This window comes from Myodes glareolus, chromosome 26 (assembly GCF_982192425.1).
Source record: "Myodes glareolus chromosome 26, mMyoGla1.1, whole genome shotgun sequence".
NCBI classification, from domain to species: Eukaryota; Metazoa; Chordata; class Mammalia; order Rodentia; family Cricetidae; genus Myodes; species Myodes glareolus.
The window spans coordinates 2,452,980-2,525,068 of NC_142051.1; the positions used below are offsets into that span (position 1 = coordinate 2,452,980).

Here is a 72,089-nt window from a genome sequence, read left to right on the forward strand (position 1 = left end):
CAGCGTCAATAAAGGTTCCAACCCAAGGTTGTGGAGGATGAGAACGGGCCATGCTCAGAAAGCCAGACAGAGAGTGGTCAACCTAAGTCACTGCTCTCCACAGTGCTAAGGTTTCAACAGAAATAGATGGATTCATTTATTAAGGTCTCAGGCAATTAAACACATATACTACTGACGATCCATGCTGAATAGAGAGGTTTGCTACCAGTTTCCTCAGGCTTTACCAGACTTTGTTAGAAAAGCAACTAAAGAGTGAACTCTTCTGTTGGGGTGGGTGATGGGCCTCATCTGAAGAGGCTGAGCTTCAATGAGTCTGGGCTCTGCTGTGCTCCAGAGGAAAGTGGGCTGGGCTAGTTTTCCTCTCTGAAGCAGAACTTCATTGCCTGAGGTGTAAAGTACTATTGTTCAAATTCCAAGTGTCCCCCAATGGCTCATGAAATCCCTGTCATTGTGTGAACCCCTCTCCTTAAACTTAAAGTTCTAATCTGTGAGCGGGACTGGAATTGAACTTCCTGCTGTCAAAATTCTCAGCAGCATCTGGCGGAGACCTAGGATGGTAGAAGTCATTGATTGTTGAAGATTTTTCAGGTCTTCTAAAAGCCAGGTAGGAGGCTCCCAGCTAGGACCAGTGCTCTGAGTCATAGCTGAGAAGCGCTGTGGCTAGTCTGCCCTGGGAAGTCCTTCCCTCTGGAAACTTGACCTAGCTGCTGCCATTAACAGCGCAGACTCTAAGTGATGCACGCTCAGGTGTGTCATCCCCAGGGCTTGTGTCACCCCCAGTGTGCACCCCCAGGTGCAAATGAGATTATGAATTCTCCAAAGGTAGGAAGTGTGTTCATTCATGTGAGGGCCAGAATAGTTGAAATGTGCCACTTGGCCACTGCTGCCCTCAGATTCCTTTTCTCCTCATCTCAGCCATCCAGTCCCCTTCCTTCTCATTCACTCAAACCAAAACCTTCACTAGGATGGATTTCTCTGTGGCCCCTGACTTCCCAAACGTGTCCAGGCATGACTTTATCCCAACACTGGAAACCCCTAGATTCAAACAATGAACTCTATCAAGTGTTACCATGGAAACCCTCAACTCTTCCCAAACTAGAGCCCATAAAACTACACTTTGCTAGGAAGGAGATGCTCAGATCTCACAGAGAGAGTTCATGTTTTGTTAAGAGGAAATATACCCAATCTCTTCACCACTATCAGTCTAGAATGCCATGGCACTTCTTAATACCATATCCCTTGTCTTAGTCATTGTTCTCTCTGAGGAGACACCATAACCAGGCAACTCCTATAAAAGAAAGCACTTAACTGGGGGCTGGCTTACAGTTTTAGAGGGTCAGTCCATGATCATCATGGCAGGAAGTGGACAGGCACGGTGTTGGAGCAGTAGCTAAAAGATTTACATCTTGATCTGTAGGCAGCAGGAAGGGAAGAAGGAATGGGGGAGAGAGAGATAAAGAAAGTGGGGTGGTGTGGCGTGCCCCCTGACCAGCAGGGGAAGAAAGACCACCGACACGAGGATTCTCCTCTGATCACGCTTTTAATGAAGCCTGCTTGGTTGAGGGAGAGCTGGAAGTGAGGGGCCCCGAGCTGTGGCGGCTTATATGTAGGCTGAAAAGATGTTCCCCCCTAACAGGACACTAGTCAGGCTAGGATTGGTGCAAAGCTGTTGCTAGGCAAACTAAGGCAAGACTCGCGCCAAAAATAGAATTGCTTATCTTGTTTACCATGCTTCTCAGCGCCATCTTGTAATGGCGGATCTCAAACACGTGTGGATCCCCACACTTCCCCCTTTTGTTTTAAATCGTATAAAAATGTACCGGTCATAGCTGGGGATAGTGGATGCTGCCCTGAAAAATATTGTCACTCCTTTTTCAGGGATAGGGTAACATTGAGGGCGACCTATATGCTTAGCATCATATCCCCCTGATAGGATCTGATCAGTGCACTCTCAGGTGCAAGCTATCCATGGTAGCCTCTGACCGGTGCCAACCGGTCATCCAGTCCCTCTGGGTGCAATGGCAACAAGGCCTCCATGTGCAAGGGCACTGGATTAGAGGTCCTAAAAAATGCTGATCCATGCTTGGGGGGACTGGCCGGCTTCCAAAGCTGCCAAAGCTCGAGCAATTGCAACCTTCTCCCGTTTCCTAACACGCAGCATCCTACAGAGCAGGAACAAGACAAGTATCAGACCTGCAAAAATTATCATGCCGAACATGCCAACTCCAACCCACTCTTTAAAATAGGTGAATGTAGCTACTAACCAATCAGAAAACTGTCCCAATGTAACAACTTCTACTACTGTCTGGTTAAGCATGTGTATCTTAAGCGTAAAATTAGCTTGAAGCTGTTTAAGTTTTTGGGACCAATTTTCACTTAATAAGGCTGATATAGCTTTGGAATCATTAAGGGTAGCAGGATAGGGGGTAATACACATATGAGTAGTTTTATTTACACAGCTCATAGATATAACATCAAAAACTTTTGCCTAGACACAGCATGTTAAGAATATCTCTGTTTCCACCCATTTTTAAGGAAGGAAAAGGCAAAATAGAGTAAGAGATAAGAGGTTGAAGGTCATCTCTGCTGTCTCCACATGAATCTTTTACAGCAGGACACTCAGCATTTACTGGGTCATCTTTTTTTTTTTTATTTTTTTTGTCGGTCTTGTTGGCACCCAGATGTATGTCAGCATTTTTAGAAAAACATAAACAAAACTCTCCTTCCAAATTAATATTTAAGAGTATTAAAAATCTCAGTGTAAAAATTCAGCACAATCAGTACTGGAAGTAGGCTGGTATTGAACTTAGAGACCTGCATGTCTCTGTTTCAAAGAGCAAATCTTGTTTGCCTGTGCCATTAAAGCAGGCCTTAAAATTAGATGGAATTGCTTTTAAACAGAGCATGTCTGTCTGTTGTTGTTTTTTCAGCAATATTTTGTCCACATGTAAAGCAATTTTTTGCATTGTTTCCTTGTCTACGAGTGGCAGCCACTACTGTAGCAGCTAAACCTGCATTGGTCAATGGTCCACCAATTTTTCTATAAGCTTTTAACCAAGCTTTTAAGCCTTTCCCTTTCCATGGAGTAATGGCTCTTCTGTATTTTTTGGTAGCTTGTTTATGCACTAGCTGTTGAACTAGAGGCATGCCCTGCTCCACATCTTCAAAAATCTTTTCTGTAGCTTTAAGCATTTTCGCCACAAAGTCTGAGAATGGCTCATTAGGTCCTTGCATAATTTTTGTCAAATTTTTAGAGACCTCTCCTCTATTTATTATTTATTATAATATATTTATTATTATTTATTATAATATATTTATATATATTTATATATATTTATTATTATACGTTATTATTATACATTAACTCGAGCTTGCCCATGAGCCGCATCAGTAACTATTGATCTGTAATCCAAATATTGTCCTGTGGAAAGGCAAGCTCTAGCGACTTTCCACCAATCTGAAGGAGTCATAGCCTGATTGGCTAACCTGCTTAAGAGTGTGAGTGTATAGCTGGCATTTGTTCCATATGTCTTTGATGCTTTTACCAAATCTTTGAGCTGCTTATAAGGAATGGGCTCATGATATCTGGTATTTGTTTGAGGATCTTGAAATACTGGAAAAGCAGCCGCAAGGCAGGACCAGGTTCTCCCACCAATAAAATGGCATTTATTCTGAGGAGGGCAATAAGGGGGTGGAGCCGGCTCAGAATACGGAGCCGAAGGCGCCATTAGCCCCGTTCCTAATTTGGCTCGTCTGCCCCTTACTGGCAGATCATTTCTCTCCTCCTCATAACTTGCAGCTGCCTCCTCCAAATCCTCCTCTTCTTGCTCAGTTAATTCATCCTCCTCCTCTGAGTCCGTTATCTCGAGGGAGGCAAATTTTTCCAGTACCGGATATAAGGACGCTGGAGGCTTTTTCTTAATATCTTCCAGCACCGGATATAAAGGAGCTGGAGGCTTTTTTTTTTAATATCTTTTTTTGTTTTTTTATGAGGGTTTTTTTTTCTTTCCTTTTTTTTTCTTTTGGCTAGCCTTTTTCTTTACTCTTTTATTTTTGTGCATGTTTTGATCCTCTCCTTTTGATTCTGCTTCTGATAAACTGTCCTGGTGCTCTGATAGTACCCTGTGTCCTTGCTTAATTACTTCTATATTTTTTTCTTTCTTAAAGCACGAATGTACCAATCTCCACAAGGGGAGCGTTCCTCTGTCTAATTGATCATTTTTCTCAAGGTCTCTGCCTAGTTTTTTCCAACAGTTGAGGGTGAGATCGCCAGAGACGGCAAACCACGGTGCAGTCTTATCTATGTCCTTGACGATGGCCTGAATGGTACTCGTAGAGATCTTTAAACCCCTTTGTTTCAACAGACTCTGTATTGGACTGGTGAAATCACAGACTCCTGACTCAGTACTATGACTGTGGCCCATACTTATTTACGAGGTTTTTGGCATCAGTCGAAAGCCGCTTTATCTACAGCGGACTTACTTTTGATTTCTTTATTTATGAGGCCTTGGCGTTAGTCGAAAGCCGCTTTATCTACAGCGGACTTACTCTCGATTTTTACACCCAACAAAGACACTCCTTTCCAGGTTCATCACACCGCAGCCAAAAACAACAAAAATAGACTACAAGGGTTAGCAGAATAACATACAGAGCAAACCACAGCGGGTCAATTCCGCCGACCAACATACTTGAGAGGACTTACCGACGTCGTCCGCTTCGCGTGTAGAGTTCTGAATCCTCTTCGGCCCCTCACAGGTGTCGGCTAGATGCTCAGTCCTGCGTCCGGGTTTCTGGCACCAGCTGTGGTCCCGGGTTTCGGCACCAGCTATGGCGCGCCCCCTGACCAGCAGGGGAAGAAAGACCACCGACACGAGGATTCTCCTCTGATCACGCTTTTAATGAAGCCTGCTTGGTTGAGGGAGAGCTGGAAGTGAGGGGCCCCGAGCTGGGAGGAGTGGCGGCTTATATGCAGGCTGAAAAGATGTTCCCCCCTAACAGGACACTAGTCAGGCTAGGATTGGTGTAAAGCTGTTGCTAGGCAAACTAAGGCAAGACTCACGCCAAAAATAGAATTGCTTATCTTGTTTACCACGCTTCTCAGCGCCATCTTGTAATGGCGGATCTCAAACACATGTGGATCCCCACAGGGTGGGGGAGAGAAGCTGGCATGAGCTTTTGAAACCACAAAGCCTACCCCTAGTGACATACCTCCTCTAACAAGGCCACGCCACCTAATCCTTCTGAAACAGTCCAACACCTGGGAATTAGGCATACATGCATATGAGCCACTGGAGGTCATTCTCATTCAAACCACCACAGCCTTTATTTAAAAATTCATCCCAACTATTGGGTGGATTTAAATACTGTTGAGGAAGTAGCAGACAAAACTGAAGTCCTGCCTGTCGAATGCTTCCATTCTTAGAGAAACGGGCAATGGAGAGTAATCACATGTGTATATGATGTGATTGACAGTAACAGTGACTACTGAAGTTCATTTTACTGAGTGGTCCAGGAAGGTAATGTTTGAGCAGAGATCTGAATAAAGGGACAGCCTGGGACAAAAATGCACACAGATGTCAGAACGAGAGGCAAGACAGTGTTGGTGAGGCAGAGGAACCTCTGAGGATGAAATGAGACTATTAATCAAGGCCTCAAACATGGAGAGTGTTTGATTTGTATTTACAGACTTGGAATTTGTCCTCAGGGCACCAGGAAACCATTGAATGATTCCAAGATGGGAAATAATAGGACCAAATTCACATTTCTCGACATTTCTGTAATTCATGCTAAGGTGTACGTAGTAGGTACATGGGCTCGTGGTAGAAGTAGAGGAGCATAATCCATGTGGAGATGGATGTTGACATGAACTGAGATGGCAGTGAGACAAAACAGACAGAAAACAAAAGGGACAAGGAAGAAAGAGACCCTCACGCTCTGGCTCTGAATCCTCATTTCTCACTGTCTGAAGAAAAAAAAAATTCAACCCATCTCACAAAAACCAGTGTTGTATGGTGGTCTACAGAGAGACAATGGTCTCTTTGATGAGAGACATTTTCAACAGAAGAATTGACAGCTACTAAAACCTGTTTCAGGCCCAAAACAAAGGTCTTACACTCCAGCGGCCTTGCTTTTAAGCTATCAGAGCTATCAGCACTATTCCTACTCCTTGAAACCCAAAAGTGCCCCTCATAAGCCACCTTATAACTGCATTACAGAGAGGAACGTATGAGGATAGGAGCTATAAGGGGAGCAGAGATGACTCGTTGGCTAAGAGCACTTGTTCTTGCAGAGGACACACATCACTTCCCTGATCCACATGGCAGGCCACACCCATGTGGCTCCAATTTCAGAGGGTCTGCCAACTCTCCTGGCCAGGCATGCAGGTAGTTCATGTGCATACATGTAGCAAACAGGCATTTGCACGTAAAATATTTCTCAAAAGGTAAGATATGCGAGCAAACCAAATCATGTCTTAATTTTAAAATACTACTTAATTTAAAAAAAATAAGTAATCTTTAAGCCTAGGTGTGGATTAAATCATTTAAACAATCTAGGCCTGGAGAGATGAGGAAATTGCAGCTGAATTGTGGCAGTTTTATCTCCTGATGTCCAGAATGGTTAAGCATCCTTGAAGCTTCAACTGTGTGTTTCTGCTGTATCAGAAACCCAGGCTGGTACTTTCCCAGGGAATTTCTTCATTGCCACACACACACACACACACACACACACACACACACACACACATTCTTGCATGCATGCATGCATGCACACATGCACAAGCATGGTCTACATTCTCAATAGACCCTGACCATTCTAATATGTTGCGTTGTGGTTTTGATCCCTGCCTTGACGGCATTTGAAAACATCCTTTTCTTAATGGACTTGAACTTGTCTTCACACTGACCATCCTGCGATCCTCTCCTGCAGAGTCAGTCAGGATCCTGGCTACAGCTGAGGGAAGATCCCTGAGTGGTACCCAGGCTGCTCCAAGCTGCATCTCCGGTGGCTGCTGTTAGGAACAGTGGAGGCAGTGAGATTGGATGAACTTCGGGTGTGGTTTTCAATCAGACTTGCTTATGCTTTGTGTATGAAAACCAAAGATAGCTTCTAGCATGCATTTCTAGGAAATTACTTGATGCTTAACTATCTTAAAAATAATGGGCAAGCTGGGCGGTGGTGGCTCACACCTTTAATCCCAGCCCTTGGGAAGCAGAGACAGGTGGATCTCTGTAAATTCAAGATCAGCCTTGTCTACAGAGCTAGTTCCAGGATATCTAGGACTTATACAGAGAAACCCTGTCTCAAAATAACAAAACAAACAGATAAACAAACAAAAATGTGGGCAAAATACTTTCCATGTTATGTTTCTCCAGAATCTTTTTCCTAAACTCTCCCATCAACGGTGAGGTATAAAGTCAGGCATGTCTATATCCTCACACTTGGAAGGCAGAGAGCTGATAAATTCAAGGCCAGCCTGGGCTGCATAGTGACCCTCTGACTCAAAACAAACAGTAGAACAAAGCCAAATAAACAAAGAAAAAAACCAAGAGAAATATATAATGGAAGAAAATGAACAAAACACAAAATAAGTAAGATCAATATCCCATGACTGTCAAAATAGGCAGGTTTGTGACAAACATCATGTTAGAGACTGGGCCACAAAATGTGATGCGGTTTCTGTCTGTCCTTGCCTGGATACTCACACTTGTAACCAATGCTGCAAGAAAGCCGCGGTCCCCAGGAGACAAAGCAGAGTCCCTAGCGCCCAGCCTCAACAGCCAAGGTCAGCTGGCTAACCCTATGAGTGCGCCTTCCTAGCAGTGTGTCCCCACAGCTGTGCCTGGATTCCTCCCAGCAGCTCACTTACCCATGTCTTTGTCTACACTGATCTTTGGACTTTTATAAAGACTCCCCAGGGCAAGATATGCAACAGTTTCTGGCTCGGCTTCCATTTTGCATGCCAAGTAGCAGCTTTTCTCTCCTCAGACAAGGCCTCATCTTCGGTAACTTGCCTGCACCTGCACTGCGTACCTCTGTAATTATCCCTCTGCTGTCCTCTAGGGGCCACAAGCCACATTGGCCCGTTTACATCCTTAATATGGTCAGCAAAAATGTAGGCAATGCTTACTTCTAGGAAGGAACTATTCTGAATACTGCACATCCATGTCCCCTGTTAGTCGGGACAGTTCACCAAGGCAGGTGCTGGCATTTGCTCCAATTCCCAAGATGGGGAAACAAAGGCCAAGAACCATATACTTTACCCAAGCCATGCCCACCATGTGGCCTAAGCTAGCATGGAAGGAAGGCAAGGCAGTGCTGTTTCAGAGTTTGTGCTGAGTGATTGCCCTCTGGTAGAGTAGGAAAGGGAGGTAAAGTTGGCGTCAGTGAAATGCGTGTCGACTTCCACAACTTGTATAAATGAGCTAACCTCTCAAGTCAGGTTTTTACCTCATATCTGGCTCAAGCACAAGCTGCCGCACTGGTCTCCTCCTGTGGTGGTCTTCCCCTCTCCAGGCTGCTCTCTACACGGTAGCCGGAGACACCTTTAAAGAAATTATAAATGAATTAATGAGCTGTTATCATTTTGCCTTTCCTCTATCTAAGGAAAATTCTAATCAGTGCTATCAAAGAGAAAGATTAGTCAGCTAAGCAAATGGAATTCAAATAGCCTGAACCCTAAAACCACAATCTCAAACAGAGTCCTCCGCTGTGCGGTTATACCGCTTGATAAGCGGTATTTATCTGAGTAGAGTTGGCCTTTCTTCTGTTCACCACCATATGCAGGGAAGAAAGAGCCGTCTTTATTTTATGAGAGAAGAAATCCTACTGTATGAAAAGCGTTGCGGTCTAAGTCAGACAATAAAGATGATGGAGGGTTAGCGCTGTCACTTGTAGGAGAACTGTCTCTCCTGGAATCAAAAGAATTTGCACAGCCCACATGAGCGATGCGCTCTTTAACGTCTGCCACACAGAGAGACTCACGACGCCAGCCAGGCAAAGGCTGCTCAGGTTAAAAAGGAGGACAGTAGAAGACACCATGGATGTGGTTCTCACGTTCCTGAGAAATATCTATGGCTTGGTTTCAAAAACAGCATGGGAAAGCATCTGGGACTCCAAAGTCAGAGCAATAAAAACACCAAAGACAAAGACGAGTGGAGAAGTTTCCACCCCACGCCCTGCCAGCCTCCAGAGTCACGTCCTTCGTCCCCCAGTGCCCTTTCTCCTCTGTGAAATTTCTCAAAAAAATACAATCTTTTCATGGCACGTGACATAAAAATAGTTGACAGTCCACAAAATCTCCCTTTCTGATGGAGAGGAGAATGACTGGGATTCCCAGCCGTTTGCTGGAATACAGCTTTTTCCTCGGGGTTTCTACTTCACCCTAGGTATGATTTCAGCTTGCCTGCGCTGAGGATGGGAGTGAAGAGAGCAGAAGTGGAGACATCTTTTTCTGTGCTCTGGGAAGGGGTGTCCTTCCCCTGTTGTCTTATCTGCGAATTGAAAAAAAAAAAAAGGAAGGAAAGAAAGAGGCCAAAGAAGGAGAATCAAGGTGATTTTTTTTCCTTAGTAGAATACCATTTCCCAAGCTCCCAGGTTTCCAGTCTGTGTTGCTAGGTGGCAAGTTGTTCTCAGTATCAGCGTGTGTCTAGATCACTGAAAGACATCCTCACTGATGCAGATGCCTGTATGACTAAGTTGATCTCATCCTTTCAAGAAGCATTTGGGATGGTTCTGAACCAAGGCGCACAGATGCAAGGAGTGCTGACGTCATGGTGGACCGAGTGCACTGGAATCTGCGAAAGAGCAACAACCCTGCTTCATGCATCAATCTTTTCATGTTGGTTACTTGAAACCCATGCTCCTTCTCTTCTGGCCGCCATGAAAGAGCATTCTTTGCTCTATGTGCTTGATGTTTCTCCTCCTCACAGGCCCATGATGACTGAGCCAAAAAAGCCTCTGCGGCCATGATTGTAAACAGCCACTGCCTTTAAGTGTTTATTTCAAATCTTTTGCCACAGTGATGGACAGCTGCCAGCCCAACTTTACTCTGAAAAGCTGTTATCTAATTAAGGCCAACTGTTTGAACTCCAAAGCCTCAATACCTTTAAAAAATAATTGCCTTTGAAACTCACTGGGTGTCTTGGAACACTGCGTTCTGAAACAAAACAAAGTGTGGTAACTTGAAGACCTGGGACCCATGGAGCAGACAGTGAATCTTCAGAGATAATCTGCTCCTGTCTCTCTGCCCACCCTCAGAGCTGACTTTCAAGGCTGCCTTCCCACTGGCTTGCTGAGGGCTGACAACTGTAGCAGAATACTGAAACAATGTCTCCCTGACACTTCTTCCAAACATTTCTCCCAGCGCTACACTCACGAGGTAAGAGTGTCACGAGGTAAGAGTAAGGTAAAAGTGCCATATCCTTTGGCTGTTTGCTGGCTGCACCTTTAATCCTAGGACATACGCATTTTTCTCCTTCCAACTTAGTGTCTTGCAGGAGTCACAGTGGAGAAGGGTGACCAGAAGTGGCAGTAATTATACTGTCACACAGATTCCACTTGTTCTTCCACGGCCAGAAGACAGACATGGATGAGCTGTGGCATCAGTGTCAAAGACATGATTTTCAGGCTGAAAATGAAGAGGGAGAAGCGGCGTGGCAGGTACTGCACAGGGGACATATGAGAACTTGGCATGCCAATAAGTCACTGTATGTGAGTTACGGCTGCAGATGAATCTAGAAACAGTTCAGTCCTCAGGGCCAATATCATCGCCACAGTTTGATTTTCCCCACAGTTTTTAAAAAGTGCTTGGAAATGGGGAAGAGAGGAAAGGAGGAAAAAGGAGTTTGGGGGTCAGAGAGACAGAAAAAGAGACAGGGAGTGGTGGTGTCCAGGAACCAGGGTCCCAGTACATTTATTCAAAGGCATGTCCCAGTGGCACGCTTCCTCCACCTAGAATTCTACTTCCTAAGATTCCACCACTTAAGTCATAGCAAAAGCTCAGATTTCATTATCACCTTTGGGGGGGGTAAATCATTTCATTGGTGTCTGTCACTCAGCGGACTATAACGTACCATGTTCTAAATGCTAGACACTCCCCTCTGTTTAATTAGATTTTCTTCCATTTGGTCAATTCTGACATAGTGTTAAGGTTTGGATATAGGATGTGTGAACACGTGTGTCCCAACTATTTTGGAATGTTGTGGAACATTGAGTGGCGGTGTCTAAAGTGAGGAAGAGGATCTCTGTAGGGTGGACATGACTTTTGCAGATGTGTGCTAAGTTGGAATGGATGATCCTGAAGTTGGATAGTCAAGGCAACTCTCTGTGAAGAGAAGCCCTGGATAGCTACTTTTGAGGAACTAAGTGCTTTTTTTAGAATTTGCCTTCTTGCTGAATCTCACTCACTGCATTGATCTTAATTTGTCCGTTGGCCAAAGGAAGCTGTGATAGTTATTTGAAGTGTTATTGCCAGGTTACAATACAAGTGTTATTGTATAATCCTGTGTGAAGATTAGAAATTGCTAGGTGTGGTAGAAATATGGTCCACATAGCCAATCCCCTTTGCCTGAGAGGTGACACGGTCCTCCAGAAGCCAAGCTTCAGGTCAAGTGATTTCCTGAGGGAGTATTCCTCAGCAAAACCTACATCAACGAGAAGGGAACAAAATAGGAAAGGGTGGATTGCTGCTCAGACAGACGGTCTGTCTCAGGGAGCGTGTAGGGACTACGGTGCTAACGTGGTGCAGTAACACTGTCAGCATTTGAGATGGACTGGACTTTTGTGTTCCCTGTGAGTCACCCACTGCTGTCGTGGAGAGGTGGGCAATGAGGAGAGCTGGAGGAAGGTTGCAGTCATGTTAGTGGTGAGATAACATCCCATGCACACCTTGGTGCGGTGGCTTCTGCCAACTGCGGCCCACCCTCAGGTGCTGGTAACCTCTGTTCTACTCATGAGGGCATCTTCATCACCGCACCCCTGAGGACTCCATTGTGTGTTGATTACTTCCTACTAGAGCAGCGCACTGGAAGGGGCCTCAGAGCTGCAGAGTATTAGGCAAATACAAAACAGAGGGCAAGTGCCACATGCTTCAACCCAGTGCTTGGCACACGGAAGGGCTCTGCAGATGCAAGCTTCTCTTCCTTTTAAAAACATTGTAAATCAGTGTGTGCACACGCACACAGCATGGTCCACGTGTGAAGGTCAGAGGCAACCTGGGTGAACTGGTTCTCTCCTTCCACCTCGCGGGTTCCAAGGTCTAGCACAGGTAAGAGGATTGTTGGCAAAATATCTTCCTTCCAATGGCACCCCTGAAATCAGTGAGCCAGGAAAGAATACCCTCCAAGCACTGGTCCCGCAGGACTTGGTGCAGGTGTGTGGGCTCCAACCCTTCTTTGCATTTCTGGAACCTCATCTCAGGATCACACAGTGTACTACTGACTTTTGTTACAGTGTAGAAGAACCTGCTTCTGACAATTCGTTATCATCAGCAATAATAACCATAAATGTTGGCTCTACATAGGTTTAGCATTTCAATCAATTTGGGTTAATATAGTTAGAGAAAATAGCCAAATTCTATATTTTAAGAAATCTTTCATCCATTTTATCTCCTAAACTTCTAAAGTATGTGTAACAGGTTTTGCTGTCTCATTTAGTACTTATATGACTGCAGTTTTCCTACATTTTTTCAAATCTGAAAGCTAAAATCTTCTGTTCTATCCCTACTATCCTTAGAAATCCTACTCCATCTTCAGTTATAAGTGAGAAAACTGCCTAATGGTTATTTGTCCTAACAATATAAGCGGTGTGTAAATGAAGTTGCCTATGAATTAACCAAAAGAACAATCCCACCTATAAAGAGTAATTCCTTCTGAAAATCTATGTCAGAAATTTAGTAATTCCTACATGGACTTTCAAACTTGAGTCTTTTCAGTCTGGTATTGCTCTTCTGTGATTATAACATTACCAAACCCAGATCCGAGTTAACTAGATGTTCATCAAAAAGAAACTAGTCAGCCGAGGAGATGGTTGGTAAAACACACACGCCTCAAAAGTGCGACAACACACCGGGCATGGTGGCCACACGCCTTATTCCCAGCAGAGGCAGGCAGATATCTGTGAGGCCAGCCTGGTCTACAAAGTGAGCTCCAGGACAGTCAAGGCTGTTATCCAGAGAAACCCTGTCTGGTAACGGTGGTGTGGACGGTAACCACTGTGATGGTGAGCCGGGAGGTTGAGACAGGGGATCCTGGTTCTCTGACCAGCTAACCAAGCCTATTTGATGATGTCTCCAGGCCAACCAGAAAATGGTTCCTCAATGTTGCCTCAAACAAAAAGATATCCAAGGAATCACATCTGAGGCTGTCTTCTGCCCTCCACATTCATGCACATACGCATGCATGCACACACACACATGTATGTGCACACACAAAACTTGCAATATGTATCATCAATGCCTCAGAAGACAGAGAGGAAGATTGTTCTCTGGCATCAATCCCTGGTGCTGGAAAAATGTTAAGTAAATCAATACACTAAAAAGTGACTGGGCCATACTGGGATGAAGTGATACAAACTGATGAGAACAACGCTGAGATACAAGAGAAAAGAACCAAATTCTGTAGACACACACACACACATACACACACACACACACACACACACCATAGGATGAGTGTATTTGACATTTTTATTATTTGTGAGGCAACTATTAAACTTTACCTTCCATGAAGGTCTACAGTTATGCCATTTATTAACTCATCTAACTTTTTGCCACAGTAGATCAAAACAGTTAATTTTTAATCTTTTATGTTGTCTTAGGAAACTGAATATTTTCTGGGAGCTGCTGCTTTGCCTGTCTTATCAGCAGGATCCTACTTACCTGGAAGTAGCTAAGTAGCTCTTCTGTAACCACGTAAGTGCCCTACTCGTGTGCCCAACTCCCTCCAGGCTTAGGCTGTGGACTACTTTGGAGGCATTACCCCCATTTATTTTGTATCAGTTCTTTCGCAACTTTTATGTGGTTTAAAAACAAAACATTAGAATGAGACTAAAACTTTTCATTGCTTATTAATTTGTGGAGGGCTGACAGTTTTCTAAAGGATTTTTCTGTTTAATCGTCTTCTAGGTTTTCCCCACTCTTATCTTGGTTTTAGTGGATTAGACTCTCCTAGTTTGCTTTCTGCTGCTGTGATAAGGACCAACCAAAACTAACGTGGGGAGGGAAAGGTTTATGTCAGCTGATATGTTAGCACTGAGCCTGGAACGCAAACTGGCTTGCTTTCAGGCTGACTGTCTGCTAGCTGCCTCTCTTATACAGACATCCCTGACCCACCTGCCTAGGGATGGCACTGCCCACAAAGGACCTGGCCCGTCAACACCAATTAGCAATCAATAAAATGCCTTACAGACATGCCCACAGACCAATCGGATGGAGAGCTTCCTTCTTCCCAGAAGTACCAGGTTGACAAGCAGGATTAGCCAGCATAAGGTTATTTCTACATTTTACATTTTTTTTCTTAGCGTCTATTCTTAGTATGTGAATCATCAAATGATTTCCTTTATCTTGGGCCATGCCTCTTAATTAACTATTTGTTTTGCAGTGTGTGTGTGTGTGTGTGTGTGTGTGTGTGTGTGTGTGTGTGTTTCTACATCAGGCTTGTTGGGATTTTTTTCTTTTTAATGCTGATTTAGATTCAGGAAGGTTATAGAAAGTGGTCAGCCCTGACAATAGATTCCAAATTAGTTTCCATCTTACTCATTTTAATAGAGTTTCCAATAATCCAGTCTGACCTTCCCAGATAGCCGAGGAGGATGGCCTTGTCTTCCTTCATCTACCGACAAAGCATTGGGCTTAGAAGTGCACACCACCATGCCCAGTTTATATTGTGTTCACATGATGCTGAGGATGAAGCACAGGGGCCCATGCATGCCAGACAAACCCCAGACCCTTTCATTCTACATTGCCATCATTCCTACAGCCTTTCCAGGCTCCGCGGAATTAAGGAAGGCTAAATACAAACACTTGAGTGTCCTGTCCTCACTTCATATAAGCAGCATGCCATCTAGAATCCTGAGTCGGAAATCCCCACAGCAAGTGATAAGCACTCCCCGCCTCCTTTATGAACAATCGTTGGGTGGGGCTGGGGCAAGGATGCTTGCTTCAGTTTTATAGGACTGATTTTAGATGCTACAATAGACACTTCAGAGGTCAGCTTTCCCCCACCCCATATTCTTGATTTATTTCCAATTCGAATCACAGTTACCTGCTCCTGGGGGTTCACACATTCTCCAAAATGTCTCTGTGAGGCAGTCACTCTAAGCAAACCCCAAATAGATCTTTCAAAGGGACAAGAAAGAATTTCTGCACATGAGTGATTCGATGATGCCCCAGTACAAGGACCGAGGGGAAGCCAGCGCTGACTTCCATAGTAAGGAATGAGGTGGCAGGTGAAGCTTGTGCTGACTGCCTCTCCTCAAACCCTCCGTCTGTTCTGCAATGCCCTCCCTTATGTTTCCCCTCAGATTTCAGTGAGCAGCTGAGTCACCTCCTCCAGACCTCTTCACCTGTGTGCACATGTTTGTGTACGTGTGTGTGCATGTATGTCCTCGAGTATGTGTGCATGGGTGCATACCAGAGGTGTTGGTTGGCTGTCTTCCCCAGTTGTTCATCCCCTTGTTTTTGAGGCTGGGTCTCACTTGTTCAGGTGGGCTTGCTCCTGAGTGAGCCGCAAGGATGCTCCTAGCCCCATACACCCCCAACGTGGGAGATAGAGACAAACTCTGTAGGGTTTGACCTTTATTGCAGTGTGGGGATCTGAATTCAGGTCCTCAGGCTTGCACAGACCAAACTGCCTTCCAGTCCCCAAAAACCTATGCTTTACTTGTCATTTAAGATGATGGAAAGATAGTAATTCCCCATCCAGCAGATGCTGTGAGAAGGAAGGCATCTTCCTCGGTGAGAGCCGCTGTTGTCTCTAGGTAGACTCTTTAAACGGTGTTTGGTGGGAGGTGCTGATGTTCTCCGTGTGTCCTGTCCAACGCTCACCCCAGTCAGGGGAGACGCTTTTCTTAATTGGTAGAGGTATATGCTGTCCCTTTAAAATTTCCAAGAATAAAGGTCATGTTTATCACTAAGGATCTTTAAAAAAATTAAGAAAACAAGAAGACAAAGATACTAGTGGCCTTATCACACAAAACACTTTTACACTTATGCCATCTTTACACTAATAATTAATATTATCAATTAGAAAAATGCAATTTATGGTAGCAAACCGATTACATATCGGTGGCATTTTATGTGTTTATTATAATGGATAAAGGATTTCACATGTTAATTATAAAATCAATGTTTTGTTTTCTTCTGTATTTACATTTTATTTTTCTTATAGAGTTTTTGGCAACTTATAATAAATTCATAATACAATAAAATGTACATTTTTAGTGTTTCTGTGGGCATTTCACAATGCTTGCTTAAAGTTTATATAGTAAAGTCTGAAAACCATGTCTGCTTACATGTCAGTGCCTTCCTTACACCGTTCACTGTTCTCAACGTTAGCAAACCATTTACCTCTAGATTTTGGATAAATATTGATTTCACTTTTTTTTACTAATTTATCTCTGATTCTTTCATATAATTTCCTCAATTATCTAAAATATATCTTAGAATAAAAAGTAAATGAGACTTTTTAAAAAAAAATGCTTTTTTCTCAAATTGCTCACTGTCTCCTCAGACAGCACAAGCTTCAGTTTCTCATTGACTAGTAATCCTTTAGTAGGCACTGCATGCTGTCCTTGATGTGTTCTATTTCCTTGACAGTTTTAGTTCACTTATAGCTCACTATCAATCTATTTTTTATTTCAGAAGCAACAGAACATATAGATAACATATTGTTCCTGATAGCATTAATCTCACTTTTATCTTTGTAATAGTTTTGTTTTCTTTTCTCTATTTTTCTTGTTTTGCTTTTTCTTCTAGTGTGTGTGTGTGTGTGTGTGTGTGTGTGTGTGTGTGTGTGTGTGTGTGTGTGTGTATGTTTCCTGATTAAGTCCAGAGGAGCCTTGGTGTGTGTGTGTGTGTCTGTGTGTGTGTGTGTGTGTGTCTGTGTGTGTGTCAGGGGAATGTCACTGGAATTTTGACTAGAGTCATTTTGAATGTGTAAATTCATTTTAGAAGAACACATACTCATAATAGTCAAAGAAAAAGTTTACTCTTCTGGGCTAACGTTGATACATTTTCGGAGCACACTGAGGGTCAAGAAATGATTAGCACAGTAAGTAACTGGTTAGTGTATCTCTTTGAACACTTTCAACAAGCTTCATTCTTATTCAAAATACTTTTTTATAAGCTGTGTGTGATGGCACAGGTCTGTAATGCCTGTGTTTAGGGAGGTGAGGCAGGAGAATTGTAAGTATGAAGCCAGCCTGAGCAACACACTGAGAGCCTGCCTAGTAAAAATGGTAAAGAAATAGAAGTCTATGTTGACAGTATCACCATCACCATCTTATTTTCATAGCATAAAATGATCACAGTATTTCCAACAACGAGGAAAAAGCTGACGTTAATCACTGACTTGATGCTAGACACTGGGTGTACCGGAGGCAGAAGATGCCTTAAATGCAGCAAACCAGCATGAACTGACCTTTGCTTCTGAATGCCTCGTTCCTTTTCATCTTGCAAATGCTTCTTGCATATGCTCCCATACCTCCCTATCCTGATGGTGCTGAGCTCAGGGATTTAAGCTTCACATAACTTTAAAGATATGAATAGTAAGCAGTTGTCATACATGTAAATGTCAGGTAGACCTCAATGGGTGTCTACAAAGAAACCAAATATACATTGCAACTTTGTCTAGAGGGAAAATGACACAAAGACATTTCCAGACATTTATTTCAAAGAATAATTCCAAAGAATCTGGTAAAACTCAACAACACTCAAAACTGGTTATGCATATGTTGTATGAGTTTCATGGGCAATGATTTCCTCTGCTGATTTCAAGATGACATGTGTGGATTACTTGGTTCAGCACCTTTGTTTTAATACCGATAAACACACACAGTTTCCAAAATGATGATCATCTTTGGAAAACATCACTTTAAAGCACACAACAGCCAGTAGGTGACTTTGTGACCAGACCGGAAATGTCACCGACAAACTGGGCTTTCCCAGGTGGAAGGGTTCGGTGCTAAACAGAAACTGCAGAGTCTGCCTGTGACAAACCTTTACATGTCAGCAGAACTGACTGAGTGCGGATGAGGCTGGTGACTCTTTACATGGCATTCACTTCCGCCCAGGACTCTTCCCTGTGTGCCCGCTATGGGACCTCGGGACTGGGCTGTCCTGTCAAAGGGTGGTAAACAGAATTAGGGCTGGGGGCTCAGATCAGTGGTAGAGAACTTGCCTAACTTTTCAGTGACACTTGGTTCTACCGTCACCACGGCTAAAAAGGACAGGGAGAAGGAAGAAGAGGATAAAGAGAAGCAGGAGGAGTTGTCGTCATTGGAATGTATTGGATTACAGGCGTTTCTCAAAGCACTCGGCACAAAGGGCCACCCATGCCGACCGCACTAAAAGCCCTTCCTGTATGTGTTACATCAGTAACTGTCTGTAGACGCAGCCCCAGGGGCTGAGGTCTTCTCGCCTTGCACTGTATCGGCTGTTTTTCTCAGCTTTTCTGGTTCTCTGTTTCTAGAAGGTTTCAGTTGTCTGTAGATTGTGGGCCAAACATCATTTCCAGTAGTTTCGGCTCTGCCAAGGCAGAGCTTCTTTTGGATCACCCTTCATGGGTTGATCACCTTCAAGGCAGCTGCATAACATCAGTGAGGAGACCATGGTAGGTGGCTGGCCCAGAGGAGACCATTGCTTTGAAAAGAGACTACATATCGTGTATTTGTGGCCCTACCGTCAACCAGGACCAAACACATTACGTTAAAGTTCCACTCCTTTGCTTTTTGTAATAAAACTAAGAAGGGAATAAAAACAAGGAGGGATACAACTCCTTTGTGCTTCGGGTGGGCTTCTCTACATTCCCTCAGGGCACCTAGCACAACTCTGATTGTGGTGTGAATTGTTCATCATTTATAGAATACTTATGTTTCCACTCCTATTTGTCCTACCTCATTTCTAACCTAATGTGCTAACATATGTTCTTAATGAAGAGGACTATAAAGACACCAAGGGTGCTATCTTTTGTGATTCCTTACTATCCACTTCAGGTTAAAAATCCAGCTTTCTCCAGTGAGGTTGACATCTTTCTATAGCATTTATTGTGCCCACACCTTCTCCCTTTCTTGTTTTTGAATATGAATGCTGCAGTTCTATAAATACTGGGGATTTCGCATGCATTTTCAGTTTCAACCCACTCAAAATACTTCCTAATTTCTCTTTTGATTTCTTCTCTTACTTATGGCTTGTTTAGAAGTATGTTGTCTTATTTCTAAATGATTAAAATTATTTACAGGTACTTTCTATTATTCATTTATATTAAATCGATACTAATCTAATCCGTTGGTGATAAAGAATACAGAGTGCATGGTATGAGCCTTTCTAGATCTTAAAAATAAAAATAACTTTTTAAGTATGTGAATACATGTGTGTGCCTCTGCGTAAATGTATGACATGTGTGTGCAGGTGAGAGGAGAGGCCAGGAGAGGATATCAGATGCCTGGGAGCTGGAGCTACAGGCAGTGTAAACCACCTGACATGGGTGCTGGGGACCTCATTTGGGTCATTCGGAAGAGCACCAAGTCCTCTGAACTGTTGAGCCATTTACCCAGCCCCATGTGGAGTTTTTGAGAGTGATTTTATGGTCTAGACTATGGTCATTGTGTGAGCATTGTAGATAGCATTTCTTCAGAGACTTCTGACTGAAATGTCCTGTCCTTAGATCTCCCAACCTTGATGAGTCTCCATTCCATGTCATCATCACTATGAGGATATTTCTGACCTCTACATACATCATACATCTGACCTCCACATACATCATACGTATGACCTCCAGACACCAGACACACCCACTCTCCTTCTGGCTCCATTTTCTCAACTGTACTCATTACTACTGCATAATCTTCCCTTTATTAGAGCGTGCATTCCACAAATATGAATCATTGATAATTTTACTCATTTAAAATATCTACACCATCTAAGGGAGTGTAAAGTACAGGACAGGCGCTGTGTAAATATTTGTTAAATTAACTCGATTTACAAAACAATTTGTGAGCTAAATACTACTGATTGTATTGTCATCATTTAACCAACTTGTTAACCAGATCCGGTGTAAAGTCAAGACTCTGTACACCATCTGCTTCATGCAATTCCTTCACTTGATTATGACTGCTTAGCTACTGTGCTAGAGTCCAAGATGGATGAGCACTGTACCGGCTGTAAAAGACTAGTGTGGGATAGACCTTATGCTGTGTGATAGAATCAGTCAGGGGAGAAGTTGAAAAGAGGGAGGGTCTTGTGCCATGCTAAATGCTCGGGTTTTACCCAGAGAGCAACAGGAAGGCATTGCATAGCTCAGAAAAAGGAGAAGTATGACCAAGGTAGCAAGCTAGAGTGCTACATATGACGCAATTGTTTTTGCTCAGTGAGTGTTGACTCCGAATAAAAGACTGTTCTCTCTGCTAGAGGTATATTGGAAAACAAAACATCATCATAAAATATAGTCTAGTAAGAAGACTAATGATTATCAAATACATACATATGCAATATAGGCACACATTGGCAGTCGCAAATGCTTTGAGGGAAAATAAAGAAGGGTGCAGGAATGGGGTTGGGATGCACTTTAAACAGAAAACTCAGGTAAATTCATAACATCACAGAAGTTATATTTGAGCAGCAAATCAATGAAAACACAAACAAAAACCACATGAAGCCAGTTCTCAAAAGCTCCCAGAAAATGGGCAAAGTCCATTCTACACAATGTTGTAGCAGACATGGGCTTTATGCTACAAGAAAGCAAAGCAGTCGGACACTCGCATTAGGAAAGTGACAGGTTCTATTTGACTTTGCGGGACGAGGCTAGTGGGTTTCCTGAAAACTTACTGTGGTAGAAAAAGAGAGGAAATGGTAAACCAGTTAAGAGAATATTATCATACAACAAGAATGGGGTGATGGAGGATGTGTTCTACAGCAGGGGCGGTGAGACAGGGCTTGGTAGAGATGGTCCTTGTAGAGTGCCCTTGAACATGACCTGGCCATTGTCCTGTTGAGTTGAACTGTCAACACTTGTGACTATGCACAAGGGAACTCTGTAAGGTTAGGCTCCTAACTTTCCATCATAGAGTAGGAAGGACTCTGTAAGACCCCACCTTCCCCCAAGGACTTTTAGTTAGCTAAGAGAGGGCGTTTTTCCTTACTTGGTAAGAATGTCCAATGAAGTTGGACATGTTCTTGTAAGCAGCTACACTTAAACTTCCTGGTTTCCCAGCCTTTACTTGGATGAAGTCATTTCTTTGTTTCTGTCATTGGGACTTTTTGGGGTGCACAGATGTGTGTGCACATCTCTAAATTCATATAACAAGCATTGATAGAATGCTGAAGAGCTGGGTGGAGGATGAGGAGGGAAGGAATCTTGAGAAGTTTCCAAGTTGAGCCTGGGCAGTTAGCCAATGGTGGTACAGTTCTCTGAAACAAGAACAATTGCCAGAGGTGTTGTAATGGATCATGGCCTCTTTCAATTCCTGTGCTGGAGCCCTGCTCCACAAAATGGCTATTATTAGAAGGCAGCCTTTAAAAAGGTAACTGAGCTTGATGAATGCCATAGGATAGGACTCTAATCCAATATGGCCAATTTCCTTACAGACGAGAGAGGTGGCAGGGATGTACTTATGCAAGGTGAACTTAGAACCAAAAAATGGTTAACTCAGAAAAAGGTTCCAGATGAAATCAAACCTGCTAACATCATGATTCTTGCCCATCAATCAATCAAACCAGCTAAGCATCCTAGCTTTGATTTTTTTATGACAGCTTAGGCAAATTAATAAATTCCCTCAGTGGGGAACATATGTATAATTTAGTTGTTCAGTATTCATGGCTTAATAATTTTCTTGTATATTTGGTAGGGGGAGTGGTATCTGTCTTTAGAAAATATAAATCTTCACAATTTTTCTCTAATGTTATTCTTGGTCCAGTTTTCATTTCCGTAATCCACTTCTTACGGGAGAGTCCTATGGTTGTTAAAAGGCTCCTGCGTCTGATGGCCTAGTCAGTGGCATGACCATACTCCTCATAGCAAATGTTTTATTTTTCTTTTTTTTCAAAGTTTATTAAAATATAAAAGTTTCCATTTTTGCCCCTCCTCCCAACACCCTCCCACTCCTCCCACTCCCTCTCTTCTTCCCTCTCCATCCCTAAGAGCAGTCAGGGTTTCCTGCCCTGTGGGTAGTTCAAGTTCCTCCCCGCTCCCTCCAGGACCAGGAAGGTGAGTATCTAATCAGACTGGATCCACAAAAATCCAGAATATGCAGAGGAAACAAGTCCCAGAGTCATTGTCAATGGCTTTTTAGAAAGACTTCGGGCCAGCCACATTCAGAGAATCCAGCCTCCTCCAGAGAATCTGGTTGGATCAAGCGCTCCTTCAGTCCCAGTCAACTGGCCTTGGTGAACTCTCATTAGATCAGTCGCCTTGTATCAGTGGGTGATCACTCCCCTTGCGGTTCTGATTTCCTTTTTCATGTTCTTCCTCCTTCTGCTCCTCATTTGGACCTTGGGGGGCTCAGTCCGGTGCTCCAATGTGGGTCTTGGTCTGCATCGCCATCCATCGCCGGATGAAGGTTCCCTCTGATCTTGCCCTCCCTGCTCACGTTCTTCTTCCTGCTGCTTCTCGGTTGGACCTCGGGAGTTAAGTCCAGTGTTCCAACATGGGACCCCATCTCTATCTCCATCTATTGCCAGATGAAGGATCTCTCTGGGAAGAGCTCCTCAGCAGTGCAACCAGCAAATGTTTTAAATATAATAAGGACAGGCTTTTATTTCCTGGCCTTGAGTTCTAGCTGTTTGTATTTGGTCATTTAGTCAGCTAGATAATGAAGTCATTCATTTAGTGGCTATTGATTGAGCAAACAATAGGGCCAGACACAGAAATTCCAGCATTTGGAGAGATAGAGGACACATCAAAAGAGATAAGAAATGAAACTTACAGGAAAACTGGGGTAAGATGGTGGCTGGAAGCCAAAGAAAGGTAATATTTTAAGGTACAAAGAATTGGCATTTTTGTCAAAACTGTGGGCGATCTGCCTTAATTACAACATGGACTGGTCACCTCTTTCCAGTTAATCTGAACCCATTAGTTACTTGTCAATGGGAAAAAGCATAATTCCAGCTTACTTCAGTGAAGCAGAAACCCCAGCTCAGCCTCTCTGAAACACTCAGACAGCATGCAGACATTGCTTCCTAGCCAGGCAAACAGTCGTGTGGGTTTCTTGGGAGTTAGCATGCACAGCTCTTATTTCTAAAGCAGGTTAGACAAGGAGTTGTTTACTTTATCTGTAAGCAAGAACTACCCTTTGCAAACACATACTTACATACACAGTCACCTGTTACAATCACGCCATTGTGTCCGATTGTCTTGCATGTCTATCTAAGCTATCCACTTGAGATTGTGTCTCCTTTTGGTGGCGATATGGGAACGGATTGAGGGAAAGCCGAGGACAGTGCGAAGGAAGAGCTACTGACTGAGTCACTCTTGAGAGGTCTCGCGGAAGTCAGCCTACTGTTGCTGCTGATAAAATAATGGTGTCTCTGTGTACAGAGGATGGAACGGATGGAGGATGGTAAAAGCGCAGATTCCCCAGGATACTCTCACACATCACATGTAGGTGGGGAGAAAAGTGGGTGTTTCTGGCTTGCACATATAAGTCAATAAATAATTGATCAAAGTAGGAATATGGGGTTTGAAAGAAAATTATGAGGCAGTTTATTCTGGTTTATTTATAGACTGTCCCACCATGTAGCTTTGGCAGGTTTGGAACTTTCTATGTAGACTATAACTTGGTATTGTAAGCCAAGTAAACCCTTTCTTCCCTTAAGTTCAGGGCGTTTTATCACAGTAATCTAAATGAAACCAGAACACTGAGTCACTTCATATCCAGATTGAGCAGAAAATGGTGGCTTAGCTGTTAAGGTAACAAAGGAAGTGACCATTACTCTTCAAGGCAGGAGGAGCACAGGGCATGAGGCTGGGTGTGGGGAAGCAGAACTAACTGAGCCAATGAAACCAGAAATATTGCTAGTGCTACAGTGGACAATAAAAGAAGCTCCCCAAACCATATGAATTGTTAAGTGAGAGGTATGTATGTGTGTATATGTATGTGTTTTGTGTGTATGTGTATGTTGTGTGTCTATGTGTGTGTACATGTATGTATCGATGTATTGTGTGTATATGTGTGTACATGTTTGTATTGTGTATATATGTGTTGTTTGTATATCTATGTGTATATGTGTGTGTTGTATGTGTATCTATGTGTTTGTATATGTGTTTGTGTGTATGGTTTTTGTTGTGTGTATATGTGTTTGTGTGTATGTATGTATGTATGTATGTTGTGTACATATGTGTGTATTGTTTATGTATGTATGTGTGTATGTGTATTTATGTAGGTGTATATATGTGTATATGTGTGTTGTATATGTATATGTTGTGTGTGTATCTGAGTGTATCTGTGTGTTGTGTGTATGTGTTGTGTATGTATCTATGTGTGTTTATATATGTGTATGTGTGTATGGGTTGTGTGTATCTATATGTGTGTATAGGTGTGTATGTGTTTGTTGTGTGTCTATGTGTTGTGTGTATGTGTGTTGTGTATGTGTTATGTCTATGTGTGTATCTATGTGTATATATGTGTGTTGTATGTATATCTCTGTGAACAAGTTTTATGTGTTCGTTGTGTGTAAATGTGTTTGTGTGTATGTGTGTGTTGTGTATATATGTATGGGTGTGTGTGTTTGTATGTGTGTGTATGTGTTGTGTGTGTATATGTCTGTGTGTGTAATGCGAGTATTTTGTATCCTAGAAGCAGCAAACAACAGTAGTAATAGAGGTAGCAGTGTCAGTAATGAAAGGGTGGGTAGACATAGAAGACTCTAATAATGATTGTTTAGAAATTGTATCTATACCATAGAAGTATGATGCACTAACTTCCTTACCTTGCTATGTTGTTCAGACTTTAAGTAACCCCCAAAGACCATATGTTACAGGCTTTGACCCAACGTGCTGCTATTGAGAGGTAGCAAAACCTTAGAGGTAGAGCCTTTTTTGGCAGTCCTTAGATTATTGACTTCTTGTCTCTGAAGGGACTAGTGGGTTTTTCTACTTTCTAGCCAGAAGACAAGTGATTTTTAACCCTATACACACTGTGATATGATGGGTTGCCTCACTGTAAGCCCATGTCAATAGGGCCAAATGACTGTGAACCAGAACCTTCAAGACTGTCAGCCCAAACAAATTTGCTCCTTTTTACATAGTCTCAGGTGTTTGTTATTTTGACAGAAATTCGACTAGTGTGTATTTCTGGAAAATGGAGTTTTTGAGGAGCTATTTTTTTGTCACAAAACTTGCTAGAATCCAGTTTTAAAAGGCATAAGTTATTTGCTCTCATAGTTATGTTTTGGCCACTTGGGCTGGTCCTCCAGTGGCTGCAGTCATGACAACCAACTGAGGCCAGAGCGAGGGCCACAGTTGCATGTCTGGACGTTGGTTCTCCCTTCTGGCTGAGTGTGGTCTCTCATCTTCATACAACTTAGCCCAAGCTTTCTCATTTGGGCAGCAGGGATCTGAGAGTAGAAGTCCAGAGGCTGTGTGTGTCTGAGGTTCTGAAGTCTTAAGGTGTTCTTCTGTCTCATTCTGCTCTTTAGGGCAAGTCCCAAAGCTAGCCTTTATTTAAGAGTGAGAGGAAGCAAACTCTATTGAAGGTAGAGGGGCAAAGTGATGGTGCAAAGAGGCACACGCAGTAACACCAGAAGAGTTAGAACTGTTTGTGAAGAGTTAGAACCATCTGTGTACAGTTAGAACCATCTGTGAAGAGTTAGAACCATCTGTGTAGAGTTAGAACCGTCTGTGGAGAGTTAGAACCATCTGTGTAGAGTTAGAACCATCTGTGAAGAGTTAGAACCGTCTGTGTAGAGTTAGAACCATCTGTGAAGAGTTAGAACCATCTGTGTAGAGTTAGAACCATCTGTGAAGAGTTAGAACCATCTGTGTAGAGTTAGAACCATCTGTGTAGTGTTAGAACCGTCTGTGTAGAGTTAGAACTATCTGTGTAGAGTTAGAACTGTCTGTGAAGGTTGGCTTTCATCAACCCATCACAAGTGTATCTTCTTGGAAGAGGAAAGAGCAAATGAAAAATGTCTCCATAACATTGACTTGTGGGCAAGTCTAGGGGCCATTTTCTTAATCCCTGATTGATGTGGGAGGGCTCTGCTCACAGTGGGTGGCACCACCTTTGGGCAGGTGGGCCTGAGTTGGGTAAGAAATCAAAGTGGGCAAGTCATAGGGAGCAAGCCAGAAAGCAGCATTCCTCCGTGGCTTCTGCTTCAACATCTGTCTCCAGGTCCCTGCCTTGAGTCCCAGCCTTGACTTCGTCTCATGATGCATGGCGATTTATTCCCCAATACCATTTATTCCCCAAGTAGTGTTTGGTCACGTTTTTAAGCAAACTGAAACACCATCTTTGTAAACTGTTAACTGATGGCCTGACAGGATGAGGCTATTTCTCGTGTCATTAGCACATGCTATGCCATGTGATCTCAGATCTATAAAAAGTAGTATGTCCAACTCAGTCATGTGCATGACATGTTGTAAGTTCAATGAAGACAGGAATAAGGGAAAATACAGATTGGTCCAGAATTCTGATGTGTTTATCTGTTGTCATACTATTATATTGTACTTATTCCAAGGGAATGTTGGTAACTGGTTATGTGGACCAAGTGGTCAAACATATAGAACTATATAAATACAAATTTCCCTGCTATCTGGGGAGGAAACGCCAGGAAAATCACTAAAGACTCTCTCTTTTGAAAAGCTGAGGTGAAGCCCAATGAATGGGCTACACAGAAATTGGCAAAACTGGGCCCATAGCTGTGTATTCACAGTTCAGCTCTGCTTACAAGCAGTGTGTGCAGTTCTGTGTTAAAAGATCAAAAAGAAAACAGGTACTTACCATGATGGTTTTCAGGGACTTGGTGTCAAAGAACAGTACCTGACTTGTGGATGCTCTTTTCTGTTCTGTACTCCGTAGGCACCATTTAGCTTAGCTGGCTTCTCCTTGAGTATGTCAGCAACACCCGGTGGCTACTGAGGAAGTGAGAAAAGAGTCGCCATTTTAGCAGGGAGGTGATGCTTTGCTTGGGCTGTTTCTTCTACTTGGGCTCGATCTGGTTTCATTTCTGTTGTGGTTACAAAACACTCGAACACAAATCAGGAGAAAAGAAGGGATTTGATTTAGTTCAAAATTCCAGGTTATAGTCCACAGTTACAGGGAAGGTTACAGTAGGCAGGAGGGCAGAGACGCAGATTACAAGGCATCCACAATCATAGGCAGAGAGAAATGAATGGATACACACACTCACCAGCTTGTGCTTAGCTCAGTTTCTCCACTCTCAAACAGTTTAGGAACCTCTGCCTAGGGAATAGAGCTGCCCACAGTGGGCTGGGTTTTACCAGACCACTTAATTAAGATAATCCCCAGAGGTCAAACCAATGTAGATAAACCACTACTAAGACTATCTTTCAAGTGATTCTAGGATGTGTCTAATTAACAACTAAAGCTGTTCACCCTGCCGCTGAACTTACTTACATCATTATTGAAGCTCCCCTTCCCCTCTTCCTCCTGCTCTTCCTCCTCCTTCTCTGACTCCTCAGATCTGTCTTATGGCAGAGAAAGGCAGCATGTCTTCCTTGGTGTAGCTGTGAATGATGCTTCTCTAGTCACAAAATCTTACAGCAACCTTGAGGGAAAGCTTGAGATTCAGTTCAACCATCATTAAATGCAGAATCCCTTTCTTGGGTAATTTCCCATTCATAATCGTGTGAGGATTGCAGAACTGCCAGTTACTAGCTCTGGTTGTTTTTGTTGTTGTTTTGCAGTGCTGGGAGTCAAAACTCTTTTCACTTTGAGATGAATTCAATTTAGAACACAGAGCAGTGAATACAATGAAGCTTACTTCTGAAGTAAGACTAGCTGAGGTCATAAGATTACCTGTGCTAAAGATAATTACCCTTTAAATGCCTCTGTTTCCTCAAGCATCAATCTAGACAAATTATTATGGCCTCCTGCAATGGTTACAACGATTAAATCCATCAATCCATGTAAAACTCTCAAACCAATGCTGAACACATGGTGAACATAAAGACCCTTAGGTATTAGTACAGTCACTTTGTGGTTTTGGTTTTTATATGCCACAAAAAACACGGTGGGCAAATTACAGAGATCGTTTTAAATATTCTCATTTAAAAATGTGTGCAGTTAAATCAGAGGTGGGAACAATGCCTACAGTAACATTCAAGGTGTGATTTTTTTAAATGTGTATTGGAGACTATCAACCTACATTATTGCCAAGGGTGGTCAATCTGAGCAGAGATGAACAGCTAAGGGGATGGACTTGGGAGACACTCTGAAGAAATGGTCTCTGGAGGAGACATGATTGGAGTTATAATATTAGCTTTGTTCCCTTCTATTCCCTGTAACGGCACTGCATTGTGGGGATGTGCTCGGCTATGCCCTATTATTCTCTTGAAACATCCTCTTACTTCATTGCAGGGGTGTGAGCCGAAAGTAGCTACTTGACGCTTTGACAAAGATCTGCTGTTTGCTCATATTGGGATGGTTTTTTCTGCTGTCACTTCAATTGAGAATTTTCACTATTGACTTCTCTTAAGGGAACACAAAGAAAAAACCACTTGCTCCTCTTGAAGACGTTGCATTTCTTAACATGTATATACTGCTTATGCGCCATCTGCCCAGATTCCTTTCTCCAGGGGAAATATTTATAAAATTTGATAAAGATTTGTCTATACATGTCTGGAATATATATGGCAGTTTTGTCCTAAATTCCAATCTTAACTTTCATTAAAAATTGTAAAGACCTCACTTTTCATTCAGCTACAAACACCTTTGTGCCCTTACCTCTCAGGACTCTAACACATTGGGGTACTTTGGTGCATATGTTAATATATCAATGTAGAATGTACTATATTTTCAGAATGTTTCAATCTAAGGGCAGTTTTGGTTAGTGAAGTGTGCTAGCTCAATACTAAATAAATCACAGCTTTTGTTACAGAAGTATGCCAGCAACCAGTGCATGGAGGCTCCCTCCATGTCCACACCACCTTCCTGAAACCTGTACCCCCACTTCCACCCACACTAAAGGCTGCAGCAATTATGTTCTAAGGCTCAGATCTCAGTCCTTTTATTTCAGAAGTTCTCCAGCGCTCTCCACACTCTATAGCGACAGCCAGTGCCCTTACCAGCCTCTCTCCTTCAGCTGTCCAGCCACCGCTCATCTCCAGCGTTGCTGGGAACCTGTGCTTTTCTGGTCCTGACTAAGTTCTCAAAGCTTGGTGGCTTCAGTAGACTGAGCATCCCTCTTTCTTACTGGATCTACTCTAGTGACCCTTCAAGGACTTTTCCGAGTAGCTTATTCAAATCTGAAGAGTTGATTTCCTCTGGGGCACTACAACTTTTGATTCACACTCCAGCTGGCTGTTGGACTCCTGTAGCAAAAACCAGTATACGTGACAACGCCGAGACAGAAGTCGTCACTGACTAAGCCCTCGTGTAGACCAATGAAAAGCTCAAACAAATAAATACGCATGGCTCTAGCTTATTTAGAATGCCTATGCATTAGCTGTTCTTGGGAAGGCTAAATACCTCAGGATTTTATTATGTTTTCTTAGGAATCTGATGAGTGCAAGTTGAAAATTAAAGGCACTCCAGTCTAGATGACTATTTGGTATCTAGGGTTCTACTCACACAATCTCCTTTCGGCTTCACTGAGGTTGACCTTCTTGGGCTCCCGTTACAGTCAAGGAAATATAGACTCTAAGTATGATGGTGGGCTCCTGAGCCCTGGGAGAGGATGCAGAGCACAGCATGACTGTCAGGAGCTTGGCTACCTGGGTTTAGATTCTGGTCGTACTTCTTTCCTGCTGGGATAACTACTACACTTTCCCATCCCTCACATTCTCTCATTGCGAAGTGATGGTAGAGCCCTCCTCTTTTCCTTTGTTTTATTTAAGAATAAAATAGACTGATTTACAGAGACACTCAGAACAGAGGATGGCACACAGCAGTAGGCACATGAGTGCCGGGCATCCTCATCATCTTCATCCTTGTCTTTCATGAAGGTTGAAGAGGTTGGAAGTGAATGGATTCAGATGTGGTTGGACTGAAAAGCTTCCCATGTGTATGTGTCAAAAGGCTCCTGCTTTTGTCCGTTTGTCTTGTGTATGCAGTGAAAAGGCCTCTTCAGTTTTCCCTCGGGGCTTCACACACTTACTTCACCAAGTTACTTTCATTTAAAATACATGGGTAGTATGCCACACACACTTCCTGGAGATGGAAGGCTCCAGAAACACCAAGGTGAGCAAAATGTGATGGCATTATTTCTGGGCATCTAACAAACCATGGATCCCACAATGAAAGTTGTGCAGGGAAGGAAGTATTTGCCCGCGTTTGCTCCGATCAGCTCTGCATGGCTGTGTGGTGAGGAACTGACCTGAGCATGTGTGCTCATGTAGAGTCTGTAACATAAGGGCTGAGGGGGAGTTTTGTAAAGTTGTAGGAGTTTATCTTCCTCCCCAGCACCCTTCCTCTGTTCCTCGGAAAAGCATGGGCCCCACATTACTCAGGAAGAGCAAAGGAGAGGTGAGAGGCAGATAAGAAAGGTGTTATGTTTGGCATGACTGGTTTAAGGTTAAGTTTGGGCCTAAATAGCCATTTAGGGTGATTTTTAAAAATATATACTTTAGGTATGTTTTGCTGTATCTGCATCTCCATATTCTCCTAATTAAGCAAGAGACTGACTCTTTTAATCTAGTTACATTTAATTAAATTTAACATTTTTTCTCCTGACCTTGAACTATGGCATCATTCTGGGATCTTTGGAGCCTAAGACAAGGTCAGGTTCCTCAAGAGACTGGAAGTTTTGCCTAGAAGACAGCCCAGTGCAAAACCATGCTCTTCTGCCTTCCACAGTGGGAACAGCCATGGAGAACCATGAGCGCACACGAGCAGGAGACATGGTCCATGGGGGTGTCTGGAGTCAGTGGTGTCTGGGGGAGCAGTTGGTGGGAAAGTACCTCTGAAGAGAAAGCGGGAAATTCGCACATGGAAAAGGAAGAGCCAAACACACCAAACAAAGTGTGGACCACGAGCTCAAGCTTGCGGAGGAATCAAACAGAGTTTATCTGGTGGGCTGCTTTGAAAACAGAGGCTTGAAAGAGCCTGGAACTCAGTAGACAAGGAAAGTCACATGGGCAGTGTGCTAGTGAGTTTTTGGTCAACTTGACACAGACTAGAGTCATTTTTGAAGAGAGACTCCAAATTGAGAAAATGCTTCCACGTATTGGCCTGTGTGCAAGCCTGTGTCCATGTTCATGACTGATGTGAAAGACGAGAGGGCCCAGCTCACTGTGGGCTGTGCCACCCTGGGCTGGTGGTCCTGGGTGCTATAAGAAAGCAGGCTGAGCAAGCCATGAGGAGGAAGCCAATAAACATCCCTGTTCCAGGGCCTCCGCTTCAGCTCCTGCCTCCAGGTTCCTGCCTTGTTTAGTGCCTGCCCTGCCTTTCTTCGGTGATAGACTGTGATCAGGAGTGTGAGGTGGAATAAGCACTCTTCTCCTCAAATTACTCTCAGTCGAGGTATTTGTCAGTGCTCGAAACTCTAAGGCAGGGACATAGGCCATAAGTGACCAGGTTTAAATAAGCAAGTTATCTCCAGAAAGACAAACTCATTAATCATTAAATTTCATCTTTATTATGTAAGCCACCTCTCTAGTCTTTTCTAGCCAGGATTCACAGAGAGAACTTTGTGGGAGATTTCTAGATCTGTGAAGATCCTGATCCTACAAGTAATTCAATGTAAATGGCTCCACTATCCAGCCAGAAGCATGAACCAGAGACTGGAGAGGAACTCGTGCCAATTCTTCCTTTCCCACACCCGTTTCTTTGTGAGAGTCTCCCAGTTCTCCACTGAAAATCCTTCACCTTCCTTTTATCTCGAGTTCCAGCACTTTAAATCGAGGCCCCCAGATGCAGGGCTCTTTCAGATTCTCTTTGAATCAGTAGTCCCCGTGCTACCACAGTGAGCTCTCTAGTGGCCTCGGCCCCTCAAACTCATTCCAAACCTGGCCCATAGTCCACAGGGCTCTGCATGCCATGCTCCATGGGAGCAGGTCTTCTCACCACAACTAAAAGAATGAAGATAATTCCCACAGACACACCCACCTGGCCTAGGCAATCCCTGACTGAGACTCCTTCCCCAAGTCTTTCTGGACTGTGTCAAGGTGACAATTAAAAGCAACCATCACCACCACTCAGACTTTTCATCTGTGCCTTGGGGGGGTCTACACGGCACTGTTTCATCTCCAGGAGCTTATCAGAAGTATTTTCTTACAACTTAGTGAATAAATCAATAAGGCATAAAGCACTGATGTGTCAGAGTTACACAGCTAATGTTGGTTTCCCCTCTGCTTGTACACTTTTCCTGCCTTAGAAGTGAGTCAGCCACACAGGCAGTGAGGAGAATTTACACCAGTTTCTGAGAAGACCTCTAGTATCTATTTTCTTATCTTCATTTTGCAGACAGGGAAATAGAGGTACCCAGCAGTTAGCAAAGTTGGCTTGAGTCTAGGTATGGCTATATGGTAGGGGGACTTTTCTAACAGACTCAAGGCTTGGGGTTTGACTCCCAGCATCAGAAAACAGCAACAATAGAAACAACCATAGCTAGCAATTGTCAGTTCTGAAAGCCCCACACTGTTCTGGAGGAGAAATTAGCTGAGGAAGGGGTTTTGCTTTTAATGATGATTGAACTGAATCTCAAACTTGATTATTAAAGACAGTATAATAAATAATTTCCTTTCTAACTCATTTACTGATTTGGTGATATGACCCTTCTTTGGTCCACATTCTTGTGTTTTTATGGTAGGTACCATATTCTTCTTGGGGAAGCTGGATTACAAACAGCTCATGTATGCAGTAGTGGGTAACCTACAAGAGGGTCAAGGAGAAATGGCTGTGCTTTGGCTCCTGGGAAATGGGTTGTAGACACTGCAGAAACTCTACTTCAAAGTAGCATCTGCGACACCAGGACGCAGGTGTCACTTGCTCACAATGGCTTGTCTCATCCTGGGAAGGAAAAGTAGCAAGGCCCTTGGGACCTGGTTACAGGGCTTTCCTTTGTAAACCCCACATAGAGCCTGTCCTTCAGGGATGGAGCTCTGTCGTCTCTGATCGCCCGTGTACTACAGAGGCACTCGGGCTCTCACCTGTCTCTTGTGGCTTTACGTTAACAATGCCAACACAAGCCAGTGCTGCCAGGAAGCTTCTGTCTGCACCATCAGCAGAAACCATGCTGTCTGTTTGTCTGGCCTCAGACAGGGCCCGAAGAAGAGCTGGAGGCTTCCGGTGCTCTGGCTTTGTTCGAAACTCACTGTATTGATTCTCACATCATTCACGCTATCTCAGCGCCGATGCTCATAGCTGCCATTTCTGCTTTGTTTTGTTTTTTGCTTTTCAAGACAGGATTTCTCTGCCCTAGATGGTCTGGAACTCGCTCTATTGACCAGGCTGGCCTTGAACTCACAGAGATCTGCCTGCTTCTGCCTGCCAAATGCTTGGATTAAATGTGCCACCACACCTATCTCTTAACTGCCTTTTATCCCCTGTTGTGTTTTGGCTATAGGGCACAAGTAATCCGACCACAAGGAGAGGGACTCTGTTTTACTTGGCTGCCATTTTACATTTAATTGGTGTATCACTCAGGGGTAATGTTTCCTTGAGAAACAGAACCAGAATGGTGGTAGTAGTGGTGGTGGTGGTGGTAATGGTGGTGATGGTGTGTGTGTGTGTGTATGTGTGTGTGTGTGTGTGTGTGTGTGTTGTGTAACAGGTTTGTTAAGGAATTGGGTTTTGTGATTGTGGAAGCTTGGTGCATCCACAAGCTAGTGGGGAAGGTTGATAGACTGGAGACCCACAAGAGAATTTTAATTTAAACCCCACAAACAGGCTGTTAGAGACTCAGGAGGAATTAATGTCTGCAGGCTTCGTATATATGTATATATATATGAACGTATATATATATATATATATATATATATATATATATATATATATATATATTCAGGGACCATTTTGGAAGAGGAGATAGGAGGAGTGTAAGAGCCAGAGGCAATTGGGTGACGATAAGGAGACATTATCTCATTATCTTCTGGACACAATAGGGCGGCTGCACACAGGAACTCAGTGCTAGTGATGGGATGCACAAACTTTAGTTTGTTGTTTTGTTTTTTGTTTTCCAAGGCAGGATTTCTTAGTGTAATAGCCCTTGCTGTCCTGGGACTTGCTCTGTAAACCAGCCTGGCCTCAAACTCACAGAGATTTGCCTGCCTCTGCCTCCTGAATGCTGGGATTACAGGCATGTGCCACCACTGCCTGGCTGCACAATGCTTTTGTAAGTCCTAGCCAGACCAAATCTCAGCATATATAGGGGAGCCGGGCACACAATCCTACCCCTAGTTGTGGAGCTATTGACAGTTGTTAGCTTCTGGGAGAGAGAGGGGGGGTGCTGTTTAAGAATGTGATCCCCGATAAACTGATAATGCTCCACTGGAAGATCACGCAGCCAAGAATAGTTGCCAGCACAAAGCAGTCTTGAAAGAAGAAAGACAAAGCTGTGTGAGTGAGAAGGGAGGGTGGACCTGCTAAGCCGGACGAGGGGGTTGAATGTGATCAAATCACATTGAACCTCTCAAAGATCAAATAGAAAGCTGAATATAAATCTGAGGGAGCTTTTTGTCGTTGAGGCACAGCTGCTGGTAGGAAGGGAGGTGACCCCTGTCGTGGTAATGTTACCCAATAGCCTCAACCTCTGCTTGCTTACTGGGAGGAAGTGTTGATACTAATGAGCCTTATAAAACAGGACATTAATTTCAGGTTACGCTGTCCACACAGCCCTGAATCAATGCCAGGACCATCTACACCTGCATTGAGGAGGCTCGGCCATTGCACTTCTGTCCGTTTCCTTTTGTGATAGTTCTATTTTTTTTCCATTTCTCTGATTTCATCTAGTTTGTCTGCTTTGCCTTTTGTAGTTCTTTTCTTTCCCCAAGAGAGTTCTGAACAAAACCAAAGCGAGGGACACCAAAGAGAGAGCAGAGCTATCATTGTTTCTGTGCTTGGTGACAGGGCCCTCCTCATCCCTCGGTGCATCCTGACTGTTGTTCTTCAAAGGAAATTACCACACACTGGGGATACTCTTTGCACGTGGCATGGTAACAATAGGTATGGCTAGGGGTGTATAAATAGATACATGCTAGCTGAATTGGAGCTCACAGGATGACAGCAAGGGAAGGAGTCCAGAGTCTCCATCCCAACAAAGCATATGGGATCAGCCATTTTGACATGATTCCCCATGAAATGTTCTTAGCAGAGGCAAGACTACACAAACTCCCATTGGTCTTCTTTCTCTGCTACAGGGAGAACCAGAGGCAGCATTTCCTTGGTCCTTTTTCCTCTTCAGTGGCAAGGTCTGTGCTCTAACTGATCCACTCACACACCTCCCCATACATAATAGCTCTCATGTAGTAAACTTAGAGTCACATGAGGATGCTGTGGGATGGGGAGAGTCTATTCCACGTGGGACAGAGTATAAAGGTGGATCGTTTACAAATTTATCTATCCAGTCCTGGAAAGAGACTGAAACCAGCTTCTCTTATTAGTCAAAACAGTAGGTTCTTATCGTGAAGAAGGAAATGAGATTCTGGGAGAATGAATAGAAACAGTGTAGGGGGTGGTGTGGGTAGATATGGTCACAGTACAAAGAAGACTTATAGGAAAATGTCTTTAAGAAACCCATCACTATTTTTAGGCCCTTAGTTAAAGTGACTTAGACACTTGACATGTAGAGTTAAAAAAATATGAGAAACAAAAACCAAATGACATAAACTTTTGGTCTAGTGACTAGATAGAGCAACGGAGTCAAGGATAATGCCAGGGCGGACAGGCTAGGCTCCCACACTGCTACTTCAGGAGCAGAGAGTGTACGTTATGTCTTGTGGTGATGAATTTAGCACCCCCACATGAAGGAGCATCAGTTCTTGCAAATGCTAAGCAGATGACCTGTTCTAACATTTCCGAGCAGTAGAGACAGCAAGCTGGAAGGCAGCAGTCCAGGCTTGTTGGGAATCTGTTACGCCATCGCCATTAGTCCTAGCAACTTCGCCTTGTAGGCCGATCAAGAGTGTAGCAGCTTATGCGGCCGTGGTCCTATCACTCATGACATAGTTAGTGGCTGCCTCTGTAGTACCAGCCAGGGCAATTCAGAAGCTTCCATGAACTTCTTTCTTGAGTTTTGTGATACCATCAGGGAAGGAACCACTAAATGAGTCTGGGTCTCAGTGTGATATGGTCTGCCTATTCTCTCAGTCCTTGCCCACTGGATCATTCCGCTTGCTTCTTCATGTGAGCTTGCCCATTAAATGGAAAGTAAAGGAAGCAGGTTATAAATAAGCAAAATCAAGGCACCGATGCTTCTGAAGTGTACTGCATAAAATAAGCCTAAGGGTAACACTTGGAACTTAAATTAGCTGGAGCATCAGCTCAGTATCCCCCCAGAATCCCCTTCTACATCCATGATGTCTGCAGGGCATGGCTCCTTCTGTGTCTCTAGGTTATTTAGGAGCTACAGGGTCGTCATAGGAATGTGAAGTAGCAAGGTTAGTTTATGAGACAGACCACAGAAGAAAGGCTGCATTTACAGCGGTTGTCAAAAGCTCTCGTAAGTTCTTAGTAATCAATTGCTGAATAATTGAACCACAGCCCACAGTTAGATTAAACTAGGTCACATGTAAATTTACAGTATTGACTTTGTGTAAAACTGGCTGGAGCAGCAAAATCAGCACAGAGGCAATGCTGACCTGGATGAGCAGTAGTGGATTTGGGAGTTTATTCTCCATGTGCCTCTGGTCATGACAGGTCCATCACTTCTGTGCTCTAGGAAGCAAGAAAACCACCAGCCGCACTAGCTCCTGAAAGGCTCTGTAAGATCCAAGGGCTACACCCCCATCTGATTGTGCTCCTCAACAACTCTTTATCGATTTTCTCGTCTATAAACACCTCATAGGGATGCCATGAAGATTAAATATGACTTAACACTCGGCAGAGATGCAGAATATAGCAAAGAACTAAATAAACAGTGCACCACACAGACAGTTGAATTAAATAAGCACTGATCATTAACTATAGGAAGCCATCGCCTTTCCTGCTGTGTAGAGGTGGAAAGGGGAGCTGGAATATTGAAGTGACATCTCAAGGTCCAAGAGCAGTACGTAAAGCCACTCCATGAGTTGTGTGGAGGGTACCCAGATGTCCCTTTTTGGTGCAGGAGAATTGTCTGTATTCTGTCAATCATATTTTAATAAAACGCTGATTGGCCAGGCAGGCAGTATAGGCGGGAAAGCCAGACAGGAAGTAGAGGTGGAGCAAAGAGACTGGGAGTATTCTGGAAAGCAGGAAGCTCCCTCTCCATTCCTGCCCAGATCTCCGAAGAGGCAACATGTGAGCTGACAGCTGAGAAAGGTACTGAGCCATGTGGCTAACATAGATAATGATAATGGATTAATATAAGTTACAAGGACTAATAAGAAGCCTGACCTAATGGGCCAATCAGTTTATAACCTTATGGAGTCCTGTGTGTGATTTCTCTTTGGGATTTGCCGGTTGTGGGGTACCAGGTGGGACAGAAACCCCAACAAGCCAGCCCACATGTTACACCTTTTGTCTCACTTTCCTGGTGGGAAGTAGCTAAGGCAAGCACTTAGAAGAGTCAACAGGGAGAGCGGGGACTGTTCCATTGTTAAGTTATTCCCTGAGGAGCCAGGCTCTGGTCAGGGTAACAGGTCAGTCAGAGGTCATCATAAAAAGGCCTAAGAGGTAAACTTTGGTAGAACCCTGGAAGTCAGATGGGAAAGGACATGTTGTAAGATACTTACTGGGGAGGATAGCTCGAAATACGTGTGACTGGCACAGGGGAAGTGTGTATGTGCGTGTGGCACAGGGGATGGGGGACTTGTAATTGAGAGGGTTGGAGAATGGCATAGAGATCAGAGTAAGGCACATCCCTCTTTGGATGCAGTCTTGTGACTTCGTGAACATTATCTGTTCCTAGAAGAAGACTGTGCTTTCCTGGGATTTGAGGCATGTGTCAAGTGTGCCCTCTGTCTATGCATGGGTTAGACTGTGTGAAGTGTACACTCACGTTGTTAATGTCAGAGCCTTAAGATATCAGCAGTGGTGCTGTTTGCATCCAATGACCAACATCTCCAAGCAACTCAGATCCCATCGTGGGATGGATGCTCTTGGAGTTTTTCTAACAAAGTGGCACACATGTGTATGGGACAAAACTTAAGCCTAAAATTTTATTAAATCACCTGAATAGTCATATGTGTTCATTAAAATTGTCAATTCTTGCAACTATCAGTTTGAGATCTATAGTACTAATCACTTCAATTGTTTGACATTTGGAGTTTTAGTTTGAAATTAAAAGTTTTTCTTCCTGTGAGCTTCAGATACTCTTCTACTGAGGAACTACAGGCTCAGCTGAGATGGAGCTCTGCAAAGCTTTCGTAGGGTATCTCTACACTAAATAAGTATGTGCTAAAACCTAGGGTGCAGAGGAGCCGACTGTCATAAAAGAGAGCTCTCAGTGTCCTCATAGTAACAGCAGCCTAGGCCAAGGAACTTCCATGACAGCAAAACATCAGAGTCTGCCTTCCCTGTCTATCCAATCTCAATGGAAACAAAACGCTCATCAGTTGAGTGCTTAGCAGAAATGAATCAGTTGAGTGCTTTGCACCTCAGATTAACAAACAACATAGTCAAAACATTTTATATACTGGTTGAACGACAATTTTGGTTCTAGTGATTTCAAACATATCATCTGGTTTGAGTGTCACATGATTCTCAAGATGCACAACATTTTTAGCCCCCACTGAAAAGAAGAGAAACTGAAAAAGTCAAGGCATAGATAGGAGAAACAAGTGGGAACCTAGATGACATGGACTTTGAAGTCATGTGTTCAAATGGCAGCTTTCAGCCACATATAACTGTATATGGAAATCTCCTGGGGTGCTCATGGCAGAGATGCCCTTGCAGGGAGGTGTGATCATGTGACTCTTTAGTGGGATGAAAGGGAAACTCGTGCTCCTTCTGTCTTGTCAAGGACCACGTTCCTCCACGCTCAGCAGTTCTATTTATCTCTTATCTTACAGAAGCGAGCAGCCGGGAAGCCTTAGGATCTGGGAAAGCCATGGATAGAAGGAGTCTGGCTACTGTGTGAAGAAGGGCTTTCACTTCAACCTTACCAGGAGCTGTTTTATGAACAGACATTCATTTGCTTTGTTCATCATTACCTACTGACACTTAGGAATCTGCTTGTTATTACAGAATACAGTCACAAACTCTTATTGGAGATTTTTTGTTGGTGCTTTGTAGTGTGGGTTGTATGTGTGTATATGTGTATGTGTATGCATATTGTGCAGCTCAACATGTGTAGGCCAGAAGTCTACATATCTTCCCAGGCTCCCTCCACCTTACTTTCTGTGATGGCATGTCTCATCGAGCCAGGAGGATGACTGGATAGGCTGGCCAGTGATGTCCAGGGCTTCTTCTATGTCTGCCTTCGAACAGTGGAATTATAGATGTACACCACCAATGAGCCTAGTTTTTACAGGGTGCTTAGGATCTAAACTCATGCTTGCATGACAAGCACATTACCAAATGAGCCATCTTCTAAACTGTTTAATGTAGAGAGCTTTAAAAAATCAATCTATTTTTATTCTGCTCTCCCCAAATTTAAATGTATAATTTCACCTATCATCAGAATTACAAGACACATCCATCCATCTATCTATCCATCCATCTATCTATCTATCTATCTATCTATCTATCTATCTATCTATCTATCATATATCTATTATCTATCTTTTACCAATCTATCTAGCTCCCTATTACCTATCATCTATCTATCATCTGTCTGTCATCTAGCTGACCATTTATCTATCTATAATATATCATGTAATATATAATAATATAATAAATAATTCTTGGGGAAGAAGAAATATTGGTTCAGTTCATTTTATGTTGCTTTAAAATCATCCTAGGTGAATCTTGTTACTTTATGAAGCATCTCCAGTGTTACTGGGGATTGAATCAGGGCCTTGAGAATGTTAATCATCCACTGTGCTAATGGGGGCTACAACCCAGTCCTGAGTACTTCAGAAAGAACAGAGTCTTATTTTGCACATGGTTGTAGAGGCTCAAGATCACAGCATCATCAGGATCTGTTTGAGTCTGGTGGCGGCCGCGTGGCAGATGGTACCGCAATGTCATGAGCATGTGCAAAGGAGAAAACATGGTGAGATAGGAAGTCGGAGAGATGGGGGTGACACCCTTGAGACCTCCCTCGAGAGAAGAATACTAACCTCCATGTAGCCCCATGACCCAGTTAGCATTCGCCAAGTCTCACTTGGTAAAGTTCTCACACCTCAGCTCCACCGCAACACAGCCCAAGCTTGCCCTGCATGAACATCGAGAGATGCACTCAAACCATATCTAAACCAAAGCCATAAGCAGTCAGATCTGCCGATGTGATCATGCTTCTGCTTGCTCTCTCTGAAGTTTAAAATAGAAACACTGCTTATTATGTGACTTTATCCATTTTTCTTTTTACTTGAATTTGGTTTTGAAAGGCAATGCATTAACAAGTTGATCTTTCTGTCAAATGTTTTGAGTATTTGTGATACGATGACTAACGTTTATTTTGGGGGGAAATAAAGGGAGCTTGTAATATGTCTAGGGCCCCTGGTGCTGAGCTGAGTAGGCTCACATGAGGATGCCTCATGACTCAGAGTGTTTATCGCGTGTCAGTTGCTCTTCCAGTGACCCTGCAAAAATCCATGAATCCTTGAACTAATTCCATGAGCACCCTGAGTTCAGTTCAACTCAATTCATCATATGGAAATTAAAGCATAGAACATATAGGAACAGCCCAGGGTCATACAACAGAGAGGTCAGGTGGTGCTAGGACATGAATCCTCCCAGCAGGACTTTGGGGCCTTGCTTTTCACTCATTGTTTACACTGTTGCTACAGGAATATTGGTGCCTGTGGTTTGATTCTCCTTCCAATGGCATTCTTCTTTTATATTATCTTATGTGAAATCAGCACAAATTTAGGAGATTAGAACAGCCTGCGCTTACGATCTCAGATCCCCTGGTCAGGAGTTCAGGTACAGCTTCACTGGTCTGCTGGGGTATTGAAAACCTTCAATAAAGGCGTCATCCTGGACTCAGGTCTCCTTTGAGTTTCATGTCCTCCTCTAACATTACACAGGGGAGAGAAAAAGTCATTTCCTTGCGGCCATAGAACCAACAGAGCTTGCTTCTTAAGCACCATCAGGGAGTCTCCTTCAAGCCTCAATGGAACATAGAAGAATCTCTTTAAAAAATGTTTCCAATTGGCTAACTCAGGCCCACAAATTTAGTTCAATCATAACTTTCTTGTAAGAAAAGCATAAAACCAGTGTTTCTCAGGAGGAAGAGGCAGGAAGATCTCTGTGAGTTTGAGACCAGTCCAGTCTACAGAGTGAGTTTCAGGACAGCCAGGGCTACACAGAAAAACCCTGTCTTAAAAGACAAAACAAAAGCAAACCAAAACAAAACACAAAACCAGAGTTCAGTCTTTGCAACCTGCATAAAAAAGCTGGAGAAGGTGACATTTACTTGTAATCCCAGCACTGGGAGAGGACACAGGTGGGTTCCTGGGCCCATAACCTTCCAGCCTCGCGTACTCATAAAGCTCCAGGTCAGAGAAAGACCACTTCTCAAAAAATTAGGGAGAGTGAGTGGTTCCTGAGGAAAGATACTCAGAGTTGTTCCCGGGTCTCCACACACTGGCACACACATGTGCACTGACACACGCATGGAAATAGAAAAGCAAATGTGAGAAATGGTTTGTCGCCCATTTCCCGAGAGCGGATGAAACCTCTCAGCTCCACGGTGGTGAAATCTTATAGTCAGGTTTTTACTTTGAACTAACTCAGCTCCATTAAGGGAAAATTTGGTTCCCAAAGGTGTCACAATAGCAAGAACAATCAAGACTGCCAGATTGGAAAGATGGCTTTGTTTACACAAACCACACACATACAACATCCTCAGCATTACCTGTCTCTAAAGAAAGAACATCTCATAGTGGAGGAGAGGCTGGAAGTCGGGACATCAGGAAATAAAAATAATATGGTGAAATACTTTAGAGAAAATGAACTTTTGTAACCTTATGTTAGCAAAGACCATGGGTAGAGTATTGCTATGTCTGGGATTATGATTAAAAGTAACGAGAACATTCCATTGTCTACAGCATATTAGAACAACTTAAGCTATACAAATATACACATATTCATTCCCATGTTTAGTACACATGTCCACAATACTCTCAGTTGCCCATATGACTGTTTCAGATCCTGAATTTTTTTCTGCTTGGAGATGTTTCAAGTTGCATGTGAAAGCATGTGGCCCGTGGGCTTTCTAGCTCACCTGTGTGTTATTTGTCATGATCATTCCCAAGGTCCAGGGAAAATATAGTATATTTGGAATATACTAATAACTACTGATTCTAAGTAAGATGTATAGTTCTTCTATGACATAAGTGCTAAAGAATTATAAACAAACAGGAGAAAATATCTTATATGTGGTATGGTATCGCCTCACATAGGGAATTGGAATAGACCAGTCGTGTCCATTTGCAAGATCATTATCACCAGCTCTTTCTATGCTGGCAAGTTTATTAGCATAATTGAAATGATTTTTGAATCATTAATAGCAACCACTCAACCCTCCTTTCTATTTGCATCCTATGAAAGGAGACAACATGGGTCAGGGCTCAGGAAGGGATGAGAACAGCAATGAAGAAAATAAAAATAGAAGTGAAGCCTGATGGTGGTAGAGCATGCCTTTAATCCCAGCGCTCGGGAGGCAGAGGCAGGCGGATCTCTGGGAGTTTGAGGCCAACCTGGTCTACAGAGCGAGTTCCAGGATAGCCATGACTCAGGACTGTTTGAAAAACAAAACAAAACAGAAGTGAAGAAAGACATGATGAAAAGTGGAACAGGAGACATTTGTATTATCTGATTCCAACTAGCTTCTAACCCTAACACACACACACACACACATACACCCACACACACAAATGCACGCATGCACATGCATACACACACACACACACACACGTGCACACACACACGTGCACACACACACACACACACAGTAGGACATGCTCTTGGCCTCATTGTTCCAGGGTAGGGCTGGACCTGCAGTGTGACTATTCTGTTCCATCACAATCCCTGGGACCCTCCATGGCCATTTGCTGGTCAGGGAGAGAACTGTGGCCCTGCTTTGAGAGATCCATATATGACTCAAACTCAAGATCGTGGCCACTTTGATTCTGGAGTGGCTGGTCCAGCTCATTCTTCCTTTTCTAGGTAAGGTTGCCGCAGGCAGACAATATTGTCCTCATATATCACTTGGAGGGAATCATCACAATTTTACTTGACATTATATTTAAATGTTTAAATCAATATTGTAATTAAACGTATAAAAGTGAGTCATGAGAGCATGGTAGAGGATTTTACTGACCTGAAAACCCCAGGAGGTTTCCCATCCTAATCCCTTAATATCCTCATTCACACAGAGCTTATTTCGTTTCTGAGTGAGTTCATTTTTTGAAACCTGCACCTAACGTTTCACACCACTATTGAGAGGCTCTTACACAAAGTAGGCTTTGTTTGCCCCATATCTTAATGTTTTCTGCCCTCTGGTGGTGAAATCAGGAGTTCTGCTGTTTTGTTGGGAGTCTGAAGTAAAACATTCACTAAAAATTAAACAACAATGCCTCTCTGTTTTTTCCTGTCATGATGTTGATTCCATTTCTCATTGTGTCTTCCTGCGTAAGACTTTCAGGATCAAGTAATTCCTGGACTAGAAACAAAACCAAGAGCAGCTCTTCCCCACTGGATCCCACTGAAAATGCAGTAAGGCAGGATAATTCCAAGCAGAGATGTTAGAGAGGAACCCAGCAGAGTCTAGCAGGATGTGGGCATTCACGGTGCACATGGTTATTCTGAATCAGAGTCAAGTCACTTGGTCACACCAGGCTAAAGACACCCACACTCTGGCCGGCTAGGTATGCTCTGTTGGGGGGCCCTGCTTTTCTCCTGCTTTCTATTCTCAACACTAGGTTGGTTTGGTAACAAACACAAATGACCTTGTGTTTATAAAAAGTAGGGGCAACATTCATTATAATTAGAGTCTGATCTGAAGAGCGTATGAGGATAAGAGCTCCAACATTTTATATAATATATATATATATGTGTGCGTGTGCACATATATGCATATATATGTATGTATATATGTATATGTATATATGTATAAATTTATATATGTATGTGTGTGTGTGTATTGGATACTAAGAACTTGAGGTGGGAATCATAGAGAAGTGAGAGTGTGTGGTCTGCAGGACCGACCCAGCTCTTTAGAGTGGAGACAGCATTTATCCCAGCCTCATCTCTCCACTCGTCTTCTTAAAACAGAGAGGGAAATTCTCACTATTCCATGAGTCCCTGCTACCTGTGAGTCAAGCCTTCTTTGACAGGCAAAAATGTAGATTTCTGAAATCAGTCATCAAGAAAAATGTACAATATATAAGATTAAACTAAGATGCTCAAATTTTCCTGGGATCTAAGTGGTCATGCAGTTAATTTGCCAAACACCATATCATTCTGTAGGTTGTATCCTCCGACAATATGAGCAATAATTTGAAAATTAAGTCAAAGAGTCAGAAAGGAAACATACTGATCCGGGGAAGAATTATGTAATAGATATATCATTCTGTGTATTTTTAATGATTTTCATAAACAGGGCATACTTAACCTTTTATTTAGAGAAGTATCCTTTTTCATAGATGGATGTTAAGTTGTCCTTTAACAATAAAAATTTTTGACAGTACTTAGGTTTTCTTAATTCTATTTTCTTTATCCTTTTCAATCTTTGTACTAACTTTTTATCTTTAAATAGTTTCAGAATAATCAAAACTTGTAAAAGAAGGCAGTTCACTCTTAGAGGTCTTTCCACTCTTTAGAATCCTTCTAGTCTTTTCCTTAATTAAGCTATGATCTCTACAAATAAAGACAGTGCAAAGAATATCTATGTATCTGTCATCTGACTCCAAATGGCAATGTCTTCTTTAATTCCAATGCGGTTTTCGACAGTGAGAAAGCTATCATTAACACCACACTATTAACTAATATGTCCTTTATGAAATCACCACCGTAATTGGCACGTGAATGCCCACTGTATAGTCCAGGATGTAGATAGTGAACAAGTTAGCACTGATTTAGTGTAGCTGACACACTTACCACTATGGGCTTCTCAGTACATCCTATCAATGGGTCCATTTTCTTGATTTTTTTTAAACTGTGATGTTAATGTTGAGCACTTAACCTGCTGATTATCTTCATGGTAAAATAGGTATTTTTAGCTCTTTACTTGGTTAGTAGCTGTGGAGAGACTCTTTAGGACTATGCAACCATCCTTGTATATTTTTTTCCTTGTGTATTGGGCCTATCACCATCTCCAACTGATGGCTTTTCTGCCCTATAACGTCTCTGATGTCCACGAACTGGAATGCTTGTAAGAAGAGCCCCCTTTATTCTCATAATTAATTAATTAATTTTCTATATTAGGATGGAGTCCCGAATGCTTATTTTGTATGTTATCATTCATCACAGTTACTTCATTCAAATTGGCCCATATTTAATCATTAGATATCACTTCCAGTGTGACTCCTGTGTCCTCTGAATGCGAGGCCCTCATCTTTTTAGAGGTGTTTTGGGGAGTTGTTTGCTTGCTTGCTTTTGTTTATACCACCAGATATACCAGGATGATCTTATTCTTTCTCTCTTCCAACACAGAAACCAGTAATTTTCCCAAGGATCCTTTACTTCTACTCAAGAGTAATATTTAGCATTTAGAAGCTAATATCTGGATGCTTGCTCTGCTCATTATTACTTCTCAGTTTCTCATCAAACATAGTTATCAACAAGTTAACAAAGCCTAAAAATCTGGACGGTAGTGGTGCACACCTTTAATCCCAGCACTCAGGAGGCAGGGGCAGGTGGATCTCTGTGAGTTCAAGACCAGCCTTGTCTACAAAGCAGAACATTCAGGGTTGTTACACAGAGAAACCCTGTCTTGAAACAAAAAACAACAAGCAAAGAATAGTTTATAAAAACATGTGCACATGTATGCAATCTAAATATATATATGATCTATCTATCTTATCTATCTATATATATATATATATCTTATCTATCTATCTATCTATATGTATGTATGTATGTGTATATATATATATATATATCATCCGTAATCTATCATCTCTCTTCTATTATCTATCTATATCCATCTATTATCTATTTTTCTGTTGGTCTGTCTGTCTGCTACCATCTTCTGTCTCTCTCTCACACACACACACAAACACACACATCATTGATATATGGCTATCTACCATTATCTGTCTATAGCTATCTATCATCTGTCTCTTACCTATTATTCATTGATTATGTACCATCATGAATTCATGCCATTAATTTGATTCCAATTCAACACTACAGGGCTTTTGTTGTCTGACTCTGAAGCTAAGAAATCAGCCTCTAATTACCTAATTTACTTATCCACTTTCCTTATCGTGGGAGCTACAAGAATTAACTTAAGAATTACTAGCTTGTACCTCTCTAGGGTTGGGAAACTTAGTAATTTGGGTATGATGTTTGTCAAATTCCTTTTTGGTGTTAGAGTAGATTGACAAAGGCAGACGCTCTGCATTTTTGAGAATTCTTTGCTTAGCACTAATATTTGTGTTTTATATACGGGTGGATTTACTTTGCGATTTTGATTTTGCTTATGATCTTTTCTGTCACCCAAGAAAGTTCTATTTCTGTTTAGTCAGATCAATGTTTTATAAAGTGTATGAACTATGAGTTATTGCTAAGAAAGTGCTTCTTGCAACCAGGCTCAAAAGGAATTTATTTATGTTTTCTCCCAGTAATTTTAATTTTATTTATATCTCAGTTTCATTTGGAACCATGCTTATATATGGCATAGAGTATGCTCTAAATTTATTTTGCTCTTATGATTATTGAACTACCCCAGAACTCCCCTTAATTTGTTTTCTTTTTGATGCCTTTTTTATCATCTGCGGTTCTAAGCTTCCAAATGTACCAGAATCTAGCTTTGGACTTTCTGATACATTCTCTGGGTTTGCTTATCCAGTCTTCCACCAGCACCATATTGTTTTAATTACAAGAGTTTTGTAGCATGTTTTAATATGAAGTGGAGCTGGTCTTTCCTTGGTTTGCTCTTTCTAGTATTTTCTTTGCTGTTTTTGAGACTTTTGTTTAGTGATTGGTTTCTCTACATTGTTTGAATACAAAATGTGCCAATTTATTACTCATATTTTATTGGGATGGTGGTTAATTTATGCACTGATTTGGGAGAATCAATATTCATGAGACAAAGTCATGCTTCCCACAGCCCAGGAATGTCTTTGCCTTAGTTCAAGTTCACTTTTCTATCTCTCATGGATGTTTTTCCTCACTAGTTCCCCAAGTTTCCTTTGAAGTTTGTTCCTAAGTATTTCATCTTCCTCATTGTTATTGTAAATAAGGGTTTTTCTATTATTGCGTCCTCTGATGAAGTATATACATATATTTACAACACACTAAATACTAATTCCCTATGTGATATTTTAGTTCTGACATCTTTATAGCTTATTTTATTGTTTGATTTAATATGGTTTCTTGAGCTAAGCAAAAACAAATGATTGTGAGCGGGCTTTAAACTCTGATTTATGTCTCGTGGTAGTTAAGCAATTCTGACTAAGACAAGGGAACAAATTTGCCAAGGTCACAAGGTAAGAAATGGACAAACAAACCTTTAAATCAAGGTCTTGCAGAACTAAATGGCCAAGGTTCAGGTTCCCTGAACTTCTTTGTTTCTTCCACTAGCAAAAGAGGAGAAGCAAGCAGTTCCTTCCCTCCTTCCCCTGTCTTAGGGTTTTGGTTGCTGTGAAGGACATCATGACCACAGCAGCAGGCAGGCAGACATGGTAATTTGAAACCTGAAAGCCCACCCCCAGTGACACACTTTCCCTGTCAAAGCCACACCTCCTAACAGTGCCCCTCCCTATGAACCTAAGAGGACCATTTTCATTCAAACCACCACAAGCCCAACGATAACTGTGGGAACTGAGTGGGGACATGTGCAGGAGAGCTGGACTCAGCAGGGTCTTCCTGAAGTAGACCAGCAAACTGTGCAGATGTAGCAAGAACTTGATATAACATGTACTTCATTGCTGGGAAAGGGTCTAAAATTAAACTTTCTGGCTGTAAAACGAGTAAGTGTTCAGCCATGGCTCACCAAAGAGTTTGGGTCAGTGTGTAGTCCTTTTGAGCCTTAAGGTTAAAAATGTCCCTGCCGGCATAGCCGCGTGGTTCAGGGACACTTGGCTCTGAGCAGAGGCAGAGCTCTTCCCCGGGGCCCCACTCTGCCCTCCTGCCTCAGCTCCAGGCCCTGGATTAACCTTACCATTCATGTTGTACTTAAGTTTCTTATGCGTGCCGCATAAACTCTTGCTAGAAGAAGATACCAGGCATTCTTGGACTACAGAGCCCATGTCATACCCAGCACAGTGAGCATTTCTTAAATGTTTGTTGAGTGAGGGATGGATGCACATTTTTTCCAAACTCCTGAAATGCATAGTGTTACTTGTGTTATACATATACATGTAAGTCTCTTTTTTTACTTCTAAAATTATGTTCTAAGATTGTGTATTAGAGCACCTTACTTTTTTTCAGATTCAGAATACTTAACAAATTGCTAAGATGCATTGTGTGGTCATTTCATGAGCATTTGCTCAAATGTTTTAAAAATTTGTACAGTTTTCTCCTAGTCTTAAGGAGTTGTATGTGTGGGGTGGGGTTTTTAACAAGTTGGGGTAAAGCAAGACATACATATAACCATGTATACATATACATATATACTCATACATATATACATACACATGTGCACCTATACACATATACACATTAGCACACACATACATGCATTATATATATATATGTGTGTGTGTGTGTGTGTGTGTACATATCTTCAGTCCCTAGACTGCTCCATTCACCCTATGTGCTGCATCTCTCCTACAATGGGAGAATGCCTTCCTCCATGGAATGCCTCTCAATGCTTGGGAGGTTAAAAATATTCCCATCATCATTATAGATGGTATGCTTGGTAGGAATCTGTGGCACCAATCATCAACTCCAAGAAAAAAAAATAACTTTCCATTGCTAAGACCCCTGGGTAAAAGTGCTGCATGTCCAAAGATATGGCTTCTCTCACACAGCTCTGGGGAAGGACAGTATCTTGTGCAGTTTAAAGTGTATCTATTCTGTAATAGATCTAAAGGCCATTTGATACCTCCAAAAGCATTATTGCAACACTGTTTGTACTAGCTAGTTTTATGTCAACTTGATACAAGCTAGAGTTGTTTGGGAAGAGGGAATCCCAATTGAGAAAATGCTGCCACCAGATTGGTATGTGAGAAAACCTGTATGGCATTTTTTCTTCTTTTGTTTTTGCTTTGTTTTGGTTTTTGAGACAGTGTTTCTCTGTAGCTTTGGGGCCTGCTCTGGAACTAGCTCTTGTAGACCAGGCTGGCCTTGAACTCATAGAGCTCTGCCTGCCTCTGCCTCCCGAGTGCTGGGATTAAAGGTGTGCACCACCACCGCCCGGCTGTGTGGCATTTTCTTAATGAGTGATTAGTTTTTGAGGACCCGTTCCATCATGGATGTTGCTGCTCTGGGTGCTGGTCAAGGTGTATATAAGTAAGCAAACTGCATCAGTCACAGAGAACAAGTCAGTAAACAGTCTCCTACCTCCAGGGTCCTGTCTCGAATTCCTGCCCTGACTTCCCATCATGATGGGCTGTTATCAGGTTATATAAGCTGGAATAAACTCTTTTCTCCCCAAGTTGCTTTTGGTCATGGTGTTTTTTACAAGTAGAAGCCCTAGGACACGGTTATACATAGAGGAACATTGGGAACACACAAGTGACTATCACAAGATAAAGGATGGATATATTTTGGAATAAGCATTCAGTGGTCTACTCTACTGTATCGAAGAAAGTGAAAATTACTTGTATCTGCATGGACATTTAACAAAAAATGAATGTTGAATGATCAAAGTAAGATATGAAGATAAGTCCAAAATCTCAGAGTACTTTGACAAGGCTTAGAAATGAATACTACTACTGTTATTTGTAGATACCAAAGGAATATAAACATGGGAATATGGGAGTGATGAATATCAAATTTTCTCTGGAGGAGAAATATGGAGGAAGAGAGTAGAGTCAATAGGTGGTGTATAACAAGCTTAAACCTTGTGAAATGTAGTCATGAAAAAATATGAATAATTATGCTAACTATGTAATTTGTCTAACCCGTGGTCATCTCCAGATATTGCACATATGAAGAATGCTAAATGACCTCATTTGTGTGTGTGCACATGCTCACGTGCATGCACATTTGTGTGAACATGTAACAACAATAATTAAGAAGTTATTGATTTGGGAGGGAGAGTGGGGGCATGAGAGGACTTGGAAGGAGAGGAGGTGGTGATGAAGATGCAATGCAGATCTAGGAAAAACAGTGCTAGAATACATACTAAATATGTGTTAACAATACATATTAAAATATTTATTTCATTCTGAATATCCTTTTTTTCTGTGCTTGAAGTATAGGTGTAGAAGAACAAAGACACCAACAAGGAAAATAAACTTGCTGAGGCCCTAGAGCTCAGAGGAGGCAGGAATGGAATTGGAGTCCCAGCTGCTCTGGGTCCAAGTCCATGCCCATTTGTCCTATTTCCCACACTAGGAGATGCATCTGACCTCTTCCTTGTTTGTCCCACCAGTGAACCCTGCAGGTGACTTCCTCTCACAGTCTGCACAAATTGTATTGCCTTCTTCATGTATCTATTGTCCCAAAGGCTCATTTGTTCCCATCTGGAAAACCGCTCAGTGCACAATTGGCTTTTAAATAAATGTCTAGTGAATGTAGGAATAAGAATTGGACAGCCAGGAGGCCATGTAATACAGCGATAAAGAGCTGGTAACAGAATCGGGGCGCTGGCATTAGAGCATACGAATAAAGGTAGATTGGAGATGATTTCACAGAAGAACAAGATTCGAAGAAGTCCAATGGCACGAGGAAGGCGGGACTGTGGAGGTTCACTGTGTAATAGTACATTCCCCAGCACTGCAGATGCTAACCCATGCTTCCCCTCCAACGGCGTGAGGAAGGCAGGACTGTGGGGGTTCACTGTGTACTAATTCCCCAGCACTGCAGATGCTAACCCACGATTCCCCTCCAACGGCGTGAAGAAGGTGGGACTGTGGGGTTTCACTGCTTTAAAGCCAGAAAACATGATTCTGCGCCCTTGCTGTCCCTCGGGATACCAGGAACTGAAAAGGACAGATACTGAATGAGAGTGTTCTAATCTCTTTTTAGCACAGAGAGTGTTAAGCATGAAACTTTAAGGCCAGTGTGTCCCGCCTCTGCTAATGCTCAGCATGGAGACATGGATGGACAGGGGAGCTCTTTTGATCAGGAGGCCAGGGGAGTGTCCACATCTGGCATAGGGAATCAGGGAGGGCTTGACTGCAGTAAAGTCAGAAATCAATAAAGCATAAGAGAAATCAGTCTGCTCTCTTATGGTTCTAGGCTAACATCTCTAAACTGCAACCATGGCTTTGTCTAAATTATACACAATTGGCACAATTACTGTATATTTGAAATGCTGTTGCTCTGGCTTTGTCATTGCTTTTCAGAATTTTCCTATGCAATCTAGTTGGGGCTTAAAAGATTTGGAGTTCTTTTATCCACAGTGCATCTGTGGGATAAGCGTCTGGAAAGATGGCCCTGGAGCTGGGCTTGACATGGAGGCTAATGTTGAAACAGGAAATCTCTCTACAGCACGCCCTAGCAAGCAGCAAAATCTGTGTTAAATTCTCTTTTCCTTATTTTTAAGCTCTCTCAGGTTTTTAAGTGGATTTAGTTACCACGTTGGAGCGCCACTCTGTAGAAGGAGTGGCGGGTTGCTTCCCACCGCCCGGCTAGCTTTACCCGAAATAATTACATGGAAACTGTATTCATTTAAACACTGCCTGGCCCATTATCTGTAGCCTCTTATTGGCTACCTCTTACATATTGATTAACCCATATCTAATAATCTGTATACCACCACAAGGTCATGGCTTACCGGGAGAGGTCCTAACCTGCGTCTGTCTCGGAGAGGAGAATCATGGCGACTGCCTCACTGCCTTCTTCCTCCCAGCATTCTGTTCTGTTTACTCCGCCTACCTAATTTTCTGTCCTATCAAAGGGCCAAGGCAGTTTCTTTATTAACCAATGAAAGACACACATAGCCAGATGACCCTCCTCCACCAGGACAGACTCGGGGGAAACTGAGAGAATGAGGTCAGGGGCCAGAGAAAGGGAGTAGGAGGCTGCAGCTTTGCTGGTTGGCAGGTAGTATCAACCTGTCAGTTTCTAAGCCTCTTCTGCAAGCATTCATCATCACCCCCCTTCCTACGGCACAAGGAGAGGGCTTTGCGGCACACTCAAACGTTGTTTGGTTCGGCCATTTTTATACAGTACCCAGTATCTCGCTGTCACCTGTGAACTTCTCCTCTCTCTCTACCTTCTCAGCTTTTACCCATTTCCCAGCTCAGTCCACATCTTTCTGTTAGGTATTTTCTCTTAGATGAGCCTCTCAGCCTGCGCAAATAATCCCAATCAGACCGAGTCAAACCTAATTAAAGATTCCCATGTTTAATGGAACGCTCCTGGGTAGCCCCGAGGAAACATGGAGAGGGTAAGAGAGAGAAAAGGGAGATCACATGAAACCCAGAGACCATGTGTTCTTGCTCTGGAGGGCAGTTTAAATAGCCTGTGGGAGTGGTCCCGACCTTTCATGGGGAAGGGTCATTGTTTTCCATGGGGAAGGGTCATTGTTTGGTGGGTTTTCTCCAAAGTGAAGTTTGGATTGAGGCAACTCTCAGGGGAGGAAGCTTATGCCAGGAGCTGGGGTGCACATGACCTCCCTCCCTCTGCCACCAAACTCTTTCTAATCCATGGAAGAATACCCAATGTCTCGTCTTCGCAGAATCAGCTTAGAGAGCCAGTGGTACCTTTCTTACTATCTTTATTCCTGAGTCTTCCTAAAACCCAAGTACCAATACAATGATAGAAAATCACACATGGCCATATGAAATAATCATGCACCACCATGTGACAAACTGACCATAACACATAAGAGAGGTCAAAGAGGATGAAACACTGTGTACACAATTTGCAACTTCAAATAATAATGACAATAACAAATAATCATGAACGTTTTTCAAATCCTGTTATGTCAAAGGTTTCCTGAAGTGAGGATCAGAAGGCTTCTGTTTATCCTGGAAGATGATCCCTGGGTTTGTATTTCTAGTTTTGTGGCTATAAGCAAAATGAAACCAATTATTCTTAACAGCTCCCATTGATCCACTGCAACGGGTGGTCTTAATGGGGTTTATGGGAGCTTTTTCAGATGGCTGAATGTCACAGAGACATGTTTGAATCCAGGAGAGATGACTTCTACCCTGTATCCCTTTCATCAGCCAATGGGTAAGTTTACTTTAAGGAAATTGATTTTAATTTAATTTCAATTTTCTAAACAAAAGTTCATATAATTTCCCTTCATTAGGCAATATGGATTGGAAAAATAGAACACAGCAAAAGCAAACAAAAGACCACTTACTGGAGCTAGTCCTATAGCATTATCAGAAACTACAATTTCCCCTGTCATTATTCTATTATTAAAAAGGTAAGTCGCTTGTCCAAGAACTATGGTGTGGAGTTAGCGTCATTGCCATAAAGGACATCTTTAACTAGATCCCTTTGCAAACTGACTACAAAGCCCCAGTCAGGCCCAGTCCAAGCTTCCCTGAGGTTAGGCTGCTAGAATTGCTCAGCTAAAGCTTACTAAAAGAGCTGGATAGAGGTGCTCTGTACTTATTTCCAGATTATTTTTGAAATACCAGGGAGGGTATGTGAGCTTCCAGAAACAAGCACATCTTTTGAGCAATCCCTTTCCCTGACTTGACCTGGCCCATCCTACCCCTTGGCCCCTTCCTAGGAGATCTACGCCTTCTCTTTTCCCCTCCCTTCCACCTCCTATCGGAAGCATGACAAACATCACCCACTTGCAGTCCGTCCTCTTAATTCCAACCATGGTAACACTAAATTTAAATAATACACATTTATTTGCTTTAAAAATGTACTTTGCAAAAACCTCTCTCAAGGCAAAGTATTCTCACCCTTTCGGTGCTAGTCCAAGGCGTTTTTCCTCCGGACCTGTTTCTTCACAGATGACTGCACTTTTTGTTGGCGTTTCTCAAGAATGTTCAAGACTTCTTAAGAGCCTGAAGAACTACCTGAGCTTGCGGGCAGCTTCCTGTGGGGGTCACGGCTTGCAGATTGAACTGTTGCTTGTTGTGCAAAAGATGGGCAAGGTGTTTGAGAAAACAGGAAGCACCTGTCAATGTGTGACTTTATTCCTGGAAGCGGAGAGCTCCCTCTGAGGTGGCTCTACATACTTCTGCTGCTTCCCCTATGAGCATTCTCTGAGGCTGTGCAGTGTTCTACAGACAAGGAGAGACATGTGAGCAGCAGGATTGCTGGGAGACCCAGATGCAGCCATGAGAACAGTGGCATCCCTAGCTTTTCTAGCTCTCCCTTTTCGCTATAGAGATGGGTATGCACAGAAACGAAGCTGCATGTTAATTGCGGTGGGGAATTCCAAGCCAACGGGAATTGGAGGTAACATATTTGCTATTATTGCAGATTCCTGTAATAGAGAATGCTTTCATTAGTTGATTGGTTTATTCAGTGAACATGTTCTGTGTAAAGGAATAGGAAACCTTAGGAATATACAGGGAACAGCGCAAATATGTCATATCCCTGTACCTCACTTCAGTCTTAAAATTACTTACAAGCTGATATATTTCAAAGGTGCATTTTAAGTGTTTTAAAAATATTTTTATTGCATTTTATTTTATCTAGTAGATGTGCAGGAGGGGTGTGTACACTTGCTTGTTTAGAAGTCAGAGGACAACTTGCAGGATTCAGTTCTCTCCTTCCATCATGTGGGTTCTGGGAATCGAACCCAGATGATCTGTCTTGGCAGTACGCATCTTCACTCACAAAGTCAGCTCAGCCCTTTCAGCTTTCATTTTTCCTTTCTTGTAAGTGTCTGTACAATGCTCTTAATAGAAATGTCACTGAGAGAAGGTCCCTCGTTGAGCTTGAGAGTTCTAAACTGTTGGTGGTGGCTGGCCAGGACAGCTTGTGGTTGGCTAGCAACATCTAGATCAAGCAATCAATATTCCTTTTAGCCAACCAGATTACCCAAATACCTTAACTGAAGATACCACACCTAATTGCTACCTTGCAGAAACATGCGTGGCCGTAGAGAAATGGATTGCACGTACTGGAAGAGCTATTATCTACTATGCTGGTTTGCATATTTGGGTAATTATTTTTCCTACTTAGGGGTAGAGGTAATGTGAATGACACAGGTAAACAGTGCAATTCTCTTCCTTATATAGCTAGGGTATGAAAAACAACATACATGGATGTATGTTGACAGAGATTTCTGCCCCACCTGGCCCTACAGCCATTAAGTCCCAAAGAATCACACAGAGGTCTACATTAATTATAAGCTGATTGGCCTAGTATCTCAGACTTCTTATTAACTCTTAAAACTTATATTAGCCCATAATTCTTGTCTGTGTTAGCCATGTGGCTTGGTACCTTTTCAGTGAGGCAGTCACATCTTGCTTGCTCTGTGTCTGGCTTCCTCAGAATGAAATTTCCCTCTTCCCAGAATTATCATTGCCCTGCCTCTACTTCCTGCCTGGTCACCCTGCCTATATTCTCTACTTGGCTACTGGCCAATTAGCGTTTATTTAAAATACAAATGACAGGGTGCAGACCATTGTCCCACAGAAGATGTGTCTTTACCAAGTCCTTTTGTCTTCAAGGACTTCAGTTTCTTCATTTAGAACTGAGAAACCAGGTAAAGTAGCTCCTCACATCCTTTCAACATGCAATTTTTTTTATATATTTTAGGCAAATCTCTTTCTTGCTTCTGATGGGAACATGAGACTCAGAAAATCCCATGAAGGAGGTCACCAAAATGACTCCTTGGTAGAACACCTGGATGTGCGTGGTCACCAGGGTGGCTCTGTGGTAGACACCTGGATGTCTGCGGTCATCTTAGTGACTCTGTGGTGGACACCTGGACGTGCATGGTCACCTTAGTGACTCCGTGGTGAACACCTAGACGTGCGTGGCCACCTTAGTGACTTCGTGGTGGACACCTGGACATGCATGGTCACCAGAGTGACTTCATGGTGGACACCTGGACGTGCTTGGTCACCAGGGTGACTCCATGGTGAACACCTAGATGTGCTTGGTGGCTGAACAAAGCCTGAGGGTTGAGGAATGATGATGCAGAATCAGGAGAAAAAATCTTCCAGCACTTTCTTGTGCTCATCCCCAGGTGCAGAGTGCTTTGAACAAATTCGGAGCAGGCAGGCAGCAGGGCTGACTTCCAGGGCCAGGACTCGAGAACTGTCGTTACGTCAGCTGGGTAAGATTTCCAAGCTAGTTGAAGAAGGCTGCTCACACTTGTGGTGTATATTAAGGCTGCTCACACTTGTGGTGTATATTAAGGCTGCTCACACTTGTGGTGTATAAGGCTACAATACCTGCAGGTGAGCTGTCTAATCTTGCCAGTCTCCTCAATTTGAGTAACTACGTTCTGTATGTCAGTGGCAAAGCTTTCTGGAATATAGATAACCTGAATAATTGCTGCCCCTATCTCATGCACACACTGTTTTTCACATCTAAGTGGGGGAATCCCTAAAATACTGGAGAATAAGGCCCCCTCTTGTAGGGGGTCGGAGATCTTGAAGGGCTCTCCGGACACAGATGCTCTTCCAATCGGTGAGGTAACATAAGAAGAAGCACCCCCTCTGACTTACAGTGTTGCCAGGATAGAAAGCCTTGTTTTATAATATCTTAAAGAAAACATTATCCTAATTTTAAAAAAAATCCAAGGACTAAAGCACCAGCCATTAAGAAGCAAGCTAGTTTTTCATTCTTGATTTTGAGACAGGCTAACTCCACATAGTCCTGGGACTCACTGTGTAGACCAGGCTGGTCTTGAACTCACAAAGGTCTATTTGCTTCTGCCACTAGAGTGCTGGGATTTCATGCCCTGCTGAAAAGCAAACTAAGTTCTGAATTGGTAACGATCCCCTGAAATGGGGTACGTGGGAAGCAGACGATGAAGGTGAACTCTTTCCAGTGACCCGTGGCACAGCTGTGTAAATGTGCAGCTACATAACCAAAGCCCTTTGACAGTTCGGAGTTGAAATTCTCAAGATAAATACTGCTTATTTGCTGGTAGGATGCCCTGGAAGAATAGAATCTGAGAAGGAAGAAGCAGGGTTTAAGGCTCTGCCTGGACATCCTGTACCCTAGTTAACACGTAAAATTAGCAACTTTAAGCTCTTAATCCCTAAAACATAAGACTGTTACTTTATTTAGAAATAGGATCGTAGCTGACATAATTGTGCTAACGTCATACTGGAGAATGATCTGGTAATGCGGTATGAGCTGGCTTACTTATGAAATGGGGTAATTTGAATAAATATGAGAGGGGCAACAGAGGAAGACAGAACATTTTTCTGAAGATAGTGTAAGATGTTGGTGTAAGGAGCCAGATCCATCCAGGCCTTTCTTAGAGTCCTTAAGTAAAGGACAAAGGAAAACTATTTGTGTGTCCTTGTTCAAGAACGCACGCAGCAAGACCTGTTTGACACTGGAGCCAGGGTCTCATAGGAGTCACTGGTGCAGTTTCTGGGAACTCAACTCTATCCCCTTGCCCCATGCCGTGGTTATCAGTCCCAAGGCAACTGTATCTGAGGTGTCCCTGTATCCCATGTTCTCTTGGCCAGCATTGTCTGATTTAGGTCTCTGCTGATGTCGGTCATCCCTGAGCCCTGCAAATAGTGTCTATGATGCTGTAAATAAACTTCCTTGGCTTAAGTCATCAGCTTACACAAGACTTCCTGGCCCAGCTGTTGCTTTTGTCTCTTTATTTCTCATCTTCAGCCCTCCCTCAACACCTTGCCCTTCAAGGTTCTTCCTGCTGGTTTGGGTCACACTGGGGTGATAGATCTGTATGCCAAGGGAGGAAAACCAGTAAGAGCATAAAAGCACCAGAAGCTAAGGATGAGGCATGGGACATATTTTTGTTGCCAGTCCTCAGAAGGGACCAGTCCTGCCAACACCTTCATTATAGAGTTTTGGCTTCCAGGCTCGAGAAATATATTGAATTGTTTATGCCATCTAGCTTGTGGTACATGATCAAGACAGCAGAAAACAGCAAGCAAAACGCTGCACGGTTCCAGCTGCATCTAGAATGGTACTGGCATGGGTTCTGGGTCCCGAGGGCCTCATAATAGTTCACTTGTGCGTTCAACAGTTAGTAAACTGTTGGGACCATTTGGAGTCCTGGCCTCCAGCTGCTCTCCCCTGCTAGTGACCTTTACTTTCCTTCTGATTTGAGCTACTGAAAGCTGTGTCAAGTTTGTTTACCAACTCTACTTCACGAGCACGTGTTTCCTTGAGGATCAGAGGATAAGGTTTTCACCTGTTGACCCACCTGACCGTGTTGGTATATAAGCCTCCATGGTGCTATTGAATTAAGGACTTCTTGCCAGTGACTAGAGGTTCATGTTTCTGTCTCTCTGTCTATGTGTCTTTGTGTGTTTCAATCTCCAGCCCTTTGCCCAAAGCTTGTGAACTGGATGGTAGCGCATAGAGCGCAGACAGACGTTGTGTGCTGCAGTGGGCCATTTCTTCATTCATGCCTGTGCACATGCACTAGCATAACTCAGCATCTTTCTCTGTTCTTGGAGTTTGTGAAATTCCAGCCAGTGAAACTGGGCAGGGCGACGCAGGACCAGCTCAAAGCCGGCCTCTTACGGGCTGGGAGGATGCAGAGGGTCGCACAGTGCAGTCGCTCTAGCAGAAGTGTTCTCGTTCATAACCCTAGTTATGAGAAACCAGTGCTCACTTTTACCAGTTCCTGAGGTTTGTTACCCAGCACTGACTAATACAACTACTTCCATTTTCTGATCTAGTTTTGCTTGTTGAGTATGAGGGTTCATTCTGAATTTGCTTCATGTTTTCCAAGAAAGGATTACAAAACACATATGGCAGAAAGGGAGCCTTGGGTCGGCGCGAGGTTAAGACTCTGAAGTCCTCTAGCTGCCTCTACCCAGGCTCATGCGTCCTGTGCTCTCAAAGGTTGGTATAATAAAAACCAGCATCCTGAATTTTGAATGTGGAAAGAACTGGCTAATTAGACATTTCACAGAAAAACAAACAAAAGCAAAGAAACACCTTGAGATGCAACCTTGGTTCTATAATTTCTCTTTTCTAAATATGAACCTCATTTATGACATGGAAATAATGGTATCAGCATACACACACACACACTATATACATATATACAGACAAACATGCATACACATACACATATACACACAAACATGCATACGCATATATATGTATATACAGACAAATATGCATACACACATATATACACATATACACACAAACATGCATACACATACACATATACACACAAACATGCATGCACACATATATGTATATGCAGACAAACATGCATACACATATACACACAAACATGCACACACACACACACACACACACACACACACACATCTTTCCCACCATCACATCAAAGACAAATGATATGATAATATCTAACCTGGACCCAAGTTTCCTCTTTCCTGGAGTTTTCAAAACATAATGGCAGGAAAGGAAATAAGAATTTCAGCAAAGACAAAACTGTCTTATATCTCCTTTTCTTTCTGGAAACTCATGAAAGTCTTTGTTCTCCTTGTTTAAAACAATACCTTTTATTTACTGTTTGAATATTTTGTACACGTATACATGTATTTTAGTCACAGTTATCTCCATTCTCCTCCTCCAACTCCTACTGCCCACCCACCCCGAACTTTATACCTTTTTATTATTATTATTTTTTAAACCTACTGAGCTCAGTGCTGTCCTTGTGAATGGGTTTGGAGCCCTTCTCTGGATCATAAGCAACTTAGCAGGGCCACACACCTGGAGATACGTGACTCTCCCTTCCCCAGCCATGCTGGGATGTGAATTAGCTTGACCCTGAGCAGCCCCTGTGCAGGGAAGCACAGGTGCTGAGTTCATGGCTCTGAGGGCCCTGGCATGTCCAGAAGGCACTAATTCTCCCTGCCTCCAGCTCCACATTCTTTCCCCCAAATCTCTGAGCCTTGGTGGTTCGGATACCAAGGTCCCATTTAGGCCTCTGCCCTCCCCGCACATTTATTCTTGGGGCTTTTGTTTTAATAAATGAAACAGAAGCCGCTTCCAGTCTTGGGTCTTAAAACCAAAGTAACCTCCAGCCCTTCCACAGTTCAGAGCGATAGTTGGCAGTGCATGGACCCAAGGTCTTTTACATAAGATTGGGGGTGGGGGAGTGACACCCCAGATGCTCACCAAGCTATGGGGTAACTTTTACTATGCTTGAATTTGTAGCTTCGTTTAGTGGAATAGCAAACACACCTTTCTCTGTTTAGTACAGGATCTTCTAGGTGAGGTAGAGGCTCCTTCTCTACTTCCTCTATGCTGCAACAGACGGTTTGGTGCTGCTACCCACACAGTGGCAGAAAAGATAAAAGATGAAACAGCCCTGATGAAGGAGGGAAAACAATCTGCAAATCATCAGGCTATAAAGAAAGGTCCAAACACTGAAGCTATTTCGTGGCCAAGCAGAGAATGTGTCTGGAGCATCGCAGCTGTGCCTGAGCAGCTGACGTTTGGGAAAGAAATCCATGTGGTTTCAGGTGTGGATGTGAAGAACGTGGATTGAATGGACAGGCAGAGATGTGTTTCCTGTGGGGAGGAAACGTCTTTGTCTCTGTGACTATGACACGAGGGCGGCACAATCAAAGCGGCGACTGAGTAACGACTTGCCCAGCTTGTCTACTTTGCTGCCACTTCTCCCTTCTGTGTGGGTGAGCTTGTACCACCGTGAAAGGGCTTGTTCCGAGAAGGGTTCCTCTGCTATGGCACTGGAGAGAACACATTCCTTGTCATTGGATGCACCTAACGTTACCTTGAGAGATGCAGGGCCCTAGAAAACACATAAAAGGATGCAGCCGGAGCCTCTAATCTCCCGCGGGATCAAAGACCATATGCTATTCCAGTTTTTTTAACCTTTGCTTTTGCGGCTCATAGTGTGTGCAAATCAAAGCACACTGGGAATGCAGGGTTGTTCTTGGACGGTTGGGCTTGGGGTCCCCCTCCTGTACGCTAATTCAACCACGGACAGCAGTGAGCTGATAATGGAGCTACACACGGAGTTTGGGCCTCTTAGGGAATAGAGGACGAGCCACTGAACAGGTGGCTCCAATTACTGGAGCTGTGGCTGCCAGGGGAAGTAATCAAGCCACCGAGGAAACAATGCCAGGTAGTCGGTCAGCCGGCGTCTTCTGGAACCTTGCCAACAAACACTAGGCCAGCTCTGTGAAGATTAATTGAAAAGAATTTCCCCAAAGCACAGCGTGCTTAGTAGATAGACCTGTCCTTTCAAAGTGTTAAGGCGAATTTTTTAAAAGAAAAAGGAAAAAAAAATTCTCCAGAAATTCAGAGAAGGCGGCTGTATGACAATGGAACACATTCGAGAGAAGGACTTCTGAGATGATATTAGGGAGTTCATGACATTCCGATGCAGGCCTTCGGGCCCCTGCTAGCTGGTTCTTGTGCCTTGGCATTTCCTGCCCGCTGGGGGAGCAGACCGCTTCTTTGACTCCACAGCCTTGCACTTCCTTCGCCTGTGCAGTGACAGAAGAAACAGGTTCTCCCAGCAGGAGCTCTTTTACAAACTGTGCAAGCTCATCCAGGTCAAGGGAAAGGACCTGTCAAAGCAGAAGAGGAACTGGACCACATCCTCGGTTTGTTGCTGGTTTAATTTATTTCCATTAATACAATTCTCTTCAGAGCCTCTGACCACAGGGGCATTTCCCTGAAATCCTTTTTAATTAGGGCAGGTTCTATATAACCACAGAATGCTAGGGGGTCATGAAGCTCTGAGCTGCCTCTTCCTATGCCCCTGGAAGAATAAGGACTGTAATTAGCAGGCCAGGACTCTGCCATCCTCACACGCTAGTCAGCATCTTGCTATTCTGATTGCTGTGACATGAAGTCTGTGGGACCTGTCAGAGCCTGGTCATCTCTGTGTCGGAGAGCTGCTGGCTGGTTCTTGGCTCTTACTAAACGTCATGCCCCTGCAGAAGTAACAGAAAGTTCTCCTGTCACTTGGTGACATCTCCATGAAACCCTAAGTGTCCCATGGTCCCAAGATGACTGAAAGGTAATTTTTCATTCCTGTTGAATTTTCCTTCCAGGGAACCAAGCATTTAGAAAAATACCTTTGTAAAATTTGATTGACAAACACAAGCGCTTTGGTTCTAAAATAAAAGGGCTTAGGATCACTTTGGACAATTTGAAAAAGTAGAAAATGAAGGTTGAAAAGAGAAAATAAAGAAAAGGAAGAAAGTCTATAGGGAGAGGTGTGCGTTTTTGGAAAGAGTCAGGAAATGTAAAACAAACTTGGCTTGAGCTGTCTATGTGTTCTTTAAGGACAGAAGACAACATGAACGTTGAACTCCAAAGGCAACCTGGGCCAGCACACTTCAGACACACTTGCACATCTGAGTTTAAAGAAGCTCTTCCAGAATGGCCAATTGTGGAGCAGCCTAGAGCTCTATAAACTGATGCAGAGATATAAAGCAAGACTGATACATGCAATGGAGCTTTATTTCGTCATAAGGAAAAGAAAATTATGTCATTTGAAGAATGGAACTTGAGTGCTTCTTGTTTGCCTTGCTTTCTTCTCAGAGAGGTGGACACCAAGGGACACCCAGCCTAGAGCCCAGTCCCAAGGACACAATGACTCTATGGCTTCCAAGGGACAATATTGTCAGATAGAAACTGCCGGCCTTCTAAACATTGTAATAGCCTTATCTCATTTTGTAGTTGGTGACATATAGATATATTAGTTTATTTTTCAAACAGAACTCCAGGGCACACTGGCACAGTTCCCTGATGGGCTTTGCATTAGGACTCTGGGGGCATTGGCTATTTTCTTCTCACTCAGCATAGTCCATCTGCCCCCAGAACAGCTCTCAGACCTTGGGCAGCCTTCTTAGGTGGCCTGTGTCATAACAGTCACATGCTACTAACCTTATGATGAAGGAAAAGCATCACTTGCAGAATATGTATGAGCTCTATGATTATAGCGCAGTTACGATGCCAGTTAACATTGTAGACAGCACCACAGACTCATAATTTAGTATTTTGAAAAGGTAGAAAAGTATAAAAAGGGAAATAAAAATCACCCTTGATTTCATTATTTCATGGGTCTACTAGAGACCAAATCCTGCTCCTAGCCTGTTTTTCTGAGGCCTCCAGTTAAGAATGGCTTCTAAACTATTAAGAGCTTTAATTACAGTAGTTCATGTACACACACACACACACACACACACACACACACACACACACACACACACATATATACACATATGTGTGCCAGGAGTAAGTTGCAGAACCCATATATGGCATATAAATCTTAAAATATTTGCTCTCTTTTTTGCTTGTCATTTTTTAAAATAAAGATGTTGACCCCAATCCATAAGTAACCATTGATGCATTTCCTTCCTTTCTTCCTTCTTTTTTTTTAGGACTTCTGCAAATTTTAGTGGGGCCTCTGTGGCATGACTTCATACTCTTTTATAGCTTGCATTTTTCCTCTACTCTGATATCACATCATGAATATTTCCTCATGTTATTCTTTTTAAAGAAAGCACATTTAATTATGCAAGCCAAATATAAATAATTACCTGTATAGAATTAAGACTTTTAATAGTTAATCTTAATTTACTCAGAACTCAGACTTTTCAAAGGATGAATACTTAGTCATCTTGAAAAATATTTTAATTGTTTGGGAGTGAACACAAGATTTTCCATCATCCACATTAAGTGTATGTGTGCTGTGTAATCTTCACCAACACACAGTTCTAAGGCTTCATCTTCTTAAAACACAAATCCTTGCACCACCAAAATACTTCCCTTCTCCCCTCCCCACTAAAATATTATATTTATGGTTATATAGTGCTTGTTGGCTATTATTTTAATGCCTCTGGCTCTTCATTTGAAATTTCTCTGTCAGTGCTGGACATAGATGATATTTTTTGGTGAACTCTTATTTAAAGTACATGAGGAAAGTAATTAAATTGAGATAAAAGAATTGTCACCAGCGCTTGTGAAGAAAGCACTAAAGTTTCGCTGTTTTTGCTAAAAAGATAGTTTTCATAAGTCAATTAAATGGCACTCTTGGGTTTAATAGTAAGTTTGGAATTGTGTTTAAAATTCTCACCCCATGACTTAGCATTCAGGATTAATTACATTGAGTCTTAGTGCTCTTGTTTGTCAGAAAAGCATATGATGTGATGTCATTGCGGTGATGATATGCTCAGAAGAGATGCGGTATGTGGAAATCACTTCAAATAGCTGCCATATGCACATATTGGTTATTATTATGCTGTCAGAGCTTGCTGTCGATGTTACCAGAAATGGAAGCATTTGGGTGGCTCTTTCTCGAGTGCCAAGATAATTTGTTATCATGAAATACAGAGTAAAGGACAATTTCAGAAATGACTTCTCAACAACTGCAATTTCCCCCTGGAAATTTCCTTATTGTCCTGGGATATTGCATGATTCAAAAGCTGAGCTCTTCTGCATGACATTTAATTAAAATGTAGCCTGGGCATGCTATGTGAAGAATTTCAAGGAGTCCTGCTACATAAGGTGTGCCCAAATGTCGGTGTGATGTCTCTTTTTCCCCACTGGAGCATATTAAATTGTCCATTGGTTGAGATTTTGTGACTTTATGGACATGCTTCAGTGTTCTTATTTTTATTTTGGAAAGTTTGTAATTATTGCCCACCCTATTTTCAAATATTTTCTATTTGAAATAAGAATATAAAGCAGTTTTAAAGTAGGTGAGACAGCTCTGGGGGTAAAAACTCTTGAAGCTAAGACTGAGGGCACCTGGTGGAGGCCAAAACTACACCTGCCGGGTGTCTTCTGATCTCTGCAGGAAGCAGAAACACACACACCCAATACACACACACCCAATACACACACACTCAACACACACACTCAACACACACACTCAACACACGCTCAATACACAACTCAACACACACACACACACACACACACACACCCAATACACACACACTCAACACACACACTCAACACACACACTCAACACACACACTCAACACACACTCAATACACACACTCAACACACACACAACACACACACACACTCAACACACACTCAATACACACACTCAACACACACACACACACACTCAACACACACACATTCAACACACAAACATACTCAACACACATACACATTTAATACACACACTCAACACACACACACTCAACACAACTCAATACACACACTCAACACACACACTCAACACACACACTCAACACACACACTCAACATACACTCAATACACACACTCAACACACATACACACTCAGTACACACACTCAACACACACACTGTAGTTTTAAAAAACTTATTATACTTTCTATCTTTATTAATTTTAGTTCTCGATATAAATTCAGGTAAAATAGTCTAAAACATTTTTCTCTTCACGAGCAGTGCTCTTGCAGTACTCTTTCAAATCCCCATCTGTATAGGTAAACAGACAGATTTCTTTTGTGAAGCGCCGTGAATTTGCTAGTCTATCAATTAGCTACATCATTCACCCTTGTTAACAAAGCACACTGCATACTGCGTTTACTCAACTGTTCTCTAGGTTGTGATTGCTGCTTAGCTCTGTAGGAATCCAAACGCAAGTATTAGATGGAGCCAGTGCCAATACAAACCACTGGGACCCTCCAGTCAGAGGGATGAAACTTGTGTTTTTGTCTCTACAAGATTGTCAGAATCTACCTAGAAAAATATCCACAACTATGAATGCAAATCGGTGATAGAAGAAGAATTTTTACGTATGGGACCAGAGCAAGGGAGAGCCTGGTGCTTCTGCCTTTGGGTGAAGTTCTAGCGATCTGTTTTTAACAGGTGATCTAAAGGAGGGTCTTTTTCCTGGACAGCCTTTGTTTCTCTCCATCTGTTCTATGCATGCCTCTTGCCCTAGTATAAAGATTCTATCTCACCATCCTGGAGAGAGAAACAAATATCTCATGCTGTGTGGGAAAGGCTGGCCCCATTGGCTCATAGATTAGACTGCTTGGTCAACTGGGAGCAGGCTCTCTTAGAAGGTGTGGCCTTGCTTGAGTAGGTGTGGCCTTGTTGGGGGGAAGTTTGTCACTGTGGGGTGGGCTTCGAGGTTTCAGAAACTTAAGCCAAGCCAAGCGTGTCTCAGTCTCTTCCTGCTGCCTGCCACCTCTCCAACACCATGTCTACCTGCACCTTGTCATCCTTCCCACCATGATGATCATGGACTAAACTGAACTGTAAGCCACACAGTTTTCACACATTCACAAAATGAAATGTTATCCTTTATAAGAGCTGCCATGGTCACAGTGTCTCCTCACAGCATTAGAACATTGACTAAGACAAGCTATATCACAGTTTGCGGCATCCGTGTTTGACTAGCGGCCGTCCTGCTGAAGCCAGAGTCTCTCTGATTTCAGGCTACTCTTGGGGGACATAGGCCAGGAAGATTCACGGTGAGTACACAAATAGAACTTGGATCCCAGAGATGTGCCCTGGTTTCTTTCAGTGAAGACAGGAGAATCTGGCAGCTGGCTAACTCACCGTCACTTCTGGAGCGCTGTCCTTCGATCACGTGCAAACGTGACCAGGTTGGATCAAGACCAGGCTGACTGCTGGAGACATGCCACAGGCAGGCTGTCTGAGAGTGCATCTGACTGACCTTTTTAGGTCTGGACGGCTGGGTGGGTTAACTCCCACCTTAGCTGTGAAGGGAAGCAGTTTCAGATAAGAAGGCATTTCTTCTCTGAGTGAGTGACAGAGTGCTGAGTGGTGGCCAGACAGCTGATCATGACCAGGAAGCGCTGAGCAGCAGGCTCTTCTCCTCTGGGCCACTTTAACTGCTGTGGATAGAAACTGACAGGAGCTCTGTAAGCAGGAGAGAGAGTTCAGCAACAACTTTAAAACTAGCACATAAACTTTGTTGAAAAGTTTTTTCACCCTCCTCTTCCTTTCCCCTCCCCTCCTACTCATTCTCTTTTTCTTTCTTCTTCCCTCCCTCCCTCCCTCCATCCATCCTTCCTTCTCCCCCTCCCTTCTTCCTTCCCTCCCTTCCTCCCTCTCTACCTTCTTCCCTCCCTCTTTCCTTCCTTCTTTCCTTCTTCCTTTGTGTCTTCTTTCCTTCCTCCCTCCCTCCTTCTCTCCCTCCCTCCTTCTCTCCCTCCCTCCCTCCTTCCTTCACTCCCTCCCTCCATCCTTCCCTCCCTCCATCCTCTCTCCCTCCTCCCCTCCCTCCATCTTTCCCTCCGTCCCACCATCCTTCTTCCATCCTTCCCTCCCTTCCTCCTTTCCTCCCTCCCTCCTTCTCTCCATCCATAATTCCCTCCCTCTTTCCTTCCTTCTTTCTTTTTTCCAGCCTTTCTCCCTCCCTCCCTGCATCCTTCCTCCATCCTTCCCTCCCTCCATTCTTCTCTCCCTCCTTCCCTCCCTCCATCTTTCCCTCCCTCCATCCATCCTTCTCTCCCTGCTTCCCTCCCTTCCTCTTTCCCTTCATCCTTCCTTCCTCCCTCCCTCCCTCCTCCTCTATCCTTCCCTCCTTCCATCCTTCCCTCCCTCTTTCCTTCCTTCTTTCCTTCTTCCTTTTATTCTTTTTTCCTCCCTCCCTTCCTCCCTCCTTCCCTCCCTCCCTCCCTCCCTCCATCCATCCTCCCTCCCTCCATTCTTCCTTTCTTTTATTCCCTTTCTCTTGGATTGTCTCTTATGATGTTGCTGTGTACCAAGACTGGCTTAGAACCTGGTAAATCATGATCCTTCTGTCTCAGTCTACTAAACATTAAGCTAACTGGTATGTACCACCACACCGAAACTCCTGAAAGTTTTATTTGTTTAAACTCAATTTATTTACTGTTAAATTTCCTGATCAGACTCCCAAAGTATGGCTGTATAGCCACTTAGAAGAAAGGCAAGATTTTTATTTGAAAAAAGTAATAACTTAATATATATTTTTATTTAATAGCATGGTTCTTTCCAATTGTCTCCTCTGGCCTCTAAAAGTGTCAGGCCACTCTTTTATGAAAATGTTCCACTCACAAATGACATAGTGCTCTCCTGTGCATTTTTAAGGCGGTTCCAGGCAGAAGGAGGTAAACAAAACAAAGTTTGTTTTTCTCCATCTTCCTGGAGTCTCACTATTTTCTTTTTGGCTGGTGTTTACATTCCTTAACCACCCTACTTCCTTCTTACTTCCACTCCCTCCTCTTTCGTCAGGTTCTAGGTTCAAAGAGCAAACCCACTTCCCTGGGGTGGTAGTCAGTGAAACTGGCAAAGCTGTTACATCATGTTCAAATGCACCTGCATCAGAAGATTGAGAGGAGGTAAGATTTGAAGATTTATTTTTATTGTTTGTCTCTTTCAAACAATACACCCCCCCACACACACACACACGCACGCATGTGCATGCATGCACACACACAGGTATCTATGGAGGTTAAACAAAAGCGCTGATACCCTGGAGATAGAGCTCCCAAAGAGATGGTCCATGCGGGTGGGTACCAGACACTGAATTCTGCTAGAGAAATCCATGCTCTCAGCTCCTGAAGCCTCTGTTCAGCCCCAAGCAGCAGAATCTGAGTTTGAGGAAAAGATTATCTTAGATGTTCTCAATAGAATAAAGGGGCTACTTTCCTGCCTTGTTTTCCAGCCGAGTTCTATGGCAGTGGTTCTCAACTTTCCTAATGATGCACCGGTTCATACAGTTCCTCATGTGACCCACCCCAAACACAAAGTTATTTCCATTGCTACTTCCTAACTATAAATTTGCTACTGTTGTGAATTGGTAGTATAGTTATTGGATATACAAGATATCTGATATGTGACTCCTCCCGCCGAGGGGATAAACCCCACAAGTTGAGAACCACTGCTCTACGGAGACCCTTTGAGGAGTGAATGGTCTAAGATAAACAACAAAATAAGCTCAACACTAGCAGCCATGTCTAGGTTCTAGAGCAGCGGAAGACTTAGACCTCAGAGTAGGCTATACGTACTGGGTTGGTTTGTTCATCAGACAAGTGGGTGCTGTAGGAGGTGAATGAGTAGCACCTGATTATTTACCCAGCATTTGTGCAAAGCTGCCATAAGCTGGTGTTCCGGCATCTCTGTTATCAGCCATATCCTGCCTCCTCCAAAGCATGCTATTACCATAAAATGTAAGTGAAGTAGGGCATATCATAGAGTCTTACTATAATGCGGAGTAGACATTATGAGACAGGATGACCAGGTTTTAATAGAGGTGAGTGAAGAGAGTGAAGGGAAGGGGGTGTTCTTTATAGTAGAGTAGGTCTTACTTCATGTAACATGATACAAAGTGTGAAAGCAGATGAAATACGACCCTCTTCCCTTTCTCAGCCAAACCGGTTTTATTTACCATTGACAATAAGAACAAGGCAATTCAGTGATTTTTAAAGTTGATCTTCTTAAATTTATTTTTTTAAAACAATCTTTTGTCATTTTACATCCCAATCCCAGTTCCCACCCCTCCCCTCCTCCTGCTCCTCCCACCTTCCCCCAACCCCATGCCCCATCCACCCCTCAGAGAGGGTAAGCTTCCTATGGGGAGTCAACAAAGTCTGGCACATCGCTTTGAGGCAGGGCCAAGGCCCTCTTCCCTGTATCCAGGCTGAGCAAGATGTCCCTCCAAAAAGAATGGGCTCCAAAAGGCCAGTTTAAGCACCCAGAATAAATCCTGTCCCACTGACAGTCACCCCACAGACTTTCAAGTCATACAACTAACACCCACATTCAGGAGGCCTAGTTTGGTCCTGTGCAGGTTCCTCCATTGTCAGTCAGGGGTCAGTGAGCTCCCACTAGCTCAGGTCAGCTGTTTCCGTGGGTATCCCCATCATGGTCTTGATCCCTTTGCTCGTATTATCTCTCCTCCCTCTCTTCAGCTGGACTCTGGGAACTCAACCCAGGGCTTACTGTGGATCTCTGCATCTTCTTCCATCAGTTGCTGGATGAAGGTTCTATGATGACAATTAAGGTCGTCATCAATCTGATTACTGGTCCATCCATGGTGATATATCAGAAATGGAGGAATTTGGCCTGACCTAAGCTTGGTGTCATGGGGAGATACATCTGTCTGTCAAATGTCCCTGAAATATTGTGATAGGAACTAACACAGGAACTCGCACCAAGTCAACACATTTGTCTGTAGCAGCAATTCCTTGGTTGAAGCCCCATCCACATTCTCTTGCCCTGGCATGTAATAATACAACATAATAGCTATAACACAATAACATATTAATGTAGCGTAATAATATAGCGTCTTAATATTGCTGCACTTCCACCTCCCAAGCCATGTATTTTCCCCTGAGGATGTTGTCTGACCACAGGAGTCCCATTTACTTTTCATGTGGCAAACAGATAGGCCAGGGAATTAATGTTTCCTGCAAGTGCCCACCCCCAACTAGTGATTAGTGGGAGCTGGTGCATAAATACCCTGACTCCCTTGCGCCCAGGGGTACATGCTTTCCCATTTTGGAGAGTTTCTCAGAGGGGAAATGGGATTGCTACTCTATTCTTTTTATCGCCGCTTCATTATTTTCTGTGTCTCACGTCCCCAGTCATTTCTAATGTTTCCTTTTGAGATGAACGACTTGCACCCCAATGCCTCCTCACAGTTTACTTTGGAGGGGTCTGAATGGAGACATCAGTATTGCTTAGCTATTGTCAAACTGTTCTCACAGCAAACCATGGACTATTTCACTGCTATGAGGTAGCCTATTGCAGCTCACTATCTGGAGTGGGATCACCAGTTCAGCGGTACCAAGTAATCCTGGTTTTGCCCATTGTGTCAACGTTTGGTTTTTAACTAGGATCATGAGGTATCCACCGCACATCAAAAATCAGAGCAATATTCCTTGCATAATTAAGGAGCTGAAACTTTCTTTTCTTTCCTTTTTGCTTTTTAACAATTTTGCTTTGTTAGTTAGGAAAGCAAACCCTATTCAGGGCCACCCAAGTGGGTTGAAATTAGAATGCCTGGTTCTGATAAATTATGATTTATTCCTGGTCGGAGTCCCTCTCTGAACAAATCTGGATTCTATTAGCTGAGAAAAGGTGGAACTGGCTTGTGTAAGTAGCAATAGACAAATATCTCATACAGAACAGTATCAATTAATGCTGTTATCAACATCATGGTAAATATATGAGTTTCCTGTCTCCAAGACCTACTTCAAAGCAGCGATTCTTTACCAGACAGACACTCAATGGC

General features: G+C 43.0%; 1 long non-coding RNA gene across 1 annotated transcript; it reads right to left on the reverse strand.

The window, feature by feature from the left end:
- Positions 1 to 4,679: 4,679 nt before the first annotated feature.
- LOC125389902 (uncharacterized) lies at positions 4,680 to 54,881 on the reverse strand. Its single transcript, XR_015736726.1, has 4 exons — positions 54,729 to 54,881; positions 27,151 to 27,284; positions 8,449 to 8,543; positions 4,680 to 7,009 (listed from the first exon to the last, which is right to left on the reverse strand). It is a non-coding gene; the product is annotated as an uncharacterized LOC125389902 (long non-coding RNA).
- Positions 54,882 to 72,089: the final 17,208 nt, after the last annotated feature.